This window comes from Eptesicus fuscus, chromosome 8 (assembly GCF_027574615.1).
Source record: "Eptesicus fuscus isolate TK198812 chromosome 8, DD_ASM_mEF_20220401, whole genome shotgun sequence".
Taxonomy (NCBI): domain Eukaryota; kingdom Metazoa; phylum Chordata; class Mammalia; order Chiroptera; family Vespertilionidae; genus Eptesicus; species Eptesicus fuscus.
Window position 1 is genome coordinate 28,266,464 of NC_072480.1, and position 72,089 is coordinate 28,338,552.

General features: G+C 38.6%; 1 long non-coding RNA gene across 1 annotated transcript; it reads right to left on the bottom strand.

The window, feature by feature from the left end:
• Positions 1-11,229: 11,229 nt before the first annotated feature.
• On the bottom strand, positions 11,230-53,058 carry LOC114232984 (uncharacterized). The gene is made up of 4 exons (XR_003619096.2): positions 53,012-53,058; positions 51,075-51,213; positions 29,028-29,073; positions 11,230-11,356 (listed from the first exon to the last, which is right to left on the bottom strand). It is a non-coding gene; the product is annotated as an uncharacterized LOC114232984 (long non-coding RNA).
• Between the last annotated feature and the right edge of the window lie 19,031 nt (positions 53,059-72,089).

Genomic DNA, 72,089 nt, shown 5'->3' on the forward strand with positions numbered 1-72,089 from the left:
CCCTGGCTCTCAGTAATATAAAGAGGGGACACCTTGAAGGAAATTAACCAACTTTTGTTTTCCTTCTCTGCTAGCAAACAGCTTGCTTAGAACAAGAGCTACATGATTTGCACCTCTCAGAATGTCTGTTTCATATGAATCTGATAGTTAAATGGTGTATTTGGTTGACAGGAACTTATATTATTTGGAGATAATACCAGAGTATGAAAAGCAATTTATGTTCAAGGAAAAGAAGTGAATTAAATGTTTGCTGATGTCATTAGAGATATCATTGATACGTTTTCTCCCCAGCATTTCTCTTTGATGCTATCCGCCGAAATGGCGCTCATCTTTCCACATCATAACTGAGCTACAAAAACTACTAGTATGTAGGTGAGAAACAGTGTATCAAATTTTCTAGCCAAAAGAATGGACCAGGGTGTTGAAACTCTAGAGGAAGGCTGTTTGGAACTGTCAGCAAGAACTTTAAATAGGCAGGTCCTTGGAGGGAAGGGGATGTTTTTAGAGAAGGAATAAGGATAAATAAAAAGGGAGGAAGTGTGCATGTGGGTCTCATCCTGAAGATCTAAGGCCTTTGTGTCTTTAGAGATACATTCAAACAAGGTAGAATCGGGTCTAATTTGTCTACTTATCTTTGCACCGTATCATACAACTTTGGTAAATTCCAGGATACCTACAGAAATAAACATTTCAACTTGTATTTCTGTTAACTAGTGAAAATTAAAACTATTTTTCCAAACCTGAGAAATAAGCAAGAGTATGTGAACTGACAATTTTGATGATGTTTGAGAATTTCTTGATAGTTGCTTGCGGCTGGGAGAAAAAAAAAACTTTTAACTGGCATCTCTACTAATTAGCCCCTACCTGATACTGTTAGGAATGAAATTTTCTTGCTCAGTGTGTCTGATCAACAGCCACAGTTACATTGCTTATTATTTGTTGCTTCCTACATTTGATTAAAAACCACGGGTTCATTGCTAATTATTTCTGATTAATTATCCACACCTGGCATCCTCAGGCTATGGCTGTAAGTTGCCCCAACCTAGGTTAACCCATATAACAATCCAGTAGGATAATTTTCTGTCCTGCAATGTAAACCAGGAGCATGGACCTGTCCTTGTGATCCTGTGCAAGCAATTTACTTCACAGGTTCTTATGTTCTTTCTCCACAGACTTTTGTTAAATTGTTCACAATTTAATCTTCTTGCTGGTTCTGTTGTTAGTAAAAGTTTCACACATGCTTAGAATTAATTTATCTGAGACATTTGGTTTAATAAGGGATATTCTGTATAGGGCCATTCTCCAGGGGTCATCAGAAGGGCATTGACTACAACTTCAGTAAGGATTTGGCAGTAAGCAGAAACCTCCTGCAAACTGACCTGCATCTGACAACCTAACCAATGGGCTTGTCCACTTCTGTATATACATTATACAGAACTAGGATTCTCAGATAAAATACAGTATGCCCATTGAAATTGAAGTTTCAGATACAAAATTTCCATCTACTTTACTTAAGTTAAAAATGTATTCCTTGTTTATCTGAAATACAAATTTAACTGTTGTGCCCTAGTTCACAAGTTAGAGAAGAAAGTAGCCTGAAAACAGATTATACAATTTGTCTAACAATCTTTAAAAGATGGAAATGACATCATTCAAGGCATGTTCTTGGGGAAAAAAGGTAGGATGAGTACAGCTAGAGCTAAAAAAAAAAAAGAGAGAGAGCTACTGTAAGGGTAGAAAGAGAACTATAGGGGTTAAAATTGACTACCTCCTTTTTGGGGAGACTCAGCTCTTTATAGAAGTTTAAAATAGTCAAGCATTGACCCTGCTAACCTGTTCACATCTCACTAGAAAACAACAACAAATAACAATTCTCTTTATTAATATATCTATATATAGAAAAGACTAAGTGTCCTTCTGTCTGTCTGACTGGTAGCTATGATGTGCACTGACCACCAGGGGGCCAACATTCAATGCAGGAACTGCCATGATATACACTGGCCATTTAAAAATAAATGGCACCACGGACCTGGCACCAAGAAACCAACGCTCTGCTTCCCCCAAGTGGGACACAGACCCCGCCACCACCCTGGAGCAACACTCCAGCAAATCACAGCCAATGCTGCCAAGACCCCCTGGCACAAAATGTGGCCCACAGCCCAGTCCTGCCCAGAAATGGTCACTGCGGGCGCTGGGTAATGACGTCACGTAGCAATGCCCAGCTTCCTCTCCCTAGTGACTAGCCTCCTTGGAGTTTCTTCAGCCCAAGAACACAACTTGCTTTATAGCTAGGTGGAAACATTTCACACTGTAACCAAATGTCTGTGAAGTGTTTTGCCATGCTCATCTCATTTGATCCTCACAAAAGTCCTAGAGTAGGTAGATAGGAGACTCAGTGGAATCCTATTTTCTTTTCATTAGCTGGGAAATGGAGATTTAGGAAGTTTAGAAACTTGACCCAACTGAAAAGAAGTAAGAAAGGGTGGACCTTGAAAATAACTTCAGGTTTTCTCACTGGTGCAGTTAAATATTTTACCCTTTGTTCTCCCTGTGTTTTCTACAATAATAATCCACTTTGTGTTAATATTTACTGCTGTATTGCTGACAATTACCTGAAAGAGAAGTTGGGGTGCTTCATTGGGCTGGAAAAAGTTTAGCTAAATCAGAAATCAGGTCTAATTAAGCAAGTTTATTCTATATATAAAGGCTAAGTTTACTCGCACATGTGTGATACACATAAAGCTCTCACTTGCGCCAATAGCACACTTGTGTTTTGATCTGTCATTGTCCGTTGTAAATTTGGTTGACACTTCTATTATAGAGAAAGTGAGAATAGTGATATTAAGATATTTCTTCTAATTAATTTTCTTTCAATGTGCACAAATCCGTGTACCAGGACACTAATATACTAATAATTGCAAATAGAGGCATTATATAATTTCATATAGAAATAACTTAGGATTCAAATTGCAAGTTTTTTCTCTGATTAACTGGGTAAAATAGATCATATTATCTAATTTTTCTAAACTTTACATTTCTTATTTAAATCAGTAAGGCAATCCTGCCCACCTAAGGGTTTCAAATTTTCATATAAATTATGTACTTAATTCATTGCTTTAATTATATCAAGCACTTAACACAGCTTACCTAGCATAACTAAGGAGACTCTACTAATAAAATCCTAGGTGGGGGTCTCGCCCTCGCATCATCACAAGATGGCCACCCCCATGTCATCACAAGATCAGGGGAGGACAGTTGGGGGCCATCAGGCTAGCAGGTGAGGGAAGTTAGGGGAAAGATCAAGCCAGCAGGGAGGTCATTTGAGGGCCATCAGGGGACCAGTTAGGTGTCAATCAGGCTAGCAGGGGAGCAGTTAGGGGTGATCAGGCCAGCAGGGGAGTGGTTAGGGTGGAAATCAGTCAGGCAGGTGAGCAGTTAGGAACCAGCAGTCCTGGATTGTGAGAGGGGTGTCCAATTGCCAATTTAGGGGATTGGGCCTAAACTGGCAGTCGTACATTCTCTGAACGGTCCCAGATTGGAGAGGGTGCAGGCTGGGCTGAGGGACATCCCCCTCCCAGTGCATGAATTTCATGCACTGGGCCTCTAATGTAACTATAAAGTATAAATGAAGTATGTTTGTTATTTTTTTCCTAAACAGATGTTTTTAACAAAGCTAGATCTCACTTTACCAAAGTGTTCTTTACGCTGAGGGCAGTGCTCTAGTGCAGAGTAAATATTCAAAACACAGTTTTTGAACGATAAATGTAGTGAGATAATTCAACTTAAGCATACAACCCACTACCCTGTGACAACTTAGAACCGGATTCTATCATCATGCCTCTGATTTTCAGAACTTCACCTTTGGGCCTACAAAAGTTGTTTCTATGAAGATATATTTTAATTTACATGCCTTTCACTAGAGATTTTTACTTTCTTCTGGTCTTATTGAACTTTATTAATCTATAATGGAAGAAAAATACAAAACATCTCTTTAGTAAAGTATCAATGTTATTCTTTAACTTTTATTATTTAACCTTTTTATGAGAATTCGTAGCTATCTAATTTATAAGCTATTGTAAACATGAAATCATTACTTTTAAATTACAAATTAAAAAGAAAATTATTCTCGCGCTAACCAGTTTGACTCAGTGGATAGAGTGTAGGCCTATGGACTGAAGGGTCCCAGGTTTGATTCTGATCAAGGGCATATACCTTGGTTGCGGGCACATCCCCAGTAGGGGGTGTGCAGGAGGCAGCTGATAGATGTTTCTGACTCTCTATCCCTTTCCCTTCCTCTCTGTAAAAAATCAATCAAATATATATATTTTTAAAATTATTCTGAACCTGGAAAGGATATTTACTATGATTATATAGTAAATTATACCTAAATTATTGCTAAAACTATTGTGATTATAGTATAATTCTAGTTTTCATTATTCATAATTTTAAGGGAAATATTAGTGAAGTAAAAAGATTCATCGCCTCCAAATTTTTATATTTAATATTTTTTTGCCAGAATTTGTATATATACCAACCATAACTCTGTAGCTAAAAAGGATAAAGAAATGTTCTCTTTCACACAACAGAAATCTAAATTAAAGTGACTTCATAATCCAGTCTCTTTACAATAGGAATTGATGATCTATTATTTCATTGGGTTTAAGACCTTTGACAGGAAGATCTGGTAATTCAGAAAATTAAACTATGTGAATGAGCAAGAATAAATTTTATACAAAAACAAAGAGAGAGAGAAATCCATATTGATTTGGAACAAATGTTTTGATGAAGCCTTAGAAAAAATGAATAGACACTAATCAAACAAAGTATCACTCATGCACTGCATACAATGCAACAAAGAACAGATGTGAATAGCTCATGTTAGAGTAATAATGGATAATAAAGTTATTCAATGCCAAGTCCCATTTTACCTGATTGTTATTGGTTCTTTGATTGGATTGCCTATGAGAAAAATGCATTGGTAAAGCACTAAATATATTTTTTATTATTGAATTCACCATCAATCTATCATCAAAAATGGTCCACCACCAGCATTTTGAGTTACCTACAAAGGGGCTGAATCAGAATGACACATTGCAAGGAGAAATAAATCCACAGTTAACAAAAGCCTATCATTAAAAAAATATAATTGTCATAGTACCTGAGCACTTTTTATGTGACTGGTCATGCACCAAATGGTTTGTTTTTATATGCTTGTTTATTATTTCTAAAAATGCTGAGGTAACTATTATTGTCATTTTCATTTTATAGATAAGAAAGCCAGTTTAAACATATTAACTAAATTACTAAATCTCACATGACCACTCATAGAAGAGGCAGAATTGATATCTATCCATCTGTCTCTCTCTCCAGCACAAAAGGCCTTTGCTGTGGGCTCTGCCTGGTTCAATTATTTATCTGTAGAATAAAGTAAATAGTGATGCTTAAACCTGGAAGTTATTAAGGCACCAAATGAGAAATCATTTTAAATATGTGAAAATGCATATCTAATCCCATTACATACTCTGTTATTATAAAGAGTAAGTTCAGACACTGGGTTTACTAAAGAAATAAATGTGATTCAAACTCCATAGTGCTTACAGTACAATTTGACAATATGTATAATTGAGAATAGACTTTGGTATGCAAGTTTTATATAGTTTAAAGGAAGTAGAGACTAAATATGAAGGCGAGTGGGCAGGAAAGACAAGAGAAGACTCAAACAGGTAAGAAAACTAACATGGTCATTTTTGTGTGCCAGGACTAAGCAGAAATATTCTGGAGACTAAGTATCTAGGCTAAATTTTGTGCACTATACAATAGTTTTAAAATCTCCATATCCTGATCAGTGTTTTATTTTACCAATAAAACAGGTGAAATATAATAGTGGTTATAATGTACATGGCTTTTTATTTTTATTTTATTTTTTTTTTGTTAATCCTCACCTGAGGATATTTTTCCATTGATTTTTGAAGAGAGTGTGAGGGAAGGAACAGGATAGGTGAAGAGATAGAGAAACATCTGTGTGCAGGAGACACATTGATTGGTTGCCTCCTGCACATGCCCTGAGCAGGGCCAGGGATGAGCCTACAACCTAGGTACATGCCCTTGACTGGAATCAAACCTGGGACCCTTCAGTCCTCAGGGTGATGCTCCATCCACTGAGCCAAATCAGCCAGGGCAGCTTTTTAAAAATTCATTTTACACACCTTTTATAGGATTAAACACTTGTAATTAACTTTCTGTGAAGATATCTGTTCATTATACACTATTAATTTGCCAAGTATTTATTCTTTATTTGTTAGAGAAGCTTTTCATGTGTTAGGATATTAGTTCTATGTGATATGAGTTGCAAATATTTTTAAATTTATCTTTTGATTATATTGATTTTGCTGAGAAAATTAAAAACATATCTTTGTTTTATTTTTTTCTCTATGGATTCTGAGGTTGTGTCATGTGGAGAAAATCCCTTCTCCATTTTGAGATATTTTAAAAATGTATTCTTTCATAGTTTATTTCAGGAATTTTGTAATTTTTATATTTATGGATTTGATCTATATGGAATCCTCTCTGGAGAAAAAGTGAAATTCATGTATTTGTTTTTCCATGGATCTACAGAATTGTTGAAATAGCATTCATTACAAAAATGAAACTCCAAGTTTATCTTTTATTAAATTTCTAAATTTGTTTAGATGTATTTATAAATTTTATTTCTACAAAATCTTAATTTGTACATCAACACTACAGGATTTTAAAAAACATTATAATTGCATAATATATGTTATAATATTGTAGAGCTAACCTTTCAGCATGATTCATTTTCAGAAACTTTATGAATACTCTTGCTTGCTTATTTCTCCATATGAACTTTACACTCAGATATTGCAAATAGAAAATCTCTTATTTTTATTTGAGATCCCTTTAAAGTTATTGATTATGTTAGGAAAAGTTTCAGCTTTATTATGAGCCTCCTGGCTTTCAAATAGCAATAGGATAGCTAAGGTCTCTTGATATTGTCTCTCTCAATATCTACATCCAACCTAAGACATAGCAAAATAACCTTGACATTTTAGCCTGATTAAAACTTCCTACTATATTGTAAGTGTTATTTGCAACTAGTTTTTGGCCATGAGACAAATTTCTGACTAATGAACTGTGAACAGAGGATTAGTGGCTGATTTCAGGAAGACCCTTTAAATAGAGGACACATACCCTTTCTGCCTTCTTTCATGCTCACTGTCTGGAATGCAAACACAATGCCTGGAACTTCAAAACCAAAGATTTCCTTGAGATAACCTGATTGTGTTACTCTCAGCACTTGATTGAAAAAATCACTTAGTTGAGACTGAGTTCTGTTAGGGGCTCTAATGGAAGAATGAGATTGGTCCATACAGAGGCTGTAGTAAACCCTCCAGGTGCCTGAGTGGAACGGAGAAGAGGGAAGGAGGCTTGGTGTCCCCAGTCAATGAGGACTGAGGGGAGACTAAAGTAGGCAGCTGAGAGAAAATGACGTTATTACTTGGAAGCCATTCCTAAAGCCAAGGAACAAATCTAACACCCAGCAGCAGCACTGAGTCAGCAGGGAAGCTTAGCAGTAGCTCTGTAGGGGCCACACCGCAATTCCTTACACATCTTTCTAACAGTGTGAGTTAAATGTGCACCAGCACACCCGAGCTCAACGGAGTTATTTATTTATTGTCTATCTCCCCTCTTCTAGAATATGAGTTTTAGGAATGTGGAAACTTTTCTAGCTCTGTGTCTATTATATCTCCATTAATTAGCATACTACCTAGCATTTATTAGGCACTCCAAAATTTTTTGAAAAAAATGCCATGAATAAATGAATAACAAACTCATAAATAAATGGAGTGATATTCTGCTAAAGAAATTACCTCTGATTATTACATTCCATTAATTTATTAGTGAGATGGGCCATAATAAAATAAGAAAGCCCCAAAGGTCAGATATGTGAAAAGAAGTGTGTGAGAATTAAAGACAAATGCAATTATTCTTTTGCTTGAATTGCATTATGTTTATCTATATGTTCTAGGTGAAGCCAAAATTGTTACCTAAGTAAAAATTTAACTTTCAATTTGTTTATATGGCCTTGACCACAGTATTTGCCTGACAGAATTTTTTTTTTTAAAGTTTTATGGTCATGTAAGACCTTAACCTTTCAATTTTTCTCCACAAAGCAAATTGGAGCAAGTATTAACTTTGCTTGTTATCATTGAAAAAATATGGTCCAGATATAAACTTTGCTTTCAGTGGCTAATGCACAGTTTCTTATTCATGTGTTCATTATGAGTGAACTTGACCATTGCAATAGTTTCCATAATCGCTTCCCTACCGTTAGAACAATTTTTGATGATATCACCCTCATGTTTCACTTGCTTAATTAGACTCCAGTGCATCAATGAGTCATTTTAACTTTCTCCTGTGAAGGCTCCTCATGCCCAGGGCTAACCCCTGTCTCTAAGTTTTATGCTGTTCTTCTTAGCTATGGCTGTAAGATATTCAAGTACAATTGCTTTGTAGGCAATTTAAATACATTTTGATTGATAACAAAATATATCTTTACCCATTTCTTTGATACTCTCTGAGTATGGAAGGGATTTGATGTTTCTTTGAATACCTTCTATGTGTGAGATTGTGTGAGATGCATGTTACATTCATGGTTTCTTCTAAAAGTATGATGTTATTTTCTTTATGCTATATTAGTAATTGCTCATTGTAAAACAAAAAAAAAAATGGGATGAAAACATTTACAAAATAAAAAACAAAAGTAATCAATATTTTCTCCAAGCTCAGATATAACCATTTTTAGTATTTTTATGTATAATTGTATATAGATACTAGAGGCCCAGCGTGCATGAAATCATGCGCGATTAGGGTCCCTAAGCCTAGCCTGGCCTCCGTGCTGACCTCTGCTGCCCTGTGACCCTACGTGAAGCTCCCCGCCTCGAGACATTCCACAATGCTCAAGGCCCCTCAATTGCTCCATGAGGCTCCCCGACCCCGCCACTGATCTACGACACTCCTCCCACCCCTTGACTGCTCTGCAAAGCTTGCTGCCGCCCCTTGAAGCTGCTGCTGGATGCTCTGCAGAACTCCCAGGGCCCTGCCACTGCTCTGCAAGGCTCCCCCCACCCCACAACTGCTCTGTGAAACTCCCCGCCCCGCGACTACTCTGTGAAACTTGCTGCCATTGGTGACTGCTCTGCTAAGCTCCCTGCTGCCCTGCGAAGCAGCCTGCCACTGCTGCCATAGCCTCTGCCTCACTGCTCAACAGTCCCCAGTCCCGTCCACCGCCACTCCCCCATGGCAAGTGGCTCGGTGGCAGAGGGGGGAAGGGGTGGCGGGAGGGGGTCACCTGTCATCGGTTCGGTCGTGATGGCACCTAGCTCTTTTATATATTAGGATATTTAACATGTGTACATGATGTACATGATTATGCTGTTTATGTAGTTGTCTACTTGTAAAACATGGAGATTTTCTCATTTTATTAAAATACTAGGGACCCGCTGCAGGAATATTTCCTGCAAGACTTCTGGCAGGCTTCCATCTCGCCCCCCCGCTCCCACCCATTCCGCCAACCCAACCCAGCCCACCGCCACCTCTGCCTCTGCGGCCGTGTGGGGGACACAGCTGCTGCCGCTGCAAGCCTCGCCCCACACTCCCGACCCTCTGCGCCCACTGATGCAGCTGCCTCTGTGGCCATGCGCTGCCATGGCCTCTGATCACCCCGACCCGCCGCGCATGCTGCCACCGCCTCCTTGGCTGCGCACGCTGCTGCTGTGTGCCCCACCCCGCCCACCCGCCCTGCCACACACCGCCCGCCTTGTCACGCCCCGCCCGCAGCCACCACCGCCTTCGAGGCCACCATGGCCTCGCATACTGCCCGCCACATCCTGCCTGCTGCCTCCACTGTGCGCCCCACCCACTGCCGCTGCTGCCACGCACACTGCCCGCCACCGCCTCAGAGGCCACCATGGCCTCGTGCTCCACAGCTGCGCTGCCGCCCGCCCTTGCAGCCACCTTGCTTTCTGCTTTCTTCACTCCTCCCTCCCTCAGTGTATGCAAATTAACCGCCATCTTGTTCGCTCTGATTGGCTGTGGGCATAGCGAAGGTACAGTCAATTTGCATATTACTGTGTTATTAGATAGGATTTTTGAAACACTCCATTTAAGGACTGTGTGATTTCTATTGTAAAGCTTTTATCTCCTTCTAATGGGCAATTGGAATTGCAACTGATAAAATTAAAAGCATGATTTGAAACAAAGACCATAAAAAAACTTTGGAGATATAATCTAGCAGAGGTAACCTCATGATTTGAAAATCATATGTTATGTTTGATTTAATTTAAAAACTGATTTTAAAAGTATGGTTTCCTGCCCTAACTGGTTTGGCTCAGTGGATAGTGTGTCAGCCTGCGGACTCAAGGGTATCAGGTTCAATTCCTGTCAAGGGCATGTAACCTTGGTTGCGGGCACATACTCAGTAGGGGGTGTGCAGGAGGCAGCTGATCCATGTTTCTCTCTCATCGATGTTTCTAACTCTCTATCCCTCTCCCTTCCTCTCTGTAAAAATCCATAAAATATATTTAAGAAAAAAGTATGGTTTCCTAAGTTGTAAAGAATTGTGTAATAATTCCCCATAATAAAGATAATTGTGAATTAAGTTTTATATGTTAAGTAACGGATTTGTCATTAACTAGCTTATATTTTATCTTCTGGCATTTTAGACTACACATTAGGATGGTAAATTAAGATGTTTGCAATATAAACATCATTTGTGTTTTCAGTCATGTGTAATGCCTGAGACCTGTTGGAGGCAATATACTTTTCCCTTCCCCCTAAGTACTGTAAAGTTACAGTAAATTGGAAAAAAAGCACGTACAATTTTAGATCTGGTTCATACTGCATGGAAACCAAACTTACAAACTATCAGCTAATTCTACTAGTTTAAGTGGGAGGCAATGTGATTAGTGTGGGCATGAGAGGTGGGTTTAGATGAGAAAATACATGCTAATGGAAAAAAAATAATTTACCAACATGTTGATTCAAGTATGGTCTTGTCCACCTCAAGAAAATTATGTGCCTGTAGCTCAGTCTTAGGGTTATTGGAGATGGGGAGGTGTGGAGCCAGAAATCTATATTTAATATCCAGAATTCTTTAAACTTTTGCTTAAATTCTGGCTTTATTTGTTTGCTAAATGACACCAGCGACTCTTGGAAAAAGTTAATATGATAATAGTCATCAAGCACAAGAAAGCTTAAGTCAATAGTAGTCCAGAGCTAGGAAGTAGGTGAAAGGAAACACCTTCGTGTCCTGTCCATGGCTGTCTTCAGTGTGCTGCTGATCCACCCAGTGGAAAGAAAGAAAGAACACAAATTAAGAGATCAAGCTAATAGAGACACTGCCTATGCTTTCATCCTGTATGAGAGTTTTGTTTTCAGTTTCAGTTTATTTTATTTAGAGTTGAATTCCTTGAAAAAGAAGAAAGCTAGCAAACATTATGTGGGAAAGCTGTTCCATTGGAGAAGACCACCACAAATTAATTGGTAAAAGTTTAGGGATCTCAAAGGGGTGGGGACACGTGGTTTATGAGTTTAATTCCTAGGAAACTGTTTTGACAGTGGTGGTTGTAAAACTTCCTTTGAGACAACTTGGTAAAGCAGAGGGTTAACACCAACACAGAGCAGACTAGGAATCTGTAGATATGTTTTAGAAATATCAGAATGTGACTATCATTTGTATGGTTGTTATGTATGACCCTCGCAGGCCAGTATTTCCAAGAGTTTATTCTGAGGTAATTATTTGGAAATTCTAAATTGCTCAAGAGTAAGTTATGAGAATAAAACTTAAATTTGGTAACTATTTTGAAAAAACAGTTTCATCTCTGTAATAGTATTTAAAAGAAAAGTTCCTCTTCATCACTGTTTTCTTTAATGTTTACAAGTGTATAGGGTACTTGAGAAACCTGATGGTTGTCAGGAATAATCCAGTTGGTAAAGCAAATCCAGAATGAAGACATTACCTTTAAATTATTCTCCTTCTTGGCTTATTAATAAATATAAAATAACTGCAAATATTAGATAGTTCCATAAATGCTTCACTTTAAGTTAGCACATGCAATAAAGCACACAAAAGGTTATATGGCAGCATTTAGGTAAATTTAGTCTTGACAGTTAAGGGTTTTTATTATTATTATCTATCTATGTATCTATTTATTTATTTACTTATTTATTTGCTATATTTTAATCAGCAAAAACAGAGGAAATAAAGTGTCAGGCAAAATAGATGATGCTTGATATGACAGATTTAATTAGCTAGCACAAATAATATATCAGCACTTTTTAAATATTTTTTATTGACTTTAGAGAGTGAGGAAGGGAGAGAGAGAGAGAGAGAGAGAGAGAGAGAGAGAGAGAGAGAAGAAACATTAACCTGGGCATGTGTCTTGACAGGGAATTGAGCTAGCAACCTTTTGATGCATGTGGCTCAACCAACTTAGCCACACCAGCCAGGGCATATTTTATCAGCACTTTTAATAACATGACCTTCAACTGCTCCTCAGGGGACACAGAACAACAAAGAGAAACATCTTCCTTCTAAAATGACAGCTGTTGGTAATTCTCTATATGCACACATTTTGTCGCTTGTAAAAAGTGCTTCATGTCCTTAATTTTGTTTTTCTAAGGTGAACAAGTCTTAACTCACATTCCTCATAATTCAGTTTTTGCACCAATAGGCCAAGTGCATTGCAAAGTCAAGGGAGTAAGGATTATTCCAAAGCTGGGACTATGAAAGGCCACAGAAAAGGAATAGAATGAAGAGTATTGTTAAAAGATTAGTATTGATCCTAGATTATCACAAATCTGTCTCAGTATTCTCCTGATGTCTGTGCTACCTGCAGATGCTCAGATGCTCAAACTATCTTAACCTTCCTATAGATTTATTCTTCCTTAAACACATTTTTTTATTGTACTGAAGCCACAAGTAAAATGTTCAACAGCTCCTTATAACTGAAGTCTAAATGCTATCCCCGTAACACTCTGGCCACTGCTTATCTTGTTACACTTGAAACCTCCCCAATTATGTAAAGTTTCCACTTCAGCCAGACTGCTCTGTTTTGTCTTAGTTTGACTTAGAGCATTACTACCTCCTATCCTTGCTCATAAAACTACTATCAAACACATCTGAGATGCCTAGCTGTGTCTTTGTACACTTTTTATTATTGATATCTTCTCCATGAGAATTACTTTGAACTTCCAACTTCTATAACACTCTGTCCATAGTTAATAATGTTTTGCATACTCCTGACCCATTTCCTTGAGGTTGCAGTGAAGTCCTGCAGCTAACAACTGCTCCTACTGCTTGGTCTTACAAGTATTTCCTTGTTACTCGATAAATGTTCAGTGGTTAAATAATTAGTGATCTATTTAGCAAATCTGAATAGTTATATAAATTTTGAAATATGGATAGTGTAAGTAAAGTAGAGAATGCATTCTAATTGTCTTTAAATTTGTACTTAACAGAGGTCACCAGAGAGTCCATCAGGAAGAATTATGAGGTAGGTGTTTCTGCACTTGCTTGCTGGTGGCCTTGCCATCTCCCTGTTGTAAAAGTGTATTTGAGCCAAGCTGATGACTTATACCAGGGAGCAAAATCTCAAGAGCTCTCCTACTCTGTGTCTTATTTTTGTAAGACAGTAGCTGGACAACATTCTACACAACAAACAACTTACCTGATCCTATAAAACCTTTACCATTTCCCATGGTTAGATTCACCGGGCTCAGATTTTCCTGCTCAATAATTCTTTTAGCTATTTAAGCTCCAGGTAAGTGGATAAAATAATTTAGAGAGAACGAATGCACACTGCAGGTTGAATGTTTTAGAGTTAAATAAACAATTGACATATGGAGGATTCTCTATATGCATACTAGCGTTTTTGAGTATTGGTATTGCTATTCATGTAGCAAAATAAGTGAATCTCAAATTGTGCTGAGTGAAAGAAGCCATACCCAAAGAGAGCTGCTTATATGATTCCATCTACTATATAGATAAATTGGTTATAGAGAAATAGATGATGATAGATAGATGATAGATAGGTAGATAGATGATAGATAGATAGATAGATAGATAGATAGATAGATAGATAGATAGATAGATAGATAGATAATAGATAGATAGATAGATCCCAGAAAGTGAAAATTAGTCAAGTGACAAAAAGGAAATCATCATTTGCTTGGTACCATAGTTGGAGGACATCTTGAGGGTGATGACTATGTTTTGCAGTTTCATTGAAGTGATGATGTCACAAGGATATACATTAGTCAAAACTCTTTAAATTGTACATTTTAAGTGAGAACAAAAATTATAGCTCAGATTCATGATAGATAGATGTACAGATAGGTGATAAATAGATACACATACATATATACATACCCAGATACAGATCAAATATGAATCTAGTATTACCCCCTTAATATGCTTAGTGAGATTAAAGGAAGTGTCTCTATACAGAAATATCTGTACCCTGGTTTTGATCAATTTATTGCTACCTCTTGTTAATCTTTTCATTTCCTGGTCATTTACTGGCTTTCCCATAATCCTCATTAACTAGCATCTGAAAAGTCTCTGTTCATAATTGCTTACATTAGAGATTTTGAGTTTTAGTCAACATTGTTTCTAAAAATATAAGGTATTCATTATTTTCCTCTTTGTGCATAAATGCACAACAAATGGTTTTCTGGGCTAATATGTACACTTCAAATTTTCATTACACCTGAGAAATATCAGGAAATGGATTCTCTTTTTACCATTCATTGTCCCAGGATGATCAATTACATATACACAATGACTTCCACAGGAAGAGAAGAATTTTCAGGTTCAGGATTACCTTGAAAAAAGTCTCTCCCTTCATGTAGCCATCACTGACAAGCAGACAAAGGGATCAAAAGTGTTGAACACCATCCCACCTGCAGCTCTTGGATCTTTACCATCTCAAGTCCTTTTACAGATATGGTGGCATCATAAAAAGTATATCATCAATGCTGACATGTTTTTAGAATCTAAAGGCAGGAGTTTCTAATAATGGAATCATTGCAATGCTCAAATAACTTCATCTTTGGTCCACCTTCTACTCAATAGACCAGTTCTTCTCACAAACTGTATTACTTTGCCAGAATATCCTACAGAAATTATGCAAAATATTAATGCTACCTAAGTAACTTAAAGCTAAATAGTGTAGCTGCCACCTCAGTGAGATTCATTTTATAATTATTATGAACAGAAGAGTACAGATAGCTGCAGCTATCACATGATCTTTTCATACTACAGACATATAAACACATTTTAACATAAAAAATCAGAAAATATTTATTGAATGTATACACTTTCAGGATAAGTGTGAAAATAAATGTATTTAAAGTTGTTTGACTACTTTCACAATCAGAAAAAGACTGTAATATACATGGACACTGGTATTAATGATCAGGTATCACCACAACACTTTCCTCCTTAAACATCTCTCTCATGCCTATAAAGTTCTGACACCTGAAGAGGAAATATACACAGGAAGAAATTCAACTGAAACTCAGGGGAAAATCTAGCTCAAGCATGACATTTTGAAAATGAGTGCTCGACTTGCTTCCTAGCTTTAAAAATTAGGCTGGGCAATTTCCACATTTTCACATGTAGCTATGGGTCAGTAAATCAGTTGGAAGACCATTTCTAATAAACTAGGTGTAATGCAAAGATAGAGATTTATTCAAGTTAAACTCAAGGTTTTTTTTTTTTTTTTTTATTCTCTGATTCTAATACTTCAAGTATGTTCACGCCCACCTTTCTAATTAGAAAAAAGAAAAGATTCCACGTATTTGTTCTCCCTCTAATAGTCTGGAATATTCTCTTCAGAAATCTATTCCTATTTTCCTCACCAATTCTCTCAAGATGTTCACTTCTCACCCTAGATTGTTTGGCTCAGTAGATAGAGTGTCAGCCTGTGGACTGAAGGGTCCCAGGTTCAATTATGGTCAAGGGCACATACCCAGGTTGGGGGCTTAACCGGGTTGGGGCCATGCAGGAGGCAACCAATCTATGATTCTCTCTCATCATTGATGTTTCTATCTCTCTCTACCTCTTTCTTCTTCTCTGAAATCAATAAAAATATCCTATTTAATAAAAGAGTAACATGCAAATTGACTGTCACTCCAACACACAAGATGGCTGCCCCCAGGTGGACACAAGATGGCTGCCACAAGATGGCCTGCAGGGGAGGGCAGTTGGGGGGGACCAGACCTGGAGGGGAGGGCAGTTGGGGGTGACCAGGCCTGGCAGGGGAGGACAGTTGGGAGGGACCAGGTCTGCAGGGGAGGGCAGTTGGACAGAACCAAGTCAGCAGGGGAAAGCAGTTAGGGGCAATCAGGCTGGCAGGGGGGCAGTTAGGCATTGATCAGGCTGGCAGGGGAGTGGCTAGGGGTGATCAGGCTGTAGGCAAAAGCAGTTAGGGGCAATCAGGCAGGCAGGCAGGCAAGAGTTGGGAGCCAGCAGTCCTGGATTGTGAGAGGGATATCCCAGATTAGAGAGGGTGCAGGCTGGGCTGAGGGACACACACCCCCATGCATGAATTTTGTGCACTGGGCCTCTAGTATTATATAAAAAAAGATATTCATCTCTCCCTAAATCAACTGCTACCCCTTTTAGTTTGTTCCAGACATTTGCCAGTGAGTATGATAGATAGGTAGGTAGGTAGGTAGGTAGGTAGGTAGGTAGGTAGATGATAGATAGATACATACATACATACATAGATGATAGATAGGTCAAGAGATAGATAGATAGATACATAGATCGATCTAGATATCTATATCAAGAGGAAAAGCTTGTTTTGGATAACTGTCTGATAGACATTTGTCAAATTGTTCTGAAATCAAATCCTAGATAAAGTCAGACTATTTAAAATAGTATTTTACAAATTTTTAAAAAATCTTGGTGGATCTATAAAATAGCTTTATTATATTTTCAAAGCAAAAATTATTTCTAAAGAAATGTATCAATTATTTTAAATAAAAAATTAATCTGTGGATTGATTTTCTGAAAATTTAAAAATATATTAGCGGAATGAATTTTTTACATTTTAGGTTTTATACAAATTTAGGTTATAGTGGCTAATATGTCTCTCTTACAGTGTTAAACACCTTTTGTTAAGAATTTTTAATACAATTGTTATAACTGTTTTCATAAGTTATCTTCAAAGCTTCATTTCATGTCAACAAATTTAAAATTGCCTCCATCTCCAAATGATTTTTCTCTCTAGATCATAATATTATAAAATATTTTAATGAAGAAAATATTTTCTCTATGAATACTGAGGTGCCTACTAAGATCAAATGAAATTCTGCAAAAAAAGGATATTCTCAATTTTTTATATTTTTCATATTGAAATGTATAAATATTTCAGTCCAAATACTTTTCAAAAGGTTGACTGCCTCCATTCAAGATATTTATCTTTTATAAATCATTTCTATAAGAAAATGCACATAAGTTGTTTCTACTTATGACAGCTTTATGTTTTCTAAATTTAAATAGTGTAAATTATAGACTTCATCAATATTGTTTTACTTTAGCAAAAAATCTAAATATATCTAATTAAAAATATGTTACATCAAAAGATTTCTTCTAGAAGTCAACATATTGCAAATAATATAAACTTCAAAACTAAGTTTTAAAATCCATTTGCACTAGCATAACTTAATGTATTGTTTTCCTCTTTTGCTGTTATAGGAATAAATTCTAGGGTCTTCCAGTTTGCAATACTTTTCCATAACTGCAATCCACTAAAATTTCTAAACTGAAGAATTGTGTGCTTCATTTGTTGAACATTAAAATAAATTATATCTTAAACAAAAATACAATTAAAATATAAAATACTGTAAATTTTGAAAACAACAGCTTTTATTTGATTGTTGAAATATCACAGATTTTTTTTTTGAATGCTTGCACTAAAGGCAATTCCAAGGACATTTTCATATATTCCACATATTTCTAAGGCTTAATGTTTATCCTGTTAAATGGGAACCTGAAGTCTTCGTGCATTCAGCAGGCCACCACATGGGTCAAGGTACAACAAACTACCAGGGGCACAAAGTGGAAGACTGAGAAGGGACACTCTCTTTTAAAAGAGAGCACATCGCACGCTTTTTATGATTGGAAGGTGTTAACCATGTTTTATCTGAAAAGGGTTATAAAAGGAAATAGTAATTATCACTTATTGTGTTTCAGATTTTATGTTAGAGAATGCTGTTAATTGCACAAGCATCTCCCATATTATTAGTAGAGTACATGGCAGAAACGAAAGGTAAAAATTGGGGGTCAAATAAACCAATATTAGGCTTAGTTTAATGCAACTATTATTAGAATTTCATTACCAAAACAAACAAACAAATAAAACCACCTCCGACAACAACTCTAGAACAGTTTAAAACAGACAGGATGTGGTACCAGGACAACGGATATAAGCTGAGTCCATCTTAGGCAAACTGGTATATGGTCACCCTAATTAAACCCACAGCTTAAAATCTTTGAGAAGTCAGTTTAGAGTTTATAATGTTTCTTGATAAGTTCCTCCTATAAAAAAAAAAAAAAGACTCAATGTAGCCAAATTTCTCCCAATTTCTACATATTAAATCCAAATCTATATGGCTTGTATTATGTATTTTGCCTTGTCCACAAAACTCTGTACATTTCATATTTCAATTGATATTGACCATTAACATAATAAGGAAAATTTCTAAGGATACTTCTCAGATTTTACATTAAAGTTTGGAAAATTTGCATACCTTTATATAGAATTCTTAATTGATTATTCAGACATTTTTCATAAATTTATTTGACTCTAGTAGTAGTAAAATGCATATTCTGCATCTCTAGAGATTATAGAATAAATTTATGTTTTAATAGAACTTATATAAAAGGTTAAATATTAATGAGAGTCAGATACAGCAATTCTCTAGATACTTGAGGGTCCTTCTAGAATGTAATTTCTTCTGGAATTAGGGACAATAAGAATAAGTATATATTAACCCTTGAACACAGATCTGTGTTCCTAGAAGCTATTTGCTGTTATATTATGCTTTATTCTGTGCTGCTGCCTAGGATATTCCAGTGGGAATTCTCTATTCACTTTTCCAAATTTCACCAATACAGTGGATACTTGCTTATATTCTCAGCATCTATATCCCTATTCTTCTGCCAACAGCTCTGATTCCATCTTCAATAAATGTGATCTGGGACAAAGATAAGGCCCCAGAAGGTATATTGTTCAGTTTTGTGTTGTTTTTTTTTTTTCACATAAAACAGATGAGATAAGTAGATAGATGGCAGACAGATAGATAGGTAGATAGATTTTAAGCCATTTTGCAATAGATTTTATTCACTTGCAACTGTTAAAGTTTTAATAGTAAGATGTCCATATGTTATCTACCTAATAATAGACAAATATGCAAATTGACCATACCTCTGACACACCCACAAGCCACGCCCACAAGCCACATCCACTATCCAATCAGAGCGAGCATGCAAATTAACCCAACCAAGATAGCTACAGCCACAGAGAGCAAGTTTCCTAGGTAACAGAGGAAGCCAAGCTTTCCTCCTGCCCTTGCCAGGCCTAAGCCTCCACTCAAGCTACAAAGTTTCAATTATAGAAGGTAAACAAATTCAAACAGAAATGGCGGCAGAATGAAGCTTGAAAGAGCAGGCCAGGGTTGCCCCCGGCAACAGGGGAAGCAAAGCTTTCCACACACCCTGGCCGGGCCCACCCGCTTAAGGCAACAAAGTTTCAATTATAACCCCAACACAAATGGCTGCCAGCCTCAGAGGGAGCCCCAGGCTTGGCTCCACTCCAGGCTACAAAGTTTCAATTGTAGAAGGAAAATAAATTCCAGATACCAGGGCCTCCACTAGGGTTGCCAGGGGGCATGGCCGGCCTGCAAACCACCACGGGCCCCTCGCTCAGGCTGCCCCACGCCTCAAGGGAACCCCACCCTGATCAGGGACACCCTTCAGGGCAAACCAGCTGGCCCCCACCCCTGTACCAGGCCTCTATCCTATCTAATAAAAGAGTAATATGCAGATTGATCATCACTGCAACACACAATATAGCTACCCCCATGTGGTCAAAGATCCTGCCCCCGTGTGGACACAAGATGGCCACCACAAGATGGCCAGCAGGAGAGGGCAGTTGGGAGGCACCCGGCCTGTAAGGGAGGGCAGTTGAGAAGGACCAGGCCTGCAAGGGAGGGCAGTTGGAGGTGATCAACCCTGCAGGAGAGGGCAGTTAGGGGTGACCAGGCCAGCAGAGGAGGGAAGTTGGGAGCAAACAGGCTGGCAGTGGAGTGGTTAGGGTGTTATCAGGCTGGCAGGCAGAAGCGGTTAGGGGCAATCAGGAAGGGAGGCAGGCAAGCAGTTAGGAGCCAGCAGTCCTGGATTGTGAGAGGGATGTCCGGGATCGGGCCTAAACGGGCAGTCGGACATCCCTCAAGGGGTCCCAGATTGGAGAGGGTACAGGCTGGGCTGAGGGACAACCCCCCCTCCGTGCATGAATTTCGTGCACCGGGCCTCTAGTGGAATAATAAATATTTTAGCACATGGCCCTTATTTTAATGTAAAGTGACTGCTTTGAGAGAAGAGTAGAATGACAATGTAAAAAATAATAAACTTTGCTTTAATTTACATTTGTGATGCTTTAACTCGTATAAAACTTAGCATACCTTATTTGTATTTTGTCCTCTTGTACATTAGTTTCCTCAATGAATAAATACAAAGAATGGTATTGTTATAATATACTTCTAAACATTGACATTCAGACACCTACAGAGCAGTTATGACCAATTCAATATTTCCTTATAAATTATGTGTTGGCTACCAAGCCGGTTGTTTGATCTATATTATGGGCATGAGGCTGCAAATATGGAAAAATAAACAGTTGTTTATTTGTTGATTTGTTTTAATTTTACAATTCAGAGACATTGTACATGAACTTCCCCTACATCCACAACTCCCATCCTGGTAAATACTTGAGGATTTTGTAGTCACATTTTTCCAAATACAGACATTATAAAATTGCAGATGGATCAGTATGCATGCAAAAAGCCATGGAGCAGCTGCAGTTCATGTAGATTGTATACAGGAATCTATTTTACAGCCTGAACTACAGCACATTCAGAATTTCTGCTACTAAATTGCCTTCATTTCTCAGACCCCTAAGGACTATTAAATAAGATTTTCCTACCTCGACATAAGTAGGATAAACAATCTGGTTCAGATTATTGGGGCTATGCCTAGAGGGGCAGTGGCAACCTTTGCTTATGCCATGGTTTATAAATGTATAAATATTCTGTAAAAATAATTCAATTTATAGGATGCATTGATTGAACTAATTTAAAAATCTAGAGGACGTCTCATGCAAAGCACAGTTTATGGAGAGATTCAGCAATATTGACTTGAAATGGAAAACATCAGAAATGTAAGAGGAAGAAAAGTGGATTTCAGAGAGAACAGTTCTAAAGAAAGGACTGCTTACTTGTATTTGAAAGCATAGTGGTGTTTAACATCTGCCTTAGATGTGTCTATTGACATTGTCATTGTCTGTCTCACAACACAAGCTCTAAAAGGCAGGGACTGTTTCTATAGAGCTTGGCAGGAAGCCACATAGACATGGACATTTAATAAATTCCTTTGATCAGAAGAAAAGCAATGGAGAATAATGGGGAGAAAGAAGACTACCTAAGAACAAGGGAAAGGAAAAATGTTCACATTAATAAGCTCAAAGGAATGAGAAATATACTATTTATCTTCTTTATGAGCTAATATTCAAATGATCCTGAAATACTCATTATTTTATATGAACAAATGACATAGGGAATGACTATGTGTTAAAAATTGTTTTTCATCTTCCTAAGAACTGTGTGGATCCAAAATTAATAACGAAAGGGAGCTGTCAGCGGGTTTTCCTTCCATTTGACCCTGAGAGTATTGGGGTGGCTCTGTGTATTAGAAGATGTCTTTGATGGCTTCTTCATTTTCAGTAACACCATATCAATTTTGGCTCAATAACAAGTTCAACAAATAATATTTAGCAGGCAACACTGAATGACCTGTACTCTAGATTTTTGTCATGGTATCCTATCTAATAATAGACAAATATGCAAATTGACCATACCTCTGAAACACCCACAAGCCATGCCCATAAGCCACGCCCACCATCCAATCAGAGCAAGTATGCAAATTAACCCAAACCAAGATGGCTACAGCCACAGAGAGCAAGGTTTTCTAGGTAACAGAGGAAGCCAAGCTTTCTGCCAGCCGTTGCAGGCCTAAGCCTCCACTCAAGCTACAAAGTTTCAATTATAGAAGGTAAACAAATTCAAACAAATGGCGGCAGAATGGAGCTTGAGAGAGTAGGCCAGGGTTGCCCCCGGCAACAGGGGAAGCAAAGCTTTCCACACACCCTGGCCGGGCCCACCTGCTTAAGGCAACAAAGTTTCAATTATAACCCCAACACAAATGGCTTCAGGCCTCGGAGGGAGCCCCAGGCTTGGCTCTGCTCCAGGTTACAAAGTTTCAATTGTAGAAGGAAAATAAATTCCAGATACCAGGGCCTCCGCTTGGGTTGCCAGGGGGCATGGCCAGCCTGCAAACCACCACAGGCCCCTCGCTCAGGCTTCCCCATGCCCCAAGGGAACCCCCACCTGATCCGGGACGCCCTTCAGGGCAAACCAGCTTGCCCCCACCCCTGTACCAGGCCTCTATCCTATCTAATAAAAGAGTACTATGCAGATTGATCATCACTGCAACACACAATATAGCTGCCCCAATGTGGTCAAAGATCCTGCCCCCATGTGGACACAGGATGGCCACCACAAGATGGCCAGCAGGAGAGGGCAGTTGGGAGGCACCCGGCCTGCAAGGGAGGGCAGTTGAGAGGGACCAAGCCTGCAAGGGAGGGCAGTTGGAGGTGATCAACCCTGCAGGAGAGGGCATTTAGGGGTGACCAGGCCGGCAGAGGAGAGAAGTTGGGAGCAAACAGGCTGGCAGCAGAGTGGTTAGGGGGTGATCAGGCTGGCAGGCAGGGATCGGGCCTAAACGGGCAGTCGGACATCCCTTGAGGGATCCCAGATTGGAGAGGGTACAGGCTGGGCTGAGGGAAAACCCCCCTCTGTGCACGAATTTCGTGCACAGGGCCTCTAGTACTAGTATAAAATTAAACTCACTACTACCCAATATAAAAATTCTCTTTCTCTACATATCATGTCACCCATGTGTTTATTTAGCCCATCATGTAGTGGTACACCTGAAGTCTATTGTATAAGTGCCCTGTAGAACTATACCATTATTAAATTGTGATTTGGTATAATTCCATTTGTTTATACTGAGTGACTTTATACAAAATAGCCCTATGCAATTCAAAGCTGTGTTAACCAGAAGTGGCTGAGAATTATTTTTATTAGGTTACAGTGTCCTCTCTGAGAAGAACTTGGGGAAATTAATTTGTTTTTATCTTACAGACATTATAAATCATGCACTTAACCTATTTTCTCTTCTAATTGTCTGCTATTGAAGTTAGAGACAAAACATTTTGTTTTAGCCTCATTTCTAGATTTATTGGTACCTCTGTGTTGGTGAAATCTTTGCATCATGTTTCTACTTTATTTTGCTGGAGTTTTGCTATTTTATGAAACTTCTTAGTGTTCTCTAGAATAATAAAGGACATAATTAAATAACAATGTAAATAGTATTAACAACAAATATCGGTATATTCTAAATTTTAACAAAGTCCTTGGAAAACTGAACTTATAAAATATATAGTAAATGCTGATCAAAGGTGTGTGTGTGTGTGTGTGTGTGTTTTGGAAAGTATAGTAGTATAAAAAATTAAATTGAGGCCCTACCAGCATGGCTCAGTGGTTGAATGTCCACCTCTGAACCAGCTAAACCAGGAGGTCATGGTTCGATTCCCAATTAGGACACATTCCCAGTGAGGGAGTGGGGGTGCCGGAGGCAGAAGATTAATGATTCTCTCTCATCATTGATGTTTCTATCTCTCTCTCTCTCTCCCTCTCCCTTCCTCCTGAAATTAATAAAAATGTATTTAAAAAATAAAAATTAAATTGAGAATGTAATACCAAAATCACTGAAGGTTATGAGATGTATCATTAACAAAATTATACTTAGCATATATTGATTGCTTACTTTGTGGCTGAAATTGAGCTAGTCAGACCTCAATCATTTGTAGTTGAGAAACTGATGGTCAAAAAATAAACTGATTTTACTTTTGTTATATAAAAATATGTGATAGAACTGAAACTTTTGTCCAGGTCTTCCTCACTCCAAATAGAGTATCTGTTTAAAAAGCTCATGGGAATACTTTCAGCATAATGGTTATGTGTTTCTTTTTAAAAAATATATATTTTATTTTTTTTTTTACAGAGAGGAAGGGAGAGGGATAGAGAGTTAGAAACATCGATCAGCTGCCTCCTGCACGTTCCCTACTGGGGATGTGCCCACAACCAAGGTACATGCCCTTGATCGGAATTGAACCTGGGGCCCTTCAGTCCACAGGCCAACGCTCTATCCACTGAGCCAAACCGGTTAGGGCAGTTATGTGTTTCTTTAGTTAAAGCAGGAGCTAGAAAACAACAGTTCATACCTTAGAGCTTATCAGCTTATCCTTTTATCTATGGGAATCCCAATAGCAGGAAGTTGTTGCCAAATGGCTAATCAAATATAGAATGCATCAAAATTACTAAATCCATAGAAAGATACCCTGAACTGGTGGTACCACATCTTATATACATTCCAAGAGAGATACTTTAAGAACAAATCTGACACACCGAGTGTTTAGAGGAAATGGTAAGCAAGTATTTCATATGAAATACACTGCAAAATAATAGTCTATATTTACTTATCAAAGAAAAATAGTGAATCATTTATTATAATATTATATTGTACTAGAGGCCCAGTGCATGATTGAATCACGCACGTGTAGGGTCCCCTACACGCTTTTGCTTTTCGCGGTGGAGCTGGGAGCCTGTCCGCTGGTGTACCAGGCCTTTCAGAAGCCTCCAGCTCTGCGGAGGCTTCTGAAAGGCCTGGTGCCGGAGCAGACAGGCACCCAGCTCCCCCACTTTTGATGGCCCACGGCCACTGATGGGGGTTACCCTGCTGTTGAGAGGCGCAGGGGGTGGGACTCCTGCCCCCTGCGCCTCTCAACGGCTGCTGAGGGAGGCTGCTGTGGACACCTGGCTACCCTGCTGTTGAGAGGCACAGCTGGGTGTCCGCGGCAGGCCCCCTCAGTGGCCACGGATCTGGCCGTCAGAGGCACAGGGGGCGGGAGTCCTGCCCCCTGCGCCTCTCAATAGCAGGGTAGCCCCCCTCAGTGGCAGCGGATCCGTGCCTCTCAATGGCCGGATAGGCCACCCCGGGTCCCGCCCCCAGCCTCCCACCGCCCAATTGTGGGCGTAGCAGAGTGATGGTAATTTACATGTTACTCTATTATTAGATAGGATAATTAGCATCCATAACACCTAGTGATATAGTGCAATGAAAATTAGTTTGGTCCTGAATCTATGGTAGGTTGGGTGGTTCTGTTGTTCCAAACTGGTCTTGATTAAGTTTCTCATGTATCTGGGTTCAGCTGTGGATTGACAAGGCAGCACTGCTCATTTTGACTGGGATTCTTCCTATATCTTGCATCTCAGTGAGGTTAACTGGGATGGCTATCCTGGTCCATGTGCCTAAGCTTTAGAAAGCCCAGGCATGTTATCATGGTGAAGGCACAGGAACCAGAGACAAAATGAAAGCATGTAAGATTACTTAAGATGTAAGCTTAGAACTGGCATAGTTTCATTTTTGCTGCATTCTATTGGCCAAAGAGAATCACAAGGCTATCTCAAATACAGAGAGAATACAACAAGTGGCTCAAGTTCTTGATGGCAGATACAATAAAATCACATTGTGATGAACATGGATGCAGGAATAGTGGAGGACCCAGGCCATTTTGAAAACATTCTACCACAAATTCTAATATTTTTATTTGTTATTTCCATGTATTTCTCACAACCATTAGAACTTTTTCAGCTCTCCATTTTATTTCTTTTGCACTTCCCTTCTCTAAAATTTTAGCACGTAGCATTCATGTGCTACTCTAGCTTGTCTGAATCCTACATTCAATCATTTCAGCACAGCCAACTATGATGCCTCAAGAAAAATAATCATTTTGATTGTAACTCCACAATTCTCCTCATACCAATGTTAATATCGGGCAACTTCCAACATTTTGTCTCCTGTACCCAATAAAGAAACAAAGAGTTTCTGCAACAAAATCTTAAACAAGACTAAATAGATCAAATGCCATTTATAATACTCCAGTTTAGCACTCAGTGCTGTATCCCTTTATTCGTCTTTTTTGATAACACCATTGTTTATTTCCAAAGCATTTCTTCCAGTTCTTTTATATGTATTACTAGTGGCTGGTGCATGAAATTTGTGCAGGGGGGGGTGGTGTCCCTCAGCCCGGCCTGCACCCTCTCCAATCTGGGACCCCTCGAAAAATGTCCTACTGCCAGTTTACAGAGATCGGGCCTAAACCAGCAGTTGGACATCCCTCTCACAATCCAGGACTGCTGGCTCCTAACCGCTCACCTGCCTGCCTGCCTGATTACCCCTAACCATTCTGCCTGCTGGCTGCTCGCCCCCAACTGCCCCCCATGCCAATGTGCTCGCCCCTAACTGCCCTCCCCACTGGCCTGCTCACTCCCAACTGTCTCCCTGCTCACTCCAAACTGCCCACCCCACCGGCCTGATCACTCCCAATGCCCCCCACACCGGACTGATCACCCACAACTACCGTCCCATCCTGGCCTGATCACCTATAACTGCCTTCCCTTCTTGTCCTCTAGCCACCTCTACCTCGGCCCCGCCACCATGGCTTTATCCAGAAGAAAGTCCAGAAGGGCTCCTGGAAGGTCTCCCAGTCTAATTAGCATATTACCCTTTTATTAGTATAGATAGATGCCTGGTGCATGGGTGGGGGCCAGCAGGTTTGCCCTGAAGGGTGTCCCGGATCAGGGTGGGGGTTCCCTTGGGTCATGGGGTGGCCTGGACGAGGGGCCTGTGGTGGTTTGCAGGCCAGCCATGCCCCCATGGAATAAGAGTCCCTGCTGGGGGGGCATGGCCAGCCTGGGTGAGGGGCTGATTGGTGTTTGCAGGCTGGCCACACCTCCCAGCAGGGACTCTTACTCCATGGGGGTATGGCCAGCCTGGGTAAGGGGCTGAGGGCCATTTTCAGGCTGGCCACACCCCCCAGCGACCCAGGCCCCATTCCCTCCTTGAGCAGAAGCCAGAGCAGGCTGGAAGCCTAAGGTTTCCCCCAGCGACCCAGGACCCTAGCCACTCCTTGAGCAGAGGCCAGGGCTGGCTGGAAGCCTGGGTTTCCCTTGATGACCCAGGTCTCCAGCCACTCCTTAAGCAGAGGCCAGGGCCACTCCTTTATTTTCCAGCCACTCTTTGAGCAGAGGCCAGAGCGGGCAGGAAGCTTGGCTTCCTTCATTGCCGGTGGCAACCCAAGCCTCCTGTTCACTCCAGCTCCGTGGCCACCTCCATATTTGTTGGGTTAATTTGCATACTCACTCCTGATTGGCCAGTGGGTGTAGCAGAGGTACAGTCAATTTGCATGTTTCTCCTTTATTAGTGTAGATGCTACAAAATAGGCCAAATGTTCTAATTTACTGAGAAGACTAGTAAGAAATATGAGTTCTAGTCTCAGTTTATAGCTGTCACCATATCCTCTGATCTCTTTAAATATTTCCCCTCTCCCATTATTTCTATTTTAGAGACAGAGGTGTTTTTTATTCCTAATGAAGGTTAATATCTATTTCATTTTCTACTATTGCACATTCTGGGACTTACATCATTATTTCTTTTCTTTTTCCAGAAACCCTACTGAGACCTCTCCTATCTACATTCAAATATGTTCATATATCCCTTATATTAAAAAAACAAAACCAAAAAACAAAAACCTTCCTTATCAGGATTATTTGATACATTTTTCCATTGCTTTTTCTATTTAGTTCAAGTAATCACTTACGTTCTATAGATGTAAATGTACTACCACTACATTTCTTAGTCTCTTACTATGTGCTTCTTCCTCTACCTCCAAAGTGAGGATTGCACCTTCAGTGAAAATGTTCTGTAACTTGCTGATGCTTATTAAGCACAATTATTTGTTCTCTATATTATTTTTTTTAATATTTCTTATTGATTTTTTACAGAGAGGAAGGGAGAGGGACAGAGAGCCAGAAACATCGATGAGAGAGAAATATCGATCAGCCGCCTCCTGCACATCCCCCACCGGGGATGTGCCTGCAACCAAGATACATGCCCTTGACCAGAATCGAACCTGAGACCCTTCAGTTCGCAGGCCGACGCTCTATCCACTGAGCCAAACTGGTTTTGGCTGTTCTTTATATTCTTTATCCTTGACATTTTCTGAAACCATAAATTTTCTCTTACTCTGAAAAATTCATACCTTCTTTCATTTTTCAATTTTGTTTTTTCTCATTCTTTTTCACTAGTTCTTCTGTTTTATTCTCCACTCAATCAATAAATGTAGTAATATTTATTAAGCACCTATTTTATGCCAGAGACTGAACTTTATGTTTTATATGCACTTCCTTTAACCTCATACAAACCCTACGAAAAGGTTGAGGTTAGTATTTTCATATTGCAGATGAAAATATTTGATACACAGGTTAATTACTTTGGGTGAGGTTGCCAAGGTATGACATGGTAGAGGTTGGATTTAAATTGTCAATATTCAAATACATTCATTTTAGTTACTATTATATTTGGCCAATAAATAATGTTCTATATTTTTTCCTCAAATATGCATATCACTCTGACCCCTCAACTGTCTTTCAGTCTTCTAAGGTTACCTTTAGTTAACTATAGCTCATCTGAGGCTCACCTGTTTTTTAAGTCCTATATCCAACTGTCCTCTAGTCATATATCCCCTGTCAAACAGAAAAAAAAGAGGCAATTTAAAATTTGTTGAATGCCACACATTTTGCTATCAGTCTCAAAAATAGTAAGTTACCACTTATTTATTTGTTTTGTGTCTATAAGACACTGTCACAAACATCATCCAAACAATATCTTATTTAACCTTCTAAAATGTTGAAAATAAAAATATCTAATAGCACTGGACTTAAATTAACACATTAGTAGTACCTAAAAACTAAAAATAAAATAAAAATTATCACTGTCCACAATGTTTTATCTTATGCTTGATTTACTTCATTAATTTCCTGAGTTGGCCCTGAAGCATTTGAATTTGCAACCCTGACTTAGCAAAGAAGAACTCTCATTTGATCTCTTGTTCCGCTACATTTCTTCTGCCTGATTTCATTCTCTCAAATATCTTTGGCTTTTGATGTTTTAGTGCAATTTGAAAAAAAAAACAAAAAAAAAAAAAACAAAAAAAAAAAAACAACCTAACAAACAAATATAAGAATTTACTGATTTGTTTCTGAAAATTCAATAGTGAGGTAGGCTCATACTTTTTTTTTTTTTTTAATTCTTTGGCTCTAGTTCTTTAAGTTTTTGGAGGCTCTGCCTTCCAGGTGTGTCAGCATCAGTGCTACACTGGCTTCACAAATAGCCACAAAAATCAATCAACCACAAGTATATTCTTCATCATCCATAGCCAGGGAGGAGGACATTCCCTCTCCCCTTACCTTCAAATTGTATTCTGAGTTACTGCATGCTTTGTCAAGGGTGCAGTTGGATGGTGAGGCTTAAACATCCATTTTAGCTGAAGAATTACACAGCAGCATAATCTTTTAGAATGAAAGATCCATGTACATACCGATAAATTATTTTCTCATGTATAGTGCTCAAATACCCAGTCCTTCAGAAAATATTTCCAAAAGACTTTATTGTACTATGAGGTATAAAAACTAATGCTATGCAACATCTCCAGCCTATATTATTTTTCTTCTATAAGTTTCTTCACAAATTTCTGATGTGGTTAATATTGATAACTATTAATGTTTTAGTTTCAATGTAAAATATAAGAAGAGTAAACTTCTTTAATTAATTGGATAGACTGGTTAACAAAATTATACATGTTTCAGGTGCACATTTCTACAACACATCATCTATTCACTATATTGTGCATTCACCACCCCAAGTCAAGTCTCCTTCTATCACTATTTATCCCCTTTTTCACCCTCGGCCTCCTACCCCTACCACCTCTCCCCCCAGCAATCAATCCCCTAACTCTTTATTTTCCATAGTCCATTGTCAAGAGAGTTGATTCTATAATTGAAATGGATGTTTTACGCTATGTCACATAAAACTAAAAATTACAATATCTTCTTTAAAATAGTAGACTGGGTAATTTAATGCAGGCTCAGAGGAGAAAACATCATATAGCTTTTGAATCTTTGAAGTGCTGTCTGTCACAACAACCTCACAACATACTTGTAAGCATGCTAAACAGGTTGTAATGATGATATTTCTTTGGTAATGACAGATATCAAAAGAGCTGCAGCTGAGTTTTCTTGTGCTCTGAGTTTTGAAAACACTGCCTAATCATTTATTTAAAACAATTTTATGTTTTATTCCCATATGCAAAATTTCAACCCCTAGAGTTAACTCTACTTACGAAAAAGTAAAAATTACAGAATACAAAATTCACTTGAACAAGGCCTTTTAAGAGTTGAACTAAGACATTTTGCAGAGGCAGTTGTAGAAAGACATTTTGGCTGGAGTAATATCATTTAAGTAATATATTACTTGGGTTATTTTTCTTACTTGGACCATATACTCATTAATTTAAAATCAGTGTCCTCTCTAAATGTAGTCCATAGTTTTCTGGGAAGCTTCAAGACCCTTTTGGTGGTGGGAGGGGATTGGCATGTGTTAAAACTATTTTCACAATAACACCAAGACATTTGTTGTTTTCACCATGTAGGCATTTGCACAGATGGTGTAAAACCAATGATGGGTAAAAGTGCTGGTACTTTAGCACCAATTAAAACAGTGACACCAAACTGTACTCGTTGGTACTCATAGTGCTCTTCACTCATAGAAAAATTAATAAAGCAATAGAAGTTATTAATCCTATTAAATTTTGAATAAAATGTACAATTCTTTAATATCTCACTGATAAAATGAGGCATATCTCAAAGTATTCTTGCTGTATATGGTTGTATTATGTAGGTACTATGGTTATCTAAAGGAAAAGCACTTAGGAGATTATATATTTTTTTCAATAAAACACCAATTTAAGACAACAACTGACAAACTATATGGTTACTTGTACTTAGGATGTTGGCAAACATTTCCTCAAAAATAAATGATGTGAGTTTGTCATTTTAACAGACATCTTTTGTTTCAATAACATAATTTGATCAAGTGAAAATTATATATTTTAAAACTTATAGCTATTATGCCATAGGGTTTTTTTAATTTTTTTTATTATTTTTATTTTTTGCCATAGGGTTTTGTTCTAATTTTTAAATGAATTTAAAAATTAACATTTATTATGTTTCCATTTATGTGAAATATCTAGTATATTAAAATCTGTAGACACAGAAAGACCAGTGGCTTCTAGTGACTGGCGGGAGAAATAAAAGTGAATGACTGCTAATGGGTTCATGGCTTCTTTCTGGAGTGATGAAAATGTTCTGGAGTTAGATAGTGTTCACGGTTATAGAACCTTCTGACTATATTAACACCAGTGAACTGTATAATTGAGAAGGGTAAATTTTATAGTATGTTAACTATACCTCAAGAAAAATAAACATTGAAACATTTCTCAGTTTTATTTTCTAAAGCAGTGACTATTGATCTAACTTTAACCCATATGATTGAAGCTCTTTAGTCTCCTCAATAATGTAAAGGGTGTGAAGATATCCAGAGGCCAAAAAGTTTGAGATCTACTGGTATGGGGCACATGAATGATCAGAAATTTAAATAATGATAATTATAATAACAATAACAATAATTATGAGGAACTGATGGAACTATCTGGAGACTCACTCATGGCTGAATAGTTTATTGTCTAAATATCTACACTTACATTAGCACTTTCTGTAATATCTTTGCAAATGAATGACAAACAGTCATTGTATTATCTAAATTTGATTTCAGAAGGAGCCTAGCTTATTGGCTTGGTCATTACAATTGCTCCTAAGTTTTAAACCTTTCACACCAGACTACCTCATATGTCATTATTGCAATGGGTACCAATCTCCATCTATAATAATAAAAGCATAATATGCTAATTAGATGGCACAGCTGAATGACCTTCCAGACATCATTCTGGATGTCCTTTTGAATGAAGCCGTGGTGGCGGGAGCCGAGGCAGAGGCAGTTAGGGGTGATCAGGCAGGCAGGCGAACAGTTAGGGGCATCAGGCAGGCAGAGTAGTTAGGGGTGATCAGCCAGGCAGGCGAGTGGTTAGGGGCAATCAGGAGGGCAGGCAGGTGAGCGGTTAGGAGCCAGCAGTCCCAAGTTGCAAGAGGGATGGCCAAGAGGTCCCGGATTGTGAGAGGGTACAGGCTGGGCTGTGGCACCCCCTCATCCCCCCCATGCATGAATTTCATGCACTGGGCCTCTAGTATTGCTATAAAGTAATCAAGTGGTAAAAAGAGTAGCTGGGTGTTCTTCCCTATATAGTGGCTCTAAGTGTACCAGGTTAAATTAGAGGAAGAAATTGTTTGGGGCATGTACATAATTGACAGCTCCAGCCACAAAGGTGAGACATTTTTGAGGGAATATATCTAGTTCCATAAGCTGATACGGAAACAAGCATAAGGTGATATTAATGAGGTAGTTGGATCTAGAAATTCTGTCTGCCCTTCATACTAAAAGGTCTGAAATGTATTTTTTAGGTATGAGTCACCAGTTATCAAACTCTACTAATATGTTTTGGAAAAGTGCCTCCTAGTAGTGATTATAATGAACACGTTTTAGCTCCTTGTTTACCTTGATCCCCTCTGATAAGTAACTGTACATACCAGGTTTGTCAGGAATGAATAAGTGTATATTAATTGGAGATGAATTTATAAATAGCAAAAAAGGAAGTTTGAAGATGTGATTAAGTTAAGGAACTTTAGATGGGACTATTATCCTGCATTATCGTAGTAGGTAGAATCAATTCATCCTTCCTGGGTGTGGTCATGGGGGATGTAATACTGGAGTCCGAGAGATATGATGATGCTGACTTTGAAGGCAGAGGAAGGGGGGGGGGGGGGCTAAGCTAGGAATATAAATGGAATCTGGAAGCTGGAAAAGGCAAGGAAGCAGATTCTCCTCTTGAGGCTCCAGAAAGAAATGCATCCCTGACAACAACTTGTTTTTATTCCAGTGAAACCCATGTTTGATTTCTAGCCTATCAAAATGTTAGGTAATAAATTCATGTTGCTTTAATGCACCAAATTTATGGCTCACCAAGTATGTGGTAATTTGTTATGGTAACAACAGAAAACTAATACTTGCAATCACATTTACATAAACCAAGAGGTAGTGAAGGGTATGAGAAATAGGACCTGGGAAATGGAGTTTGAACAACGACAACAACAAAAACACCATGAGAATTCCTTCATTGTCATTACAGAATCGCAGTAGTGTGGTAGCATTATATTTTTGCATCATGTTATAAAGTTTACTTAAATGCCAAAATAGATTTTGCAAAGAGTACTGATTTAAGATATATTCATACTCTGTTTTCAGAACTAAACCAATATGTCTCCAGTCAGCAAGTTAAGGCCAAGAATAGTTTACACATTTAAATTAAGAAACATTTACTCCACAAATATTTTAATATGTAGTTTCTTCTTACAAAATGTTCTCAAGATGACAAACCAATAGTCCTTAGATGTATTAAAACTGAAATTTCAATATTAGAGAAAAATTCTTTGTATCAAACACAAAATTTAGAGCAAGTTAGACTTAACTTCCATTTTATGGCAACAGTTGTGTAATACTTGTGAACCTTTGTCCTTGTCTTTTCATTACATACTAGTGACCCTGTGCACAAAATTCGTGCACATTAAAAGGGAATTAATTAGAGGAAATATTTTAATATTGCTATTTGCCCTTTCTCTATAATAGAAGTGTCAGAGATGAAAGAAAATTACTAAAATGTATATGAAAATCTTCCTCCTGTCAGAGTCTGGGGCGCGCCGCAGGACCCAGAGTCAAGTCCTTGCCCACCCATGTGCGCCTCTAAATCATGTGAGACCCAGACCCAGCCAGCCCTACCTCCATTGGGCTAGATCCAGACTCGGCCGGCCCCATCCACGTCAAACCCCACTGGGTGGGGGGCGAGGCCTGAGGTCCCCCAGCCCAGGCCGGGGTAGGGGGCACAGCCTGAGCTCCCCTGTCAAGCCCCACCAGTGCAGCCTCAGGTCCCCTATCCCAGCCCAGCACCACGCAGCCTCAGGTCCCTGCTGATTGCTCTTTATGGGAACTCAGCCTCCAATGTGGGCGCGGCCATCTTGTTATGTCGTGATGGTCAATTTGCATATTCACTCTTTATTAGATAGGGTTTACAAAGTGGCTTCCCAGTAGAGCTGAGGGCTCACAGCAGCAAAGCATGGGGCCAGACCTTCCGGCCCCTGGGCCAGGCATTTGTGATCCCGATGCCCCCTTAAGGTGTGGGATGCTTGGGAAGCATAACCCTGGTCACTGAGCCAACTCAGAGACAGCAAAGGAAAGGGATGGAACACCGCCTTTTCCGTGAACATTGTATCTGTGTACAAGGAAACTGTAAAGGACCTCAATACCCTTGGAAGGGATCTTTCTAAAACTATAATAATATACAACTCACCACGACCAGCACATAAGATGGACAGAGGATTGCTAAACAAACTCAGATAAAAATACAATGAGAACAAATGTTGCCAACCAATATGATGGAAGTATAGTTTTCACTGGTGGAATTTTCCTGTTTAGTTGCATTTTTAGAATTAGACATGCTAAGTTAGTATTATATTCTTTGTGGAAATTTGTCTTTTAAATAAAACACAAGATAAAGAAAAATCTGAGTAGTAAGTCTTGAAAAAAAGTTGAGTTAAAAATGCTTTACATACAACAAAATTTCTATGTGAAATTTATTTAATAGATTTCTATATTTTTTAAACTAATGTACTTTAGTTTTAGCAATAATTTAATAAATATGCATGTTTATATACAAGTATATTTGTATCTGCCTATATATACATATATATGTTAAAAGTTGTCATTAAAGTGGGAGAAAGTTTGTTTTAAGCATGTATTTTAACATGTTATATTGCTTGTAAGACTAATAGAAAAAATAATAAACCATATAGAAACTATATATCATGCAGATATATATTATTATGGAGTAAAAAACACACAATAGCAATCTAAATTCAAAATAAGATAAAACAAAGAAAAATAATAAAATAGGACAGAGATTATATAAAATATAGATAACAAAGTAAATATCAATGAATTTTTAAAATTAGAATTTATAAAAAATGACAAATTCATACATAATATATTTGTTTCAATAGTAAGCATACACTTGAAAAAATTAATTCATTAAAAGCCACTTTAAAATTAGTTCCAAATCAATATCAAAACATCTATCTATATGAAACACATTTGAAGAAGTCCCTTTTTATCTTGCAGATGTCTTCTTAAAATGAAAGCTCTTTAATCTACAAGTTTTATTGCAAGTTGGGAGATGGTTACTGCTTTTTAATATATCACCACATCTAGAGAGATATGAACCCGTTCTACACAAGTATTTATTTTTATGTTTAGAAAATAATAATAAATAATCTGAACTTTTCCTTTTAATTCTGAACTTTCTGCTGATGTAGAATGGGTGATGATTAGTTCTTGCTCATGATGGGAAGTCACTAGGACATATCATAGTCTAAGAACACCACATGTCTGTATTGTTTCAAGGTCCTTTATTTAGTATAATAGGTATCTATAAGAAACATTAAACTTGGGCCTTGTTAAAAACTCAATGTAATTTATAGAGGAAAAGATTATGAGATTTTAAATTACCATAAAAACGGTGGTTGTGACTTAAGAAGGTAATAAAGCAGTTTATAACCCATTATGACTGTTCAAGACAAAATCCTATAAGATGATGAGATGAAAGCCAGAAATGCATAATGAGCTAATAGTAGAATTAACTTACATTTGAAAAATAATTTGGGGGATGTATTAACTCATGTCTCCTACCCAAGAAGAAGAATATCAGGTACCGGCTTATGTGGAGACATTTTCCAAGACCCTTATACCTAGGCTACTGTGGTAGCTGAACCAACAGACCCCCCAAGATGCCCACTTTCTAACCCCTGCAACCTGTGAGTATTACTTTATATGGCAAAAAAGACTTTGCAGATGTGACTAAATTAAGGATTTTGAGATGAGATTATTCTGGTGAGCCCAATGTAATCGCAAGAGTTCGTATAAGAGGACTTCAAGAGGAGTCATAGAAAGAGTAGCTGTGAGGACAGGAGTAAGAGGTTGAAGTGATGTGAAAAAGAGGCTAAGGAATTCAGGTGATTTTAGAAGTAAAAAAAAAAAAAGCAAGAAAAGTGATTTTTCCCTCTAGAGCCTTCAAAAAGAACCAATCCTATTGATACCCTGGATTTAGCACAGGGAGGCTGATTTTAGACTTCTGACCTCCAGAACTATAAGAAAATAAATTTGTGTTGTCACTAAGTTTGTCGTAATTTAATACAACATACCAGGAAACCGATACAGCTACCTCAACAGGGCTAATGAAAGCAAACATGACACCGTCACTGAGATTAGGACCCTCTCTCAGGAGTAATCTCAAATTCAGTAGTGTTATACCAGTGCTCAGGAATTCCTTCCCCTAAAAACAGCATATGGGAAGGTATTTGTAGCAGGTTACATAGGGATTAATTGGCTTTGTTCTTCAAATAAATGATTGAAAAATATGTTTTATTTATCTCTAAGAACATATCACTATTCCTTAAGAATCAAGTAGTAATAAATAATTAAGATAATGAAAACTTTATAAAAACAAAATAAAATCATAATAGATTATAAAAATACTAATAAAAATGAAATTACGTTTTCAAATTCTTTATTACATTTTCATTCTTTCATAAATCTACTTCCTTCTGATTGATGTCCAAAATAGGACTGGCATCCAAATTGCCATATTGAATCCTAAGAGAAACCTAATCTGAAGTTGAATGAAAAAAAAAAAAAAAACACAGCAGAAGGACCAAGATGGCAGCATAGAGCAGATGCCTGATTGTTGCCTACCACAACAATTTTGAAACTACAACTGGAAAATGGAGCAGACACCATCCAGAACCACCAGAGGGCTGGCTGAGCAGATGCTCTACAACTAGAATAAAACAGAGGGGGACGCGGGATGATGCTGATGCCGGTGAGCCAAAGATCACACTTTAAGAACTACAGCTCTGGTGGCACAATGGCGGCCTGGAATGTGCTCAGCGCGGTTCCCCCGGTGGTCTCCGGCTGAGGGGACGGCTCCACTCGCTGCCGAGCACAGACAGACGAGCCCCTGGGGGACATGGGGTGGGAGACTCCGCTCTTGCTGACCTCCGAGTCCTTCGAGAATCTCTGTGCCCTGGAAGTGGCCAGGTGCGCACGCCCAGCGACCGGCCGCCGCTGCAGACCCGAGTGCCAACGCAGCGACCCCGGACCAGCCCACCACCGCGCACCAGGCGCACCGGAGCTTCGCCGAGCCTGCTGCCCAGTGAGTTCTGCAGCAACCGCCCCAGAGCTTTGAGAAAATGGCCAGAGGAATTGCTGAGAAGAAATTGACCGATGGGAGTTGGGATTGGGAAGACAAGGCCCCGCTGGGTCCCGGATCCAGGAGCGCTCGCCCGGCGACTGGCCGCCGCTGCAGACCTGAGCGCTGCCGCAGCGACCTCGGACCAGCCCGCCGCCGCGCACCGGGTGCACCAGAGCTTCACCGAGCCCGCCGCTCAGTGAGTTCCGCAGCAGCCGCCCCAGAGCTTTGAGAAAATGGCCAAAGGAATTGCTGAGAGGGAATTGACCTACAGAAATTGGGATCAAGAAGACGAAGCCCCGCTGGGTCCCGGGTCCAGGTGAGGCCACGCGCCCCTGGGTCTGGGTGAGGCCACGCGCCCCTGGGTCCTGGTGAGGCTGGGTCCAGAGTCCGGGTGAGGCCGCGCCCCTAGGTCCAGGTGAGGCTGGGTCCCGGGTCCAGGTGAGGCCGCGCCCCTGGGTCCAGAAGAGGCCATGCGCCCCTGGGTCCTGGTGATGCTCGGTCCTGGGTCCGGGTGAGGCCGCGTGCCCCTGAGTCCGGGTGAGGCCGTGCCCCTGGGTCCGGGTGAGACCAAACCAGTGGAAGTTGGACCTGCATTACCACCATTTGTCCACCATCCAGAACTGAAAAGTCAGTGCTGACATGTACACATAAGGAACTGTTGGACATTGAAATTGGGTTCTCAAAAGAACTGTTGGTCCAGAAAGACTCACTATAGACTGATTCATTTGCCTGTCAGCATAACGATTATTGCTCATCTCACATTCGGTTCTTATAAGTATATTTCTAGTAACACATGATGTCACTCATCTAGGGGAAATGATGAACAACATAGACTGATGAACAAGAACAGACCCAGAAACAAAGAGGCATCGATCGGACTGTCGGGCCTCAGAGGTAGGGTAGGGGAGGGTGGGGTAGGGGGGAGAGATCAACCAAAGGACTTGTGTGCATGCATACGAGCCTAACCAATGGTTAAGGACAACAGGGGGGTGGGGGCATCCATGGGGAGGGTTGTGGGATGGGAATGGGAGGATGAGGACCAATATGTGACACCTTAATCAATAAAGAAATTAAAAAAAAAAACACACAAAACAATCAAGCACTGACAAGGAATTTTGGAAAATTAAAATTTTCTTACAGGCTATATATTTTTTTTTTCAGTGTATATCTTCCTTTATTTAGTTCTCTATATGCAGGCTATATTTTTAAAATTATATTTATATTACTATAAATATTACCATAAATATATTTCCACATAAAATATTATAATAGTAATACTAGAGGCATGGTGCATGAATTTGTGCACTTGCGGGGGGAGTCCCTAAGCCTGGCCTGCACCCTTTCGAAGTCCAGGAACCCTCAGGGAATGTCTGACTGACGGCTTAGGCCCGCTATCCACAGGGAATGGGCCTAAGCCATCAGTCTGACATCGTTAGCACTGCTGCGGAAGTGGGAGAGGCTCCCGCCATGGCCGCTGCACTCACCAGCCATGAGCCTGGCCTCTGGCTGAGCGGTACTCCCACTGTGGGATCGGGCCAAAACTGGCTCTCCAACATCCCCTGAGGGGTCCTGGATTGTGATAGGGTGCAGGCCAGGCTAAGGGACCCACCAGTGCACAATCAGGGCCAGGGAGAGACGTGGGAGGTTGGCCAGCAGGGAAGGGACCGCAGGAGGGCTTCAGGGCATGTCCGGCCCATCTTGCTCAGTCCTGATTGGCTAAACCCCAGCAGCAAGCTAACCTACAGGTCAGAGCATCTGCCCCTGGTGGTCAGTGCACATCATAGCGAGCAGTTGAGCAGCCTTAGCATATCATTAGCATATTACGCTTTGATTGGTTGAACGCTGACAAGTTGATGGTACACTTAGCATATTAGGCTTTTATTATATACTAGTAACCCAGTGCACAAAATCGTGCAGCCCCGCCCACCTGCCCGCTGCCCCACCTTGACACCCTAACCTCTCCACCCAGAGCTCAAGCATGCCTGGCCCCACCCCTGACCCCTCTGGCCTTCTCTGGCTGCTTGAAGCCCTGCCCTTGGTCCCGCAAGTCGCCTTGGGCTGGTCCTGCCTCCTCGAGGAGCTCCTCACTTCTGCCCTGTCGCTGGAGCAACGCGGCACCTCCGCCCCATCATGGAGCTTGAGGAGAGCGTGAAAGCCTCGTGCCTGCTGCAGAGTTTCGAGCACCACTTCCTGGCAGTGCACGCTCTGTGGTCCTTCCCCTGGCAGGTGGGTGGCAGGCGGGCTCACTGAGTGAGAGTGGTGGATGGCGAAGGACTGGTGAGGGGGTTGCTATACACTCACTCCTGCCCTCCCCACCACAGGATGGTCCTGCATCCTCCAGGTGCCTCCCCACTTCCACCTCATCTCCGGAGCAATGCGGCGGCTCTGCCCCGCTGCGCATGCAGCCTCCTGCTGAACAGTTGTTATGGTGTGAAGGTGTCATGACCATTGGCATATTAGCTCTTTATTATATAGGAGGATAACTGGAAAGCCATCCAGTTATAAGGCTTGTTTGAATAAAAATATTATCCTATCTAATAAAAGAGTAATATGCAAATTAACCATCACTCTGCTACACCCATAAGCCACGCCCATGAGCCAATCAGGAGCGAATATGCAAATAAACCCAACCAAGATGGCTACAGCCAAAGAGAGCAGGAGGAAGGTTTGGGTTTCCCAGGCAATGGAGGAAGACCAGCTTTCTGCCTGCCCTTGCCGGCCAAGGCCTCCACTCAAGACTACAAAGTTTCAATTATAGAAGGTAAACAAATCCAAACAGAAATGGTAGCAGCCACTGAGCTGGAAAGAGCGGGAGGCTAGGGTTGCCCCGGCAATGAAGGAAGCCAAGCTTTCCACACACCCTGGCTGGCCCATGCCTCCGCTTAAGGCTACAAAATTTCAATTATAGAAGATACATAAATCCCAACAGAAATGGCTGCTGCCACGGAGCAAGCATAAGGCTTGGCTCCCCTCCAGACTACAAAGTTTCAATTGTAGAACATAAATAAACCCCAGATACCAGGGCCTCTGCTTGGGTCGCCTGGGGGCATGGCTGGCCTGCAAACCACCACAGGCCCCTCCCCCAAGCCACCCCATGCCCCAAGGGAACCCCCACCATGATCTGGGACATCTTTCAGGGCAAACCAGCTGGCCCCCACCCGTGCACCAGGCCTCTATCCTATCTAATAAAAGAGTAATATGCAGATTTACCATCACGCCAACACACAAGATTGCTGCCCCCATGTGGTCAAAGATCCTGCCACCATGTGGACACAAGATAGCCACCACAAGATGGCCAGCAGGGGAGGGCAGTTGGGAGGGACCAGGCTGGCTTAGGAGGGAAGTTGGGGGTGACCGGGCATGAAGGGAAGGGCAGTTGGGGGAGACCCAGGCCTGCAGTGGAGAGCAGTTGTGGGGGACCAGGCCTGCAGGGAAGGGCAGTTAGGGGTCACCAGGCCAGCAGAGGAGGGAATTTGGGGGTGACCAGGCCTGCAGGGAAGGGCAGTTGGGGGTGACCCAGGACTGCAGTGGAGAGCAGTTGAGGGGACTAGGCCTGCAGGGGAGGGCAGTTAGAAGTGACCAGGCCTGCAGGGGAGGGCAGTTAGGGGTGACAAGGCCTACAGAGGATGGCAGTTAGGGCCAAACAGGCTGGCAGGGGAGCAGTTAGGCATCAATCAGGCTGGCAGAGGAGTGGTTAGGGGTTGATCAGGCTGGCAGGCAGAAGCGGATAGGGGAAATCAGGAAGACAGGCAGGCGAGCAGTTGGGAGCCAGCAGTCCTGGATATTGAGAGGGATGTCCGACTGCCCCTTTAGGCCCAATCCCAGGGATTGGGCCTAAAGGGGCAGTCGGACATCCCTCGAGGGGTTCCAGATTGGAGAGGGTGCAGGCTGGGCTGAGGGACAAAATCCCCTGCATGAATTTCATGCACCGGGCCTCTTGTTAAGATCATAGGATTTTTGAAAAAAAATTATTATGATTTGCTGTCACAGCATTTATTTTTTTCCCCAACACCATTTACTCCCTCTATGCTCTTGTTGACCTCCACTTCCCAATCACCACATAATTGTCCCTGTCCATGAGTTTCTCTCTCTCTTTTTTCTTTCTTTGCTCAATCCCTCCCTCCTCCTCTCCCCACCACCCAACACTTTCCCTTACCCCCAGAACTGTCTGTCTGTTCTCTATCTATGAGTCTGTCTCTATTTTGCTTGGTATTTCAGTTTGTTCATTAAATTCCACATGAGTAAAATCATATGGTACTTATCTTTCTCTGACTGGCTTATTTCACTTAGCATAGCATTTTCAATTGACTTATAATATCAGAAACACTTGGAAATGTTGACAAACACTGAGAGTCCACAGATAAAAGACAGAGCTCCTACAAGAGGAACTTTTATAAGAATCACAAGCACTGACAATCTGCATATTTTAAATATAATTTATGCACATAGTTAAAAAATTCACAGTACAAAGGTTATATAAAGAAAAAATCTATATTCTTCTTGACATCTTGGCCCTATCCTCCTCCCAAAAAGGCAGAAACTCTAATCAGTCTTACAAGTATCATTAGAGACATTCACTGCTTATATACAGAATATAAGCATATCCTCTACCCTTCCATTTTAACACCTGTGGTACACTCTCACACTTATCTCATTTATTTGTTTTCAGTAATATGCTTTGCAAGTCATTCTATTATCCATTTTATCTGTTTGCTCATTCTCTCTTTTTTTATTTTTTTACTAGAGGCCCGGTGCATGGCATTCATCGCCGGCGGGGGTGGGGGAGTGGGGAGGGAGGGCATCCCTCAGCCCAGCCTGCACCCTTTGTCAGTCTGGGATTCCTTGTGGGATGTCCAACTTCCTACTTAAACCCCTGAGGGGTCCTTAGTGCTGCCATGGAGATGGGAGAGGCTCCTGCCACCACCTCTGCACTCGCCAGATGTGAGCCCCCTGGGGTCAGTGTGCATCATAGTGACTGGTCGTTCCATTGTTTGGTCAATTTGCATATTAGCCTTTATTATATAGGATTGTTGACTCTATTACAGCTGCCCCTCATTTTCTTCCCCTTTGCCTCCCTCCACCTTAGGTCTTCACATTTTTGTCTGAAACCATGGGCTATGCATATATCTATATATATTCTTTGGTTGATCTCTTCCCATCCCCCCTCCCTCCTTCCATCTGAAATCTGTCAATCTGTTCCATGTATCCATGCCTCTAGTCCTTATTTTTTTAGTCAGTTTATTTTGTTCTTTAGATTACACATATAAGTGAAATCATGTGATATTTGTCTTTCTCTGACTGGCTTGTTTTGCTTAGCATAATAATCTCCAGGTCCACCATGCTGTCTCAAAGGGTAAGAGATCCTTCTTTTTGCAGCCACATAGTATTGCATTGAGTAAATGTACCACGGCTTTTCTATCTATTCATTGGCTCATGGGTGTTTGGGCTGTTTCCTGATCTTGGCAATTGTAAATATTCCTGCTATAATTATAGGGGTGCATATATTCTTTCTGATTGGGATTGTCACAAAATCATAAAAACCCATAAGAAAACAGGCAATAAAATCTCAGACATCTCTCAGAGCAATGTCTCTGAGGGAAAAGGAAACAATAAACAAATGGAACTACATCAGACTAAAAAGCTTCTTCACAGCAAAAGAAACCATTAACAAAATGAAAAGGGAGCCCACCATATGAGGGAACATATTTGTCAATGATTCATCAATATGGGGTTAATCTCCAAAATATAGAAAGAATTTATACAACTCAACAATAGGAAGACAAACAATCCTATAAAAAAAAAAAAAATGGACACTTCTCCAAAGAGGATACATATGGCCAAAGACATATGAAAAAATGCTTAAGGTCACTTATCATCAGTGAGATGGAAATAAAAATCACAATGAGATATATCATTTCATACCAGTCAGAATAGCAACTATCAATAAATCAAGTACTGGCAAGAATGTGGAGAAAAAGGAACCCTAGAATACTGCTAGTGGGAATGCAGACTGATGCAGTCTCTATGGAAAACAGTATGGAGTTTCCTCAACAATATTAAAAATGGAAGTACCTTTTGACTCAGCAATGCCAGTAATCAGTAATCATTCTTTTTAATGAAAAGAAATTTTCAATTTATAATGTAACATCATTTATTTAATCAGCTCTGTGTGTGTTTAAGAAAAATACTATTAGTCACAAAGAAAACTTTAAAAATATTTGGATAAAACATAATTACCACTAAAAGTTGTTACTTCATTGAGTACAGCTTACTAAGGAAGGATGAAGAGGACAATGTCCTTTTATTATAAATAAAAGTGTTCAATGTTCATATGTTTATTGTAGATGACAATTGCAGATTTGAGTTATTTCTCCCCTTTAACCTATGCCATAAATTACTTAGTATGGGGCTGAGCAATAAATGTGTAGTTGATTAATATGTTATTTCTCATATTTGTAATGAACACTGATGTCTAAAACTCAGTTCCAATTGATTATATCTTTATTTAAAATTATTCTTCCCTGACAAAATGTGACTTCAATAGATAAATCATTATATATGTCATTGCCTCCTTCATTTTAATTATTTTTTTTCTGGATGGTGTCTTAGTAACTGCTTTTATGCCTTTCTGCAATGATAATGCTAAGAACAATGAAAAAACTAAATCTAATTCTGAAGAATAGCTTATAATAAATTACTTTGTATTAAATTATACATAATCTCATCTCAGATTAGCTTCCACATATTGAACAAGCTTCTGTGAAATTTTAAATTTAAAGTAAGAAACCCATTTGGGGGGTTTCACATGAATGTCATGTTATTTCACATTATGCAAACATAAATAAGATGTTATCAAATTTTGATCAAATGTGCAATGTATGTCATAATACAGGAGAATCAAAAATATTCAGAGTCAGAATTCCCCATTTAGCAGTTGAATAATCTTTGGTAATTTATTGACACCCTAAGCCTTAGTTCCCCAATATATCAAATTCAATTAATAATACCTATACCACAATATTGTGTAACAATAATATAATATGATACGTGGAAATATTTTTATTAGTTTATTCAAAATAAATTAATTGATGACTCTATCCGGCACTTTGCAATTAAATATTGGTGACTTTTACTGCGAATAAAGTATGCTAAACAAAAATATAAATATATCAGTACATTTATTTGTAATGAAAAAGCACAGAATTAAAAGAATAATGACCTGGGTTCTCTTTGTGGTCTGAAAACTCTCCAATTGTGTGATTTTGCAATCTCTAAGTCTCAGATTCTTTACTTATGAAATTAAAACATATCATCTGATCTCTGAAATATTTTTATTATGTGTATTATTAAATACTAGAGGCCTGATGCACGAAATCCGTGCAATGCGCTCAGCCCTTGCAGCCCCGGCTTCGTCCAGAAAGTCGTCCGGAAGGATGTCCGGAAGTTCATTCGGCTGTCCTGTCTAATTAGTATACTATGCTTTTATTATTATAGATTATGTACATTATTAAATTTCTTCATTATGTATGTTATTTAACAACTCTTATAGGTAATAATATGTGAGTACCTATGACTGTGATAATAAAATGGGCCTTTTCTATGCTGTGAATAAAGTAAGAATAGTTTATAAAGTTTGTGGTTTATAAAGACTAGGGCACAGAACTTTCTGATTGTGCTAATTGTCACCAAGAAAATAATGTTCACTCAAATTTTTTTTTACTTATTGGGATAATGTTAATGCCTGGAACGATTATATCAAACTAGTAGTACTAGAATAATAATATATATTAATAACTCTGCACCCAAAAGAAAGGAGAGACAAAGAGAGAGGGAAAGAGAGTGAGAAGGAAAAAAGAAGAAAGAAAGGAAAGAAGTTTGGGAAGGAGGAGAGGGGAGATTTACAATGTATTATTAATATGTCAAATGGATAACAAAAACATAATGTTTCTATGCAGGTAGCACAGATAGCAACAATATGTAATAAAATTACTCTCAAACAATAAATCATGGAGACCCAAGAATGTACACTGAGAAATTACCTCACAAAATGGACAATAAGCCAAACCTAATTCAGTCTGATAAAGGAAAAAAGGTTAACAAATAGCAGATTAACCATAGGATGGAGAAAGGAAAAACATTATAGCCTTGCTTTTTGTATATTGTTTTTTTCATTTTGAGAAGCATACTAAGACAAATCATTCATTTTCTAAATTATGTGTATTCTAAGCTTGGTTAATCTGTGTATTGATTAGCCCAGACCTTCTATTAATTGGCGTAAATTGCAAATGCTTGTCACTGGACATAAACAGTATTCTTTTATTGTTTTCCCAACCACCACCCGAAAAATTCAGTCCATATTATTGCATCAGGATTTTTCTACTTGTCTCACATATTTGTTTTTTGAGGCAGGGGATCACAGTCTCCTTTGGATTAAATTGATGCATGCTAATATCATTTTGGTTAGCCCAGTGGCCGACAAACTCATTAGTCAACAGAGCAGCAAACCATGGCTAGGCTCGCGAGCCTCAGTTTGCGGACCACTGGTAGCCAATCAAACATTTATACCTATGTAAACATGGATCCATTTTTTAAAATATATTTTATTGATTTTTTTTACAGAGAGGAGGGGAGAGGGATAGAGAGTTAGAAACATCGATGAGAAAGAAACATCGATTAGCTGCTTCCTGCACACTCCCTACTGGGTATGTGCCCGCAACCAAAGTACATGCCCTTGACCGAAATCAAACCTGAGACCCTTGAGTCCATAGGCTAACGCTCTGTCCACTGAGCCAAACCAGTTAGGGTGACATGGATCCAATTTTAATATATGTACCCAAATACGACCATTGATAGGCTCTTTGATTCCTTTCAAATTAATAGGAGTAAATAAGTATAGTAGTCCCAAAGCTAATTTTAACAACAAATTAATCAGAAATATATAGAAGCTTGTTTTAAACTATATTTCATTGAATCCAATAAATAAGAACCAGCAGAAATTCTATTTTTGTCTCTTTAAGTAACATTACTGTGCACTAAATTAAGATATTTATTCATTCTATAAGATTTTAATAACAAGACTGGAGGAATCTAAAGAAAAATGTTGGAAATGCTAGGCAGGAAGCTGTATCATGTCTATGATGAATGAAAATTATATGGTTCTAAGTCACTCAGGCATCATCTAAAATAATTTTTTAAGTTTATGATTTTCGATTTTCTACACCCAGAAATTAAGATGGTAATAATTATCTCCAATTTCATCTACTTTTAAAACATATTGTCACACTTTCCTCATTGACTATGAATAAACCTGGCATATTCATTTTCATAAATATAACAGATGAACTTTTGTCAGTAGGTTTTTTTCTGTTTTTGTCATATCACAATTTTTATTCTAACTAAATTTTGTGTTTGTGAACTTTTTTGGATGCCAAAGAATCACATATACTAAACTTGGATTGTGTAATGACCATCACAGCTTTTCAATCAGATCTAAATATAGAACAGCATTAAATATAGCAGGCAGAGAAGCTAAGAACAATATATAAATCAACACAGGACTATAATAATAAATGTCATTTATTGTGAAAGTTTTAACAGTACCCTCTCAAACAATAAATCAAAAAAGTGTTTGTATGTACAAAGTGCTCAAGAACATTGTTGAATGAGGAAATGAAAGATAATGTATTTAATAGCAGCTAATTAACCAGACTGATTTTATGTGGCAAAACATATATTACAAATAGGTGTTAATATATCTAAATACTCATTTACTATTCACTTTGGTATGAATTCTAGGATCATATTTGAATATGTTAATTTTAAAATATTATGGATTTCAAAGAATGATAGATAAAATAGACAATTTGATTAATTGAAACATTAAGAATGAAGAGAAACTAAGTGTTGCTGGTGAAAGAACTGTATAAGCTGCTTTGTTGGTACAGATTTCACTATTGTATGATTGTAGTAAAAATGTATATATATATATATAACTATGTATATTATATATAACTGGAGGCCCAGTGCACGAAATTCATGCACTGGGGAGGATGCCCCTCAGCCCAGCCTGCACCCTCTCCAATCTGGGACCCCTCGGGGGATGTCCGACTTCAGGTTTAGGCTGGATCTCACAGGGATCGGGCCTAAACCTGAAGTCGAATGTCCCTCTCACAATCTGGCACCACTGCCTTCTAATCGCTCACCTGCCTGCCTGATTGCCCCCAACTATTCTCCCCTGCTGCCCTGATCACCCCCAAGGCTTTTATTAGTATAGATATGACCCTGCACAGAAAATTTTACTAACCCTGCTTTACAATAATGGCTTGACAATTGAATCATTGGATCCAGATACCAAGATTTCCTTTCTTTGAATAGTGGAGGGAATAATTATTTTGTCTTTAAGTTGCCCTGAAATTAAAATGAGATAATGACTTAGAAAAGTATAAAAGCACCATATAAAGACAACTGTCTTTTTCATGTACTGAAAAGACAATAAAGTGGTAAAATGAAGAACACTATTTTTTTATTCTTCCCCTTCCTTCCTTTACAGCCTTTATTTAAACTTTGAAATTTATAAAAATTTCACTCCAATTTTCATTTCTTTACATTCAACATTATTTTGTATTGGTTTCAGGTTTTATATTAGTTACAGAATAGTGGCTAGACAATCATATACTTTACAAAACGTTCCCCGATATTTCCAGTACCCACCTGGCATCATACCATCATTACAACACTATTGACTATATTTCCTATTTAAGTAACAATGGGTTTACAGGTTCCTTCCAGTCTTTCTTTTGTGTTGTTCGCCTTTCCTTTTCTTTCTCATTTCTTCATCACTTTCCTTATATAGTATCTCAATTGGCCATCAAAGCTCAGTGAAGGCCCTGGGACATGCTTAATCCATTTTACAGACCAGGACACTGAGGCCAATTCCAGTTGGCTGTGGAACTTGGCTCAGTAACCCCCTGCCCCCGGGTCTCTGGAGAAGGTAGAAAGCTTCGTACTCACCGCCAAGGCATGCTCTGCCGTGGGGCAGGGTGGCATGAGCTTGCTTTTGGATCAAGGCAGGAGCAGGAGTCACTGCCTCTGAAGTGTGAAGGCCACCTGGCGAGACCAGTTAGCACTGGGAGCTTCTCTGAATCATGTCAGTCAGTCCAGTACCCTGCAGTGCAGCACCCCTCCACTGAGGTGGCACCACCCCTCAACCCCTGCCTCAGAGCTTCAGGTCCTTGCCCCTCCCCCGGGGCTACCTTCCATGCCCCTTGATCCCTGGCAAGGCCCACCCACGTTTTGGGGCCACTGCAGAACCTCTCTCTCTCTGCAGTGAGGCAGATCCCTGCCCTTGGTCTCCGCAAAGCTGTGAATCTGTGGCCAGAGGCCTGGTCTGTGTCTCAGCAACCCCATGACTGCGATGTTCCCAGGGCCCGGCCGCACCTCCCTGGGCAGCGATGTTCCCAGGGCCCCACGGGAGTGGCTAGGTAGCCGGCCATGCCTCCCCTGGGCAGCGATGTTCCCAGGGCCCCACGGGAGTGGCTAGGTAGCCGGCCATGCCTCCCCTGGGCTGTGATCTTCCCGGAGCCTCATGGGAGTGACTAGGCTGGCCTGCTGCACCTCCCTGGGGCGGCAATGTTCCTGGGGCCCCACGGGAGTGGCTAGGCCGGCCGGGGCTGTGATCTTCCAAGAGCCTCATGGGAGTGACTAGGCTGGCCTGCTGCGCCTCCCCGGGGCTGCAATGTTCCTGGGGCCCCACGGGAGTGGCTAGGCCAGCTGGCTGCGCCTCCCCTGGGTGGTGATGTTCCCGGGACCCCAAGGGAATGTCTAGGTGGCTGGCCACGCCTTCCCGGGGCTGCGATGTTCCTGGAGCCCCACAGGAGTGGCTAAGCTGGCCGGCCATGCCTCCCTGGGGCTGTGAGGTTCCCAGGGCCCCACAGGCATGGCTAGGCAGGCCGCTGCCCCTCCCGGGGCCTGTGATGGACCCGGACCCCTCAGGGTCTGCCCACCCCAACCCCCACTCCCTGGCCCGATGGACTGGTACTTTGTGGGTGGTGTATTCCTGCAATAGGGCTTCCTGCTGCGCTCTCCGCTGGCCCCGCCTGCTTGCCTCCCTTCTCCGCCAGCCCTGCCTGCTTGCTTCTCTGCAGCTTTGTGGCTTCTTTCTATGCTGTCTTGATATGCAAATTAACTGCCATCTTGGTTGGGTTGATTTGCATACTTTCCCTGATTGGCTGGTGGGTGTGGCTTGGGCATAGCGAAGGTGCGGTCAATTTGCATATTACTCTTTTATTAGGTAGGATACATATATTGTATATTTTTTATCCAGTTCATGTTAGCCATTGTGAAATAGACACACATACACATAAACAACACAAACATACACATACACATAGTGAATTCTATAAACAAAAATTAAAGCAACAGTTTTGGTGTGTTTTATTTTGCAATGACTACTTTAGTAAAAAAAAAAAGGTATAAGCTTATTAAGAATCTAGCAAGTTTATTTAAGCAGGGATTAGTGAGAATGGTTCAAAAGTAATGCCCAGAAAAGACTTAGAATCCTGTCTTGGCAAATATATTGAAATTTTGTTTAAAAAGTGCTGTTGAAAAGTGGACTAAAAATTTAGAAAAATAAGAAGTTGTATATCGTTTTTCACAGACTATCAAGTAAACAATAGAGAAAAAAATAAGTAGGGACTTTTCCAAATGATCAGATACTTATAGGGTAATAAACAGGAAAATGCAGTGCCACTGGTTACTGAAAAAGACCCAACAAAACTGTCTGAATTTGGTTGGGCAATAAAATACAGACATTATTTAATTAGCCAAACTTTAAGGAGTATATTTTAAAATTATTTCTGATCTAGATTCCCTGAAGAAAAATGTCTAAGTAAAAGGACTTTCAACTTATGTAAAGAATAGCAATGTGGATCTTCTTTTATTTTTCTGTTTTAGTTCATTTACATGCACACTCTCTTTCCTGTTCTCTTTATACATTTACTCTTTTTCCTTTTTGACATAGTGGTGGTATTGATTTTAATATAGTTGTCTGATATAAGAGATATCACATTTTCAGTAAGTAGTGACAAAATCAGACAGAGATAATTACGTGATACCACGAGTCCTCCCATAACTGGATTAGAGAACAGGAACCTCTGTCTTCCAGGCAGAGGCCATGTGAAACACATTGGATCATAGCTTTGCTCTTGTGGCACCACTTACCATTGTAGGAAAGATATCAGCTCCCTGATTCAAGGCCAAGGAACTGATGTCACTGCCAAAGTCAAAGGAGACAATCTGGACCACAGGGTCCCCAAAGATGTCCATTAATGTCTAATTTACCCATCAGAAGTAAACAAACCTGTGATGGAAACATTAGCAATAAGTCTTTTGATTTTGATGAAGATATGATTCAGAGAAAATTTTGAGTTTTCAAATCAGTAGTGCAAACAATATTGTTTGTAGTCTTATGACAGCAATATTGATATGAATATGTGAAACAGCATAAATTATTGGTCTAAATAATTAACATATCCCTAGTAAAGTTTTGTCAGATAAATTCACACTAATTTTCATCAATTCAGCTGCATTTATTCATCATTTACTGTTGGGACCGAAGATCAACAGTAATTAATATAAATGTGAGAAGTCTGGTCAGAAGGCTAAATGGGACTCTTTGATATTCACAGGGTAAGTATCTGCATTTTATTACCTACTGCTGATGATTCAATGGCCTAAAGCAAACTCCCCCAACCTGATAATCTTACTGTTTACTAAACAATCGCCTTTGATAGGTCTGTTTGCATTCCTGAAAGGCAATTGTGTATTCTATTAAATAAAAGCAGATGGGAACTGAGATTCAGTGGAACTTGGTCCATTCCCCCATAACTTCCAAGTTTATATTTCTTGTCCTGTATATTAATTTGTGCATCAGCCCTTTCTCCAAGTCTTTGAACCTGAGGCCACGTGGGCCATGGCTTCACAATTTACTAGGCCCAAGAGATGAAAACCATGGATGATAGTGTAAAAAAGATTTAATAATGTTGGTGTAAATACACCCACACTACTAATAATAACAATAATAGTATAGTTGTCATTGTAAGAATCTTTGTTTTACTCATCTTTAATTAGAAGAGCAAGATTAGAAAAACTCTAGAATCCTAAATACTAAAGTTAATATTAAATAAACTTGGAAAGTCTAAACATGCTATTCTTTTCATACTTTACCAGCCATTTAATAATAATGAAATTTTGAATAAAGTTGGCAAATGACCTCATAATTTTGAAAAATGGGTCATTTGCACAATAGATTTAAAAGCTTTTGAGCTGTTTTTATATGTACCATAACAAATCACATTTTAATGCTAATGTATACAGTTTAGATTAGAACAATAAAGTGTATCATTGATTTATCTTTTGTGTGAATGAGGCATGTATTTTAATTACTGTATACTCTATGATCTCAGGTATAACAAAATATCAGTAGGTCATTCTGCTACTTTATGTTTAAAACAATTTATAATTTTCTAGCTATCGTGCAAATGAATGTTTTTATAAATGTTCTTTTTGATTTATATTGTTTTTTAAATTTTATTGGGGTGACATTAGTCTACATGAACATATAGGTTTCATGTGTGGATTACTAATTTACAAAATCTGTATATAGGGCTATGTGCCCACCACCCAAAGTCAAATCTTCACCTGTCACCTCATATTAGGACCCCTTTCTACCCCCAACCCCCTCCCTCTGGCAACCACCACACTGCTGTTTGTGTTCATAAGTTTCAGTTTTATATTCCACATATGAGTTAAATATATTGAGTTTTAAAGGCTGCTTTAATTTAGTTTTTAATAGCTTTACTAAAAGAGAATTGAATAAGAGATTTTTGCGTCTCTTTTTCCTACTGATTTTTTCCACTTATTATCCCTTCCAATCATTATCTGCTTTAGTTTCTGATTTTCCAGACACCATTTTTTTCAGTGCTACTGTGTTTGTTAAATTTAATTTTCACCTCTTATAAAACTATTTTTCACTTAATACAGCCAGAGCCCCTTTACATTTATCTTTTTCATCAGAATCATTTTATTATTAACTACATGTTAGTTCTGCCATTCCCTTTTCCTCTGTCTCTCCAATGCTGATGGGAGAATAGTACTACCTGAGTTTATATGCTGTCTTCTGGCTCCTTATCACATTCTGAAGAACATCTAACATGTACCTGCAGTGATGGAAAAGAACGTGAACAAAGAAAGGGGAAAAGCCTACAGCTGATGGCCTTCTAACAGGATTGTAAAATCATTGTTAGAATGAAAAGCCAGTTGTTGCCATGGCATTTTGCCTAGCTAGCATAGTTGAATCAGGTCACTTCTTTGCTGAATGGAGAATGTTGGCATCTTGTTACCATAGGTACAAGAGGTCACATATGCCGCATGCACTTATAATGTCTGTGATCTACTTGAATGAAATCGTGTTCACTCACCAAGATTCAAGCAAATGATTTCAGTCTGCCTGTGTCAATGAAAAGCTACATAAGTCAGTGCAGACAATTAATATGACTCTTTTGATTTAACCAGTGGTAATCAGGGTTAATGACATCAATTGCAAGTGAGGCACTTTATTTGCTCTTTTAAACCTAAACCTTATGTTAACATCAGAGTGTACTGACAATTGTAATATTTTAAATTTGCTAGACAAGTAAAGAAAAATATTCCAAGCTTGACATTTAAAATTCTTGAGAATGTTCTAAGTAATCATATTGTCATCAAGCTTCATAAAATACAAATAACTACTGAGTCAAATTATTCATGTAATTTATTTTTTGTGATCAAAATAAAAAACTAAATTTTCAAGGTTATTAAGTGACATATTGTCTATTGCCAAAGAAATATTTTGTAGTTTAAGAAGGTGTTGATAATAGTAAGAGTTTTAAGTTTGAAAGATTATGTCACCATCTGGGCAACAGATGCCATGGAAAACATAAGACATGCTTATTTCTCATTATTTTGCATACTCGGAGGCATTTGAAATTACAAGAGGAGAAAAAAAAAACTTTTCTACTGAAGATACTGGGTTATGTGGACTTTCCCTATAGACCTGAAATCATTAATCTTTACCTGGATAATAGGAACTAATCAAAGAGAACGAGAAATGAAAGTTGTGTTAGTTGCTAGTGTGGTATAAGGCAGAAAAGCTTAAGAAAATAAAACATTGTTTTCTCTTCAGTAAAGTGATATTGATTAAATATATTTTAGTATCCAGACCTTTACTAGAAAAATATTACTAAGCATTAGTGTTTACATAGCGTGTCTTATTTCTTCATTTGAGGCATATTTTAGATGGCTGAACACTTATCTCATGGCTTCACATTCAAGCCATAATTTGTGCAACATGTTATGCTAATTTGATTGAATAATACTGCAAATGTCTGAATAATTTTTTTTGCTTTTTATTATGTTAATATAGTTTCAAAGATTTATTCCATTTCATCAATGGGTCTCTTTATTAATTCATAGAATAGTTAATTTTTTTAAATAATAGTTTGATTTTTAGAGAGAGAGAGAAACATCAATGTGAGAGCACATGGATCGGCTGTCTCCTGCAGTCTCTCCCCCACCCCACGCCCCCCCAAAACCTGGGCATGTGCCCTGACCAGGATTCAAACTGGCAACATTTCAGTGCACAGGAGGACACCAACCAACTGAGTCACACCAGCCAGGGCCATGGAACAGTTTATTCATGTTCGTGGATAGCTCATTTTGAGAATCCCCACTTTTTTCATATTGGTTGCAGGTAGATAAGTCCTGGATGAATTAGTCTTTTATTACATACCTAAACTAAGATTAGAAAATAAGGAGAATTCTACAAAATTGATATCTGGAGATCACTTACTGTAGAGGAGAGGAAGCTGGGGCTGGAGAATCTCACTTTCCCCAGCAGGAAGGGTTACACTCAACCAAGTCAGGGCAAAGCTTCACACCTTCAAGACATTTAGGAGGGCAGGCAAGAAGTTTCATTTCAGATCATTTTTAATGCAAAAAGAGTGTGCATAATTATATGTTATAAGAAGTGACTTTTGTTATAAAGTAAGTAGAAAACATTATTTATTTATTTATTTATTTATTTATTTATTTATTTATTTATTTTAGGCCTTGCCGAAACAAGGCCATCAAAAATTTTGGTTGCCTCCCCCCCCCCCCAAAAAAAAAAAAAATTGGGAGAGAGAGAGATGGGGAAACATATTTAGACATGACTGACCAAAGTGGGTTTCACTTGGAGATGGTTGGTTCCACACTCCTTCAAAGAGGGGCTTGTCCAAAATTCCTTTTCAGAGTACCTGTAAATTTTCAATGTGGAATAGGTACACAGAAGCCTGTTCATTCCCTATTAAGAAGGCCACTTTCCCACAGATTCCTTATAATAAGTGAGATCCACAAGGAAATTTTCCATATTGGAACACGGACCTACATTAAGTTTCCAACAGAGGCCCAGGCTGCCACTTCTCATGACATAAGGGGGCATTTGAATGGACCATATTTTCTCTTTCCTTGCTGCCTTTTGCTAAGTAACTTTACACTTTAACCAATAAAGTATCCTTTATAACCCATTCTACAACAATTTGTAGAATTTTTCTAAAGCCATTCTTCATAACTAGGGGTAGAACCAGAAATGACTCCCACGGATTACATGTAATAACTATCAAAAGTTCTACCCTGCTGAACAGCAAGAAAATTAGTCATAGTCAAATCCACTTTTATGATAATCCTCTGAGTTCATTTACTCAATCTACTGAGGATGAGATGGATATTTCTAAAGTTATTTGACAACATCCCTCATATGAGTTGCCACCATAGTTTATCTAAGTAATAGTAAGTTTTATAAAGTTGTACTTTGGACTTTTTTATTGCACAGAGAAATCCATTTTGTGAAGGCTAAGTGATCCCAAAAATTAAGGAACTGTGTTTAAACATTCATATCCTGGAGAAAATGCTCCTGCAGAAAAGTAACACCTTCAGCAGAGTTATAAATGTAATGAGTAAAGTATAAAATTAACAAATGTTAGCAGTTCATTATAAATAAGCAATCACTGAATAAAAACATATTTCCTTTTCAATGAACATCAAGGACATGACCTGGAGCCAATATAAAAGTCAACATCACATTATAAAGGTTTCTTCTCCCTAGTGTCAAACTTTTTGTCTTTCCTTTTAGTTTTTATCAAGAATTCAATCCAAAGGAAATTTCAAGTAGCACCCAGTTTTGTTTTTATCACATAACATAAATATAATTTTTCAATTTTGTATAGTAATTTATTCAATGCCTTCTTTTTCATTGTTTATTTTAGCTAAAGGCTTTTTATTAAATTTATTGGGATGACATTGGTTAATATGATCATGTAGGTTTCAGGTGAGGCTTTTTATGTTTCTATATCTGTACTGTGAGCCCATCACCCCAAGTCAAATCTCCTATCACCATATATTAGGACACCCTTCTCTTTTCACCCCTTCCCTCTGGCAACCACCACACTGCTGTTTGTGTTCACAAGTTTCAGTTTTATATCCCACATGTGAGTGAAATCATATGGTTCTTAGTTTTTTCTGACTGACTTATTTTATTAGCATAATATTCTCAAGGTCCATCCATCGTGTTGCAAATAGCAGTATTTCATCCTTTCTTACAACTGAGTAATATCCCATTGTGTATATGTACTGCATCTTCTTTATCCAGTCCTCTATTGCAGGACACTTTGGTTATTTCCACATCATGGCTACCGTGAATGATGCTGCAACGAACATAGGGGTACATATATCTTTGCAAATACATGTTTTCTAGTTTTTCAGGTATACACCCAGGAGACAGATCGCTAGGTAGTATGGTAGTTCTATTCTTAATTTTTTGAGGATTGGCCAGACTATTTTCCATAGTGGTTGTTCCAGTCTACCATACACACTAGCAGTGAATGAGGGTTCCCTTTTCTCCACAAGATCTCCAACACTTATTACTTGTCTTGATGATGATAATCATTCTAGCAGGTGTGAGGTAGTATCTCATTATAGTTTTGATTTGCATTTCCTTAATTGCTAGTGAGGTTAAACATCTTATAATAGACCTATTGGCTGTTTGTATGTCTTCTTGGGAGAGGTGTCTGTTCAGGTCATCTGTCCATTTTTTTTATTTATTGGGTTGTTTGTTTATTGTTGAGTTTTAGGAGTTCTTTATATATGTTGGAAATTAAACCATTATTAGAGCTACTGATTGCGAATATCATCTTCCATTTGGTTGGCTGCCTCTTTGTTTTGTTGTCAATCTATTTTGCTGTGCAGAAGCTTTTTAGTTTGATATAGTCCCATTCATTTATTTTTGCCTTTACTTCCCTTCCCTTTGGGGTCAAATCTATAAAATGTTCTCTACAGCTAAGGTTCATAAGCTTGATACCTATGTTTTCTTCTATGTAACTTATTGTTTTGGGTTTTATATCTAGGTCTTTGATCCATTTTGAGTTAATTTTTGTACATGGGGACAAACTATAATACAGTTTCATTCTTTTGCATGTGGCTTTCCAATTTTCCCAATTTACCATTTATTGAAGATACCAGCTTTACTCAATTTTGTGTTTCTGGCTCCTTTGTCAAAAATTATCTACCCAGCCGAGACTGGTTTGGCTCAGTGGATAGAGCGTCGGCCTGCGGACTCAAGGGTCCCAGGTTCGATTCTGGTCAAGGGCATGTACCTTGGTTGCGAACACATCCCCAGTAGGGGGTGTGCAGGAGGCAGCTGATCGATGTTTCTCTCTCATCGATGTTTCTAGCTCTCTATCCCTCTCTCTTCCACTCTGTAAAAAATCAATAAAATATATTTAAAAAAAAAAAAGTTAAAATATTAAAAAAAAAAATTATCTACCCATATACATGTAGTTTTATATCTGGGTTATCTATTCTGTTCTGTGTATCTGTTTCTATGCCAATACCATGTTGTTTTGATTATTGCATCTCTGTAGTATAATCTGAAGTCAGGTAGTGTGATACCTCCAGCTTTGTTCTTTCTTCTCAGGATTGCTTTGGCTATTCAGGGTCTTATGTGGTTCCATACAAATCTGATGATTTCTTATTCTATTTCATTATAAAAACATGACATTGGGGTTTTGAGGGGAATTGCATTAAATCTGTATACTGCTTTGGGTATTATGGCCATTTGAACTCTGTTGATTTTTCCAATCCATGAACACAGGATGTGTTTTCTTTTCTCACTCCCTGTAATCAATAAAAAAAAAAAAAAAAAAAAAAAAAAGATTAAGGCTGGTAGGCAGGGCAGAGACACAGAATGGGCTTGTCCCACACCCATGTGTGGACATTAAAAATCAGGAGGGATAGCTAAGCTGCGGATGTCCCCCCTGAGGAGCTCCACAACAAGCCCCCCAACCAAGGGTTCCAGTGCCAAGAAAAGAAGTCCCCATAACTTCTGACTGTAGAAACTAGTGGGGATTGTGGCTGAGGAAGATGGAGTGCTACTGGCACCCCAGGAAGTTCCTCTTAAGTGCCCCAAGCACAGTACTCAGACTCACTTGCTCTGCACTGGGGCAGCAGCTGGAAGGACACCAGGGACATACAGGGGTGAACTGAATTGTCTGGCATCATGGTGAGACCTGTTGGGGCAGCTGTCTCCCCAACAGAATTGCTGACAGAGGCCATTGTTTCTTTTCTGAGGCCTACTCCACACAGAGCCTTAATACAGGCACCATATCTGAGTTTCCATCCAATGGTTCACACTTTTGGCCCAGCCCTGGTGGTTCTCTGAGACCCTATCCCACTCAACTTTTGAGCCCCACTGAGCAATTTCCAGTGGCTTTTCCAAATAAACAGGCTGTCTAGGATCATGCTTCAGACTTTCCTAAAATCTTTCAAATAAGCAGTATCTGACCCCAGTATGTTGCCTGCCTCTAGCTAAGTGGCCTCAGATCTAGCACTAGTGGCAGCTGGCCTTGGTTCAGAGCTTGGCCTCTCCTAGACACCTCCAGTACCTGCACAAGTAGCCTCCATCTACAGATAAATTTGTAGCTCATGCTGAATGGCCCCAGACAGGGCACAGATAATGACTGATCTTAGTCTGTACCTCCCAGGAGGCCCCAGAGACAGTTCACCCAGAGAAGAGCTTTATACTATATCAAAGCACTACCCAACCACCTCCACAAGATACACACTCAAGGGGCAGTCTCAGCAAACATCAGAGCCCCACTAAAGTAAGTCTTAATCCTTGGGGTCATCCCCCGCACAGAAAATCCTCCACAGTGGTTGCAGCCAGTCTCTACAGCCAATCAGCCTGGGGCAAATTCCTCCCATTGAAATGCCCACAGCAATTATGGATCAACTACAGCAGAAGGGTACACACAGCCCCATAAGTTGGTGCAGCTGGAGTGCCCAGATCAGAAGATCTGGAAGGCTGTGTCACTGGGACCGATAGGACACCTACTATATAAGGCCACTCCTCCAAGCCTGGGAGACATGCAGCTCTACATTCTACATAGAAACAAATACAGGGAGGCTGTCAAATGAGGAGAAATATAAACATGTCCAAAATGAATGATTAGAATCAAACTCCAGAAAAAGAACTAACAAAATGGAGAGAAGCAATTGAGCAGATACAAAGTTAAAAACACTTGGTATAAGGATACTTAATAAACTTAGGGGAAGAGTAAATAAGCTTCTAACTTCACCAATAAGATAGAAAACATAATAACAACCAGTCAGAAATAAAGAATACACTAACTGAAATGAAGAATATATTACAGGGAATCAACAGTGGAGTAGATGAAGCAGAGGATCAAATTAATGATTTGGAAGATAAGGAAGCAGAAAACACTTCATCTGAAGAGAAAAAGAATAAAAATATAAGGATAGTATAAGAAGCCTCTGAGACAACATTAAGAGTAACAACAGTCACATTGTGAAGGTACCAGAAGAAGAGAAAGACCAAGGATTTGAAAAATCTATGTGAAAAAATAATGATTAAAAACTTCCCTAACCTAGTGAAAGAGATAGACATACAAGTCCATAAATTGCAGAGTCTCAAACAAGAAGAACCCAAAGAGGTGCATGCCAAGACACATCATAATTAAAAGGTCAAAGGTTAAAGACAAATAAACAATCTTAAGAGCATCAAGAAAAAAGCAATTATTTATCTACAGGGGAGCACCCATAAGACTGTCAGCAGAAACTTTTCAGGCCAAAAGTGATCAACAAGAAATATTCAAGAAAAGCAAGAACTTAAAACCAAGATTACTCTAACCAACACATTATTTGAATGGAAAGACACATAAAGAGATTCCCAGACAAGAAAAAATAAAAGAAATTCAAAACCACCAAACCAGTATTTAAAGAAATGTTAAAGGGTCTTAATTATCAAGACAGAAAGATCAAAATTATAAATAATAAAATGGCAATAAATACATATCTATTAACAATTACTTTAAATGCAAATAGATTAAATGGGTTAAATTCAAATGGATCAAAAGACATCTAGAGGCTGAATGGATAACAAAATAAGACCCTGACATATGTTGCCTATAAGCAACTCACTTCAGATAGAAAGGCACACACAGACTGAAAGAAAAGGGATGAGAAAATATAGTTTATGAAAATGGAAACAAACTAACAGAAAAAACCTGGGATAGCTAGATTTTTTTTATTCAATATTTTTTGTGTGTTTTAAAATTTTTCATGTATTGATTTTAGAGAGGGGATAAGAAAGAGAGAGAGAGGGACAAACATGGATTTGTTTTTCAGCTTATTTTTTAAAATATATTTTTATTGATTTTAGAGAAGAAGGGAGAGGGAGAGAAAGATAGAAATATCAATGATGAGAGAGAATCATAGATTGGCTGCCTTCCATAAGCCCCACACAGGGATCAAGCCTGCAACCTGGTCATGTACCCTGACCAGGAATCAAACCATGACCTTCTGATTCATAGGTAATTGCTCAATCACTGAGCCATGCTGGCTGGGCTGTTGTTTCACTTATTTATGCATTCATTTGTTGCTTTTTGTATGTGCCCTGACTAGAGATCAAACCAGCAACCTTGCCATAATTGGTTGATGCTTTAGTCAACTGAGCTACCCACCCAGGACTGGTGTAGCAATACTTGTACTAGACAAAATAGACTTGAAAACAAAAGCTATATAACAGGGACACAGAAATTCAATTTCTGAGTATTAACGAAAGAAAGCCAAAACACTAAATCAAAAAACCATATACATTTATATGCTCATTGCAACATTATTTTCAATAGATAAGGTATAGAAACAACCTAAGTATCCATCAATAGGTGAATGGATAAAGAAGAAGCAATGTATATATACAATGGAATATGACTCAGCATTTAAAATGAATTAAATCTTGCCATCTGCCAAATCATGAATACACTTATAGGGTCTTGTACTGAGTGAAATAAGTAACACAGAAAAAGACATATGGCAGATGATTTCACTTATATTTGGAACCTAAAGAAATAAATGATCAAACTGAACAGAACTAGACTCATAGATATAGATAACAGACTGATGATTGCCAGATGGAAGGTGGGTTGGGGGACTGGGTAAAATGATTGGAGTCAGAAGTACAAATTGGTAGTTACAGAATAGTACTTGAGATGGAAAGTACAGCATGGGAATTATAGTCAATAATATTGTAATAAATATGTAGGTGTCAGATGGATACTAGATTTATCGGGGTGATCACTTACTAAATTATATAACATCTAATCACTGAGTTGTAGTCCTGAAACTAATATAATATTATGTCAATTGTAATTTAATAATAAAAAATATTTAAAATCAAAAGAAAAATAAATTACCTGGGAAAATGCTGATTTTTTTCTTCATTTTTGAAGTATAATTAATAAGTATAGAATCCTAGTTTATTAGATTTTTGACACCTAAAGTATGATATTTAATTTTCATACTTTGCATTATTTTTGAATAAATAGTACATGTCATTCTTATAGTTAGTCTTTTTACATAATGTGTGAATTTTATCCCCTTTCCCCCTTTTGGTTGTTTTTCATAGTCTTTCTCTTTCTTTTTTAAAAATCTTTATTGTTGAAAGTATTACATATGTCCCCTTTTTCCATCATTGACCCCTTCTAGATCACTCCCTTCCCCCACCCTAGGCCTTCACCACACTATTGTCTATGTCAATGGGTTATGCATTTATGCATACAAGTTATTTGGTTTATCTCTTCACACCCATTCCCTACCCCCACTTTCCCTCCAAGATTCCACAGTCTGTTCCATGCTTCTGTGTCTTTGGATCTATTTTGTTCATCAGATTATTTTTTTCATTAGGTTCCACACATGAGTGAGATCACGTGATACTTATTTTTTTCTGACTGGCTTATTTCACTTAACATAATATTCTTCAGGTCTGTCAATGCTGTCTCAAAGGGTAAAAGATCCTTCTTTATTACTGCTACATAGTATTCCATGATGTAAATGTATAACAGCTTTTTAATACACTCACCTACTGATGGGCACTTGGGTTGTTTCCAGATCTTAGCTAATGTAAATTATACTGCTATGAACATAAGGGTGCATATATTTTTTCTGATTGGTGTTTTGTGTTTCTTAAGATATATTCTTAGAAGTGGGATAGCTGGGTCAAGTGGCAGCTCCATTTTTAATTTTTTGAGGAAACCGCATATGGTTTTCCATAGTGGCTGCACCAGTCTCCATTCCCACTAGCAGTGTACTAGGGTTCCCTTTCTCCACATTATTGCCAGCACTTGTCATTTGTTGATATATTGATGATAGCCATTCTGATAGGTGTGAGGTGCTACCTCATTGTTATTTTAGTAATATGCATCTCTTTAATGACTTGTTCATCTTTTCAAAGAACCAGTTATTGGTTTCATTGATCTTTTGGATTTCTTTTTAAGTCTCTCTCATTTATTTTTGCTCTGATCTTTCATAGTGTTTCTCTTTATCATTATTTTTCAAAAACTTTATTTAAATCCATCTTGATATTTTATTATTTGTGCTTTTTTATTTTATTGAATATATATTTTTAAGATTTTCATTGAATCAGGGAATTGTTTTTTCCATTATTACTTCAAATACTTTTTTTTGCTCTTTCCTTAACATCCTTTCTTTCTGGGATTCTCACTAAATCAATGGTGGGTTATTTGATATTATCCCACAGACTGATTAGATTTTTGTTTGTTTCATTTTTTTCTTTTAGCACTTTTTGCTATCTATATTTTAATTTAGATAGTTTCTCTTGCTCTTTATTCACATTCATGGGTTTGATCTTTTTTTTTCTGAAGTCTCTAATATGTTGTTGACCATTGAGTGAAGTTTTATTTAGAATTTTGTAGAATTTCCATTTGGCTTTTTCTTATAGTCTTCATTATGTTTATTTTTCCTCCATGTCCATATATATAATTCATTAGTAATATAAATCACCTATGATGATTTGACTCATATATGTGAATCAAAGATGACCCATACATATAAATAATATAAATGAACTAATTATATATATATATATATATATATATATATATATATATATATACACACACACACACATATATATATATACACACATATACACATATATATATAGCTTAAAGATTTTAAAGCTAGAGTTTTCTCATTCATAATATCTGCTATTTATATGTTTTGATGCTAGTAAATTATTGTTTCTGCTCATGGGATAGAAATCTCTGCCTGTTTACTTGTCTAGAAATATATACTGTAATTATACTAGACATTATGAATATTGTTATATACGTGGATTGTTTTTAAAAAGAGTATTGTGTTTTGTTTTGATTACCTTGATCCTTTTGCGGCTTATTTTCCAGGTTTGTGAACACAGGTATCTTTTGTTCTAGAACTGGCTTTAGCCCTACCCATAATTTATGGCCTTTCTGAAATATCTATTGAATGCCACATATATTCAGCAGGGTCTCTACCCACTGGTTGTTTATATCATGAATTCTCTTAATTTAATGAGATCTTGGAGTTCTTCAGGTTACATACTTTGGTAGTTAATCTTCTCGTGGTAGTTATTCTTTGGTTGACCTAATTGGCATCATTTTATGTATGTGTTGCTTAGAATTGAAATCAGGATTGAAGGTTATTCTAGGCAGATTTAATTACGCTGCACCTCAAATCCCAGTTAGCTCACTGTTCAAAACTTTTTCTGTCTCCTCACCTTACCAAGTTTTCAAGGCTCTGATTGGGTTCATGTTTTCTGTGATGAGGATGTAGTAAATGCTTCCAGTTTAACAACAAGAACCTACCCCCTCCATATATACACACACAATGATTGTATGGTTCACCTCATGTCCCTTTATTTCTCATGAAAAACAGGCTTGTGCTGGCTTTGTTTTATAATACATGAAAAGGTAACCATTTAACTTTTCTTCCATTTTCTTGTTTTAGAAGAAGAGCTAATTTTACATCATTTACTTTGTCATGGCCAATATGCTAGTGAACATATTTTAATTACTTCTCTTTCCCCTGTATAAAGGCTGGAGCTCAGACTTTCATTCCTTTATTTCCTTATTTTTTATACCTAGCTGGGTACTTGTTATATTCTCCGAGGCTCTGTAAGTGTAAATATTATTATTTATCTCTGAAAATAGACGAAGAAACAGGTTTAGATTTATGTGTGTGTGTGACTGTGGATGTATTAGGTATCCTTTGTTAAGAATATAGTTCTATTTGTCCTTTTTATTAAATTTATTGGGGTGACACTAGTTAACAAAATTATATATTGTTTCAGTGCACAATTCTATAATACATCATCTGGATACTGTAGTGTGTGCTCACCACCCCAAGTCAAGTATCTGTCCATCATCACTTATCCCTCGTCTAGACTCTTCCATCTCCCCCCAGTCCACCTCCCCCTGCCAATTACCATACTATGTCTGTGTCTATGAGTTCTTTCTCTCTTTTTTTGCTCAATCCCTCAATGCCCCCTCCTCACCCGCTCCCAAAGATGTCAGCCTGCTCTCTATGAGTCTGTTTCTATTTTGTTAGTTCATTTTGTTTATTAGATTCCACAGATGAGGAAATCATATGGTACTTGTCTTTCTCTGACTGGCTTACTTCACTTAGCATAAGGTCCATCCATGGTCCATCCAGGTCCATCCATGCTGCTGCAAATTGTAAAATTGTCTTCCTTTTCAAGGCCAAATAGTATTCAATTGTGTAACTGTACCACAGCTTTTTTATTCACTCATCTACTGATGGATACTTGGGCTGCTTCCAAATCTTGGCTATTGTAAATAACACTGAAATGACCATAGGGGTTCATATAGTCTTTTCAATTGGTGTTTCTGGTTTCTTTGGCTATATCACAAGAAGCAAAATCGCTCGGTCATAAAGCAGTTCCATATTTAATTTTTTGAGGAAACTCCATACTGTTTTCCACAGTGGCTGCACCAATCTTTATTCCCATAAACAGTGTATAAGCATCCACTCTTTTCCACATCCTTGCCAGCACTTGTTGTTTTTTATATATTGATGATAGCCATTATGACAGGTGTGAGGTGATATATCATTGCAGTTTTAATTTGTATTTCTCTCATGATTACTTATGTTGAACATATATTCATTTGTCTCTTGGCCATATGTAATTTAAAAAAAAATAGGCAAAGGACCTGAATTGATACTTCTCCAAAGAGGACATAAAGATATAGATTTTTACATTACCTGTATATAGACATCTTTGAAGATATACTCAGTTACATTACTAAGGAAGTATTATTACTCAACCTCATATACAAAACATCTGCCATGTTCCTAGGGAATATACTTTCTTTACTTAATTTTTACTGATTTGTTTGTCTTTTTCTAATATATATTCTTTGTTCTTTGGCTACTTGCCTCTGTATTCTGCCTGATCAGCATACAGAGTGCTATATTGTCACAGTAGCAATAAGAGACATGATGAATCTAGTTGGCTTTGAGAAAGTAATACTATATTCCAGATTGAGTGCTAACTGAAATAAGATTCTCCTGTTGGGCAGGAAAGAAATGCTATCACATGGGACATGTGATTTTTATTTTATTTTATTTATTTTTTTATTTTAATTTTTTAAATATATTTTATTGATTTTTTACAGAGAGGAAGGGAGAGGGATAGAGAGCTAGAAACATCGATGATAGAGAGACATCGACCAGCTGCCTCCTGCACACCCCCTACCGGGGATGTGCCCGCAACTGAGGTACATGCCCTTGACCGGAATCAAACCTGGGACCTTTCAGTCCGCAGGCCGATGCTCTATCCACTGAGCCAAACCGGTTTCAGCGACATGTGATTTTTAATAAATTGTATTCATGGTATAAGTGCCCAAGTTGTGTTATTATTAAAAACGAGAGGCCCGGTGCACAAAATTCATGCACGGGGGTGTGTCCCTCGGCCCAGCCTGCACCCTCTCCAATCTGGGATCCCTCTCACAATCCAAGACTGCTGGCTCCCAACCGCTCACCTGCCTGCTTTCCTGATTGCCCCTAACCGCTTCTACCTGCCAGCCTGATCACCCCCTAACCACTCCCCTGCCAGCCTGATTGATGCCTAACTACTCTCCTGCCAGCCTGTTTGCCCCTAACTGCCCTCCCCTGCAGGCCTGGTCCCCTCCAACTGCTCTCCCCTGCAGGCCTGGCTCCCCCTCAACTGCCCTTCCCTGCAGGCCCAGTCACCCACAACTTCCCTCCTCTACCAGCCTGGTCACCCCCAACTGCCCTCTCTTTCAGACCTGGTCCCCCCCAACTGCCCTCCCTTGCTGGCCATCTTGTGGCAGCCATCTTGTGGTGGCCATCTTGTGTCCACATGGGGGCAGCCATCTTGTGTGTTGGAGTGATGGTCAATCTGCATATTACTCTTTTATTAGATAGGATTAGATAGGATAGAGGCCTGGTGCATGAGTGGGGGCCAGCTGGTTTGCCCTAAAGGGTGTCCCGGATCAGGGTGGGGGTTCCCTTGGGACATGGGGCAGCCTGGGCGAGGGGCCTGTGGTGGTTTTCAGGCTGGCCACGCCCCCTGGTGACCCAAGTGGAGCCCCTGGGATCTGGGATTTATTTTACTTCTATAATTGAAACTTTGTAACCTTGAGCAGAACCAAGCCTCCTGCTGGCTCCAAGACCACAGCCAATTTTGTTGGGATTTATTTATCTTTTATAATTGAAACTTTGTAGCCTTAAGCAGAGGCCAAGCCAGGCCAGGGCTGCGGAAACTTGGCTTCCTCCATCGCCCAGGGCAAGTCAAGCCTCCTGCTCTCTCCAGCTCTGTGGCTGCTGCCATTTTTGTTGGGATTTATTTATCTTCTATAATTGAAACTTTGTAGCCTTAAGCAGAGGCCAAGGCAGGTCAGGGCAGGCAGAAAGCTTGGCTTCCTCCATTGCTGGGGAAACCCAAGCCTCCTGCTCTCTCTGTGGCTGCAGCCATCTTGGTTGGGTTAATTTGAATACTCGATCCTGATTGGCTGGTGGGTGTGGCTTGTGGGTGTAGCGGAAGTATGGTCAATTTGCATATACTCTTTTATTAGATAGGATGTTAGCACCTGCTCTGTGCAGGCTACATTTCCTTTGTAGTTTTTACTTTTGCTTCCATGCCAAGTCCTCTGTTCTTTCAGGAGGAGGTTTCACAGCTATGAATTTGTAATTAGTTAAATCCCTCTTTCCTTACTTCTTGTGAATTTTAGAGTTGATAACTTCTGGGCATTCACCAGTAAATCTTCTTTCCCATATTTATCATTTAGATGTATCTATTTTAAAAATCATTTTCATCTTTTCCAGTTACTTCAGAAAAATACTTTTTTCCTGGAACCATTTATTTTACTTCATTTTTTCTAATCCTGGCAGTATTAGACTTTCCTCCTTCAGTTACATTTATTCAATAGATTCTTAATTGTAGTAATTGAAAAAGAATTAAATATACGGCTTACAATATCTCAAATTACATAGACCAATTCTCACTTAACAGCTATGCAATTTTAGGTAAATTACACAATCTTTCTATTCCTCGGAGTTCTTACCTATAAAAGAGTTCACAAGGCTTCTCTGAGAATTAAAGGAGCATGTATTTTTTCAATAGTTTCAGTACTTAGAGTAGTCCCAGCAATATAAGTGCTTTCAATAAATGCCATATAATATGCAATGATGCCCCTGTTATTCTTTCTCAACTGTCAATTACAAAACAAAAATTTCTGAGGTGATGGGGGCTTCAAGAGAAACAGTTATCTTTGCATGAGCAAAATCTTCTTGGCCATATATGTTGACATTTTACATAAGATGGCCTACCAGAGGAACTTTGAAAGTAACACAGTCATTTACCATCCATGGAACAAGGTTTGCCAACCTTTAGACACAGATTGTTAAATAAATTATTCATTTGTTCTATGTCAAAACAAGTATGTATTTGTTTATTTTGTATCTTCTTGATTAATATATATATATATATATATATATATATATATATATATTAAGAATACCTGCTTTGTTTACTTTTATGTCCTCTATACCTTACACAGATAGTGGCATATACTGAAAACCAATAAATACTAGTAAATAAAATGCAATATATATCCAAGTGTTTTACTGCTAATACTTTTAAATGTTTAAGTAGAATATATAGTACTAGTGATTTATGAGATTTTTTTCACATAATATAAACTTTTGTAATGATTAATTGAAAGAAGCTATGTAGACACTATACTCATCTATAAGCTTGATCTAAATTACTCATAATTACACAGGATGATAAGAAGTAAGATAACCATAGTCTCATTTTACTGTTATTATCATTATTACTAGAGGCCCATTGCACGAAGAGATTCGTGCAATAGGCCTTCCTTCCCTTGGCTTCCAGCACTGGTTTTCCTCCGACACCCAGGACTCAGGCCTTAGCCCTGGCCAGAGACTGCCTTCTTCGTCTTTGCTGCAGACTCTGGAGTCTGCAGTCTTGTCTTTGCTGCGGCACTCTGCTCCTGTAGATCCCTTCGCCCCTGCCCTCCCTCTCATAGCAGGCATCCTGCCCTACCTGGCTACTCCATGCCTGGAGCAGCTGGGCGGCTGCCATCTTTGGCCTTCTAATTTGTATACTCACTCTGATTGGCTGTGAGCGTAGGAGAGGTACGGTCAATTTACATATCTGTCTATTATTATGTAAGATTATTATTATTATTCAAATTTGAAAATTGTGTCCCTGATTTATTAATTTAAAAAGGAGACATGAGCAGAGAGAAAGTAAATCATTTTAGTGGGTGTTTCCAAGGAATCTAATTATTGAGAACCATAGAGACAGTAAAGATCAATTTTAATCTAAGCTCTGTTTCTATGAAGCTGTGGGTTGATTACTCAAAGAACTATGGCATAATGCAAACTCAACTACTGGTATTTGAAGATCAAATCTGCAAATGATAAGATAAAAGTCAACCCAATCTGAGACTATTGCATAGTCTTAGATTGACATACCTTTTGAGAATTCCTGGAGAGACACTTTTAAGAATTTCTTAAAATAGAATATTTTTAGATGTTCCCTGATATTTCACTCCATGGAATGTAATAAAGGAATAGAAGCAACATAGGGCAAAAATAAAATCTAATTGGACAATACTTTTGTTTTGTTGCTACAGCCTTAGAGACCATCTTCTGATTTTCTCCATAGGAGGAAGAGTTGAGTTAATGGCTTAAAAATTGTTAGGCTCCTCAGGTGGATTTCAAGCCAGACAATCCCCTTCATAACCACTTTGAATACATGCCAGTTAGAGTTGTTGGCAGTCTTTTATAAGTCCAGCCTAGCTTACTATCACAGCAGGTTGGGAAAATATCCAACAAAGCATCACTTTGAGATGGAATTGAATACCTGCAAAATAGTCAAATTTAAAAGGAGAAGAAATTGAACATGGTTTGGAGTGATTTGAACATAGACCAAAACATTGATTAAATATCTTGAAACACTGATGCATGTATATCACTTGTCAATAATTTTAACATACTTTCAACTAATATATGCTTTAAGTTTAAATTTTCTCCTAAGAAACTATAAAATTAATTTGGTAACAAAAATGAAAAATACCATGTTAGTATAGGAATAATCATAATTACATGGGTATTCAAATATATGATCCATCTTCATTTTTCTTAATTTTTAAAATTATTTTATAGTTCATGATGTCAGTTATAAACAACACAGAAACTCAGTTTTCATTCACTTTACAAATGCAATCGCTGTTCTATTATTCTCCCTCTAGTACCAAAAATTCTTAAGCGGATAACATAAAATGAACAATCATTTGGTTCAGTCCTATCAGTCTCTAAAAGCATTTGTAATTTCCCTTTCACTTCCTATTTGGCTACAAATTATACTACTATTTTTCTAGTGAAAAGAACTCTAATGGTCTTTCTTTTATTTTATTGAGATGATTTTGATTATGTCCATGTTTTCCATTCTATTTCAGTGTGTCTTATCTATAAGGAAATTAGTAACCAACTATAAAATGTAGATTACTTCTTATGTCCTATTAAATAAATATTTTCTTAGATTTCACACTCAATAAACTTTGAATGTAGAAAGGTATTAAAATAAAGTGTCTATCTTTTGTATGGGGATATTGTGTAATTAATATATCTAATTGTATGTTCTTTTAAAGAATTACTTACCAAATATATGTGGGAATTCATTCTAGTGTCAAATTCTATATTTGATTATGTATATCCCCCCACATTCCTCCAGGTAAACTATGACTCTACACCTCAAACATTGTGTCACCAGATATTTATAATTGATTGTTGGTTACTTTGCTCTGTAGAGTTTTTCTCTTTCAACTTTACATTTGCATTGAAAGAGAATGAAAATCATAGTGATTACAGTGCAGCAAATTAAGTTCTACAATAGCCTAATTAGAATGGCAAATTATTCCATTCTTTCCTAGATCATTTCCATCACAGCTAGTAGAAAACATACAGAACAACTGAGACATTCTGAAGTCTTTTTAAAAATTTCATGCTTCTTTTTAGAAGGAGAGACTGAGTTAGAAAACAAAAATAAACTACTAAAATTTAAAAAAATATAAAATAAATAACATGAAATAAAAAATATATAAAATCAAATGTTTAAAAATTTGGCAACTTTTTTCACAATGAGCAAAACTCAAAAATAACATTATTCTAAAACATACCTAAAATGTGGGCATTTATTAAAATTTTACCCACTGATCATTCTTCTAAATAGAACCTCCTTTATCCATGTAAATATTCCTTTCTTTGTGTTTAACTGTATAATATAAAAATAGGATTATGATTGAAACATAATATGGAAATATTTAGAAGACTTTTAAAAATAAATTTGTAACAATATATGGACTTTGTTAGTATGCTAAATAATAAGATCTAGCATATAAACAAATTATAATAATTTTATTTTTTATTTTTCCAGTTTTATTAATATACCAGAGGCCCAGTGCATGAAATTCATGCACGGATAGGGTCCCTAGGCCTGGCCAGCAATCAGGGCTGATCCAGGCCATGCTGATCAGGGCAGGGCTGGAGAGGAGGCAACAGTCACTGAGCTGGGCATGGAAGGAATGGATGCCAGATGCCGATGCCACCATCATCAGTGCCCCACCACAACGCGGTTACCTGCCTCCCCCACTCCTTCTTCTGTCACTGTCGCTCCACCACTGCAGCAGGTGGGCAGTGGGCCGATTGGGGCCTGCTGGCTGGAGGGAGAGACAAGGCATGGGAGGTTGGCAGCTGGCTGTGAGGAGGGAGCCGGCCCTCAGCCCCCTTGGGAAAGGGGCCACATCTGCCGCCACACACCCCTGGATCCCTGTCCCAGCAGCAGGAGGTTGGCCAGTTGGGGGAACTTGGCCGTGGGAGTGCACTGACCACCAGAGAACAGCTCCTGCATTGAGCGTCTGACCCTGGTGGTCAGTGCACATCATAGAAACTGGTCATTTCAGTCATTCCAGTCACTTAGGCTTTTATATATATAAATAATTGACATATAACATTATATTAGTTTAAGATATTCAACATAATGATTGTATATGTTATAGAAGATGTACAACATGTTGATTATAAATTATATTTTATATCTACAATAAGTTTAGTTAACATCTATCACCTCATATAGTTATAATTTTTTTCTTGTGATGAGAGATTTTAAGAATTGAGAAATAACAGAGTAACACACAACATTTACCAGAGCTAATTCATGTGTATACAAAGGACACACAT